Source organism: Notamacropus eugenii, chromosome 2, assembly GCF_028372415.1.
Source record: "Notamacropus eugenii isolate mMacEug1 chromosome 2, mMacEug1.pri_v2, whole genome shotgun sequence".
NCBI classification, from domain to species: domain Eukaryota; kingdom Metazoa; phylum Chordata; class Mammalia; order Diprotodontia; family Macropodidae; genus Notamacropus; species Notamacropus eugenii.
The window spans coordinates 88791349-88852296 of NC_092873.1; the positions used below are offsets into that span (position 1 = coordinate 88791349).

At 41.6% G+C, this 60948-nt stretch overlaps 4 protein-coding genes across 16 annotated transcripts in view; 1 reads left to right on the forward strand and 3 right to left on the reverse strand.

Annotated features, from left to right (window-relative positions):
• Positions 1 to 8911, reverse strand: part of LOC140525912 (patr class I histocompatibility antigen, A-108 alpha chain-like) — a 15154-nt gene extending 6243 nt beyond the window's left edge. For 4 of the 7 annotated variants that reach the window (XR_011974155.1, XR_011974156.1, XM_072641689.1 and 1 more), the window contains exon 1: positions 8769 to 8907. The gene's annotated coding sequence lies outside the window, so the exon portion shown is untranslated. Of the gene's footprint in view, positions 1 to 8768 lie in introns of all 7 variants that reach the window. The other 3 variants (XM_072641687.1, XM_072641685.1, XM_072641690.1) reach the window with 3 other exon arrangements.
• Positions 8912 to 24929: 16018 nt separating this feature from the next.
• Positions 24930 to 28413, reverse strand: PSMB8 (proteasome 20S subunit beta 8). Of its 2 annotated transcripts, XM_072641697.1 has the most exons (7): positions 28067 to 28413; positions 27776 to 27980; positions 27143 to 27290; positions 26867 to 26978; positions 26098 to 26227; positions 25405 to 25609; positions 24930 to 25245 (listed from the first exon to the last, which is right to left on the reverse strand). In XM_072641697.1, exons 2-7 carry the CDS (start codon positions 27911 to 27913, stop codon positions 25157 to 25159), a joined length of 822 nt encoding a protein of 273 aa, XP_072497798.1. In that variant the 5' UTR covers positions 27914 to 27980; positions 28067 to 28413; the 3' UTR covers positions 24930 to 25156. The 2 variants fall into 2 exon arrangements, with proteins under 2 accessions (XP_072497798.1, XP_072497797.1); XM_072641696.1 differs by lacking the exon at positions 28067 to 28413 and having other exon boundaries at positions 27776 to 28060.
• A 4425-nt stretch (positions 28414 to 32838) lies between these two features.
• TAP1 (transporter 1, ATP binding cassette subfamily B member) lies at positions 32839 to 44337 on the reverse strand. Of its 2 annotated transcripts, none has more exons than XM_072641695.1 (11): positions 44263 to 44337; positions 42802 to 42916; positions 42508 to 42638; positions 38952 to 39157; positions 37582 to 37779; positions 36881 to 37009; positions 36540 to 36728; positions 35863 to 36036; positions 35469 to 35631; positions 34113 to 34249; positions 32839 to 33698 (listed from the first exon to the last, which is right to left on the reverse strand). In XM_072641695.1, exons 2-11 carry the CDS (start codon positions 42909 to 42911, stop codon positions 33483 to 33485), a joined length of 1653 nt encoding a protein of 550 aa, XP_072497796.1. In that variant the 5' UTR covers positions 42912 to 42916; positions 44263 to 44337; the 3' UTR covers positions 32839 to 33482. The 2 variants fall into 2 exon arrangements, with proteins under 2 accessions (XP_072497796.1, XP_072497795.1); XM_072641694.1 differs by lacking the exon at positions 44263 to 44337 and adding an exon at positions 43432 to 44119 and having other exon boundaries at positions 33350 to 33698.
• Positions 44338 to 44548: 211 nt separating this feature from the next.
• LOC140525919 (proteasome subunit beta type-9) lies at positions 44549 to 60282 on the forward strand. 5 transcript variants are annotated; one of them, XM_072641698.1, is made up of 6 exons: positions 44549 to 44703; positions 46899 to 46966; positions 47342 to 47473; positions 47886 to 48015; positions 48404 to 48545; positions 48732 to 48916. In XM_072641698.1, the coding sequence occupies exons 1-6, from the start codon at positions 44629 to 44631 to the stop codon at positions 48857 to 48859; spliced, it is 675 nt and encodes a 224-aa protein (XP_072497799.1). In that variant the 5' UTR covers positions 44549 to 44628; the 3' UTR covers positions 48860 to 48916. The 5 variants fall into 5 exon arrangements, with proteins under 5 accessions (XP_072497799.1, XP_072497801.1, XP_072497800.1 ...); XM_072641700.1 differs by having other exon boundaries at positions 44575 to 44703; positions 46867 to 46966; XM_072641699.1 differs by lacking the exon at positions 48732 to 48916 and adding an exon at positions 59498 to 60282 and having other exon boundaries at positions 44576 to 44703.
• Positions 60283 to 60948: the final 666 nt, after the last annotated feature.

The window sequence follows — 60948 nt, forward strand, 5'->3', positions numbered from 1 at the left end:
TGTGAAATTCAGTGACCTTAGCTGTGGTAACTGCAGGGGTGCAAAGAACCATTGTAGGTACTGTAGACCCTGGGCCCTAGAGATGGTATTACTCAAAAGAAAGCACTAAAAACATTCCAGGAAGGGGGGGGGGGTGTTTGGGGGGCGTGGGGCAGGGGTAAGAGCGGCTCCAAAGCCAGACTGAAAGAGCTAGAAAACAGCTGTCTAAGGAAGGAAACCTGGGATATTAATTGATTTGGCTGTCTAACGAAAAGGACTGCAGGGACCCGAGTAAAAAGCACAACTAAAAGCGGCATTTTGAGATTAGATAAGTAACTCTTCTAATTTACAACACCTGAGTATCAGCAGGAAAAGCTGCTCTCTGGCGCCTTCTACGGTCTTTAAAGGAGTGAAGGAGCAGGTTGATAATCGTTAAGAGTTATAAGCTGTGCAAAAAAAGAAAATGACAAATCTTGAGGGGCTGCAGGTAAACACAGACATTGGCACGCTTCTTGTGAGGCTGGGAATTGGTACTGTCATTTTGGAAAGCAGTTAGGACTATGCCTCAAAAGTTATTATATTACATGTGCCCTTTTACCGAGCAGGAGCACATCTAGATCAAAGGGATCAAAGAAAAAAGAAAAGGTCTAAAAAGGTGTGTGTGTGTGTGTGTGTGTGTGTGTGTGTGTGTGTGTGTGTAAAATACACACATATTTTAATTACAACCCCTTTTTTTTGCAATGGCAAAGAACTGTAAACTATGGAGTATGCACCAGTTTAAGATTGGCCAAACAAATTTTGGTTCATGAATGATGACGAAAGATGGCTTCAGAGAAATCAGAGAAGTCTACACATAATTACATAAGCAGAACCAGGAGAAAAATTTGTACGAGAACAACATTGTAAAAATAAACAACTTTGAAAGCCTTACAAATTCTGAGGAATCCAAAGTACCAGTGATGGAGAATGCTACCCACTTCAGAAGAAGGATTAAATATTCAGAATAAGACACATCTTTGGAATCTCTACTATAAGAAATTGCTTTGCTTGACTTGTGTCCATTTATTACAAGGGTTTTGTATTTTCTTTTCTATTCAGGGAAGGGGATGAGACTGACTGAGGGGAAATGGGAGGAAGAAAAAACAAATTGTTGATAACTGAAATAATTTCTATTTTAAAATTTTAATTTAAAAAATAACAGAAATATCATTTAATTTTTAAAAGACTTAAGGTCTATCACTAATTTAGAAAGCTGTTACAAAGACTGGAGTAACATTGCCTTGTAAGAACCCAAAATGGACAAGACAGAAACTCTGGGAGGTTTTATTTGGGTGACTATGATATATTTGCAGAGCTTTCTAAGAAGAAAAAAAGATACACAGAGTCCAAGAGTACCGAATACTTCTCCATCTTGAGAGAAAGAAACACATATCTTAATAAGCTCAACAGTCAGGGACAGAAAGAACAATGCGATAAGAAGGATGTGTGCATTGCCTGGGCACCTCTAACCCTTCTTCTCTACCCTGGGCCATCAATGAGCATTTCACTCACTTCTTTGGATGTGTGGGTCAAATGCTATCTGAAAGCATTTTTGCTGAACCTGGGAAGCTCTACAGTCTCTATTCTTCTGGGAATAAGCCAATTGAAAGAATTGGGAAGATACTATTACATAGAAACAATGCAGACTTGGAACAGCTTACTTGAAATAGACAATTGGGATTAACTGTGTGACTTGCTTAATGTCACACAGCTAGTAAGTGTCAAGTGTCTGAGACTAGATTTCAACTCAGGTCCTCCCGATTCCAAGGCTGGAGCTCTATCCATTTAACTACCTACGGGCCCAGAACAACTGACTTCTAAGTTCATTTGAAGGATCCACCATAATTCTTAGATGCTTTGCTCCTTGATCTGTCTTCATAATCTGCCACTTTTGTCTACCTTGTATTTCTTTGAATCTTTATCCATTTCACAATGATATTGTTCTGCTTTCCTCATTCCTCTTGCCAGGATTCCCTCCAGCAGAATCACTCTACTTTGAATCAATCACACCTGTGCTTATATTTCAACTTATTTTTCTACATTTAGTTTCTAAATGATTTAGTTTCTTCATTTCCAGAGATTTCTCAGCTGTTACTAGGACCCAATTACTGCCTTATTCAAAGAATTCATCGCAGAATCTGAGTTCAAAGTCACCTAAATATAGTCTAACCTAACCCCCATAACCTTTTAATGATTCTCTCCTTTTTTACCTAATTCTATTTTGCTCACAAATTCCTTCAATGATTTTTATTGTGTCTTGGGAAATATCTAACTTTTTTGGGTGCCACCCCTTCTTTTCCAGTTAATTTTTTTCCTTCTTGTTCTCTATGCCTCAGCTCTTCCTCCTTCTCCTCCTCCTTCTGACTGAACTCCTGCCAACTTTTGCTTTCCTAGAATTGTTCATCTAAACATTGCACAACAGCCCTTCAAATGTTTGAAAAGAGCAATCACAGCCCTTCTTTACAGTGCTTTCTTCTAAATATTTCTTTCATCCAGGCCTCACGTGGCATGAACTCACTGACTTTCACCATCCTGGTTACCTGTGGGCTGGATCATCTCCACTGTACGTGTCTCTCCTAAGTGTGGCATCTAGAGTTGGATACAGATGTGGTCTGACCAGAGCAGAGGACAACAGAATCATCTCCCCCCTTCACCCTCCACTTCCTGAAGACTTTGGCCCTGTGAGCTCAGCCCAAGCACACAATTGTCTCACATTAAGCTTGAAGTCAGTCCCCTAGGACCAATACATTTTCTTTTCAGATGACCTGTAATCCAGATAGGTCTCCTCATCTTATGCCTTTAAAATTAATTTTTTAAATTTATATGTTTTAGCCAGTCAAAATCTTTTAAAATTCTGTATCTGTTATCCATGGTGTTAATTACCCCTTGTCACCTCCAAATCTGCTAACACGTCATTGATGATACTGCTTCCCTTATTAGGATGTCATCTCCCTGAGAATAAGGGGTCAATATTTCAGCAAGCAATTAACTTAAAAAACATAAATTACCCAGAACAGAACTCCGTATGTAAGAAGAACTACTGAGAAAACTGGACAGCAGTCTGACAGAAATAAGCCTTGGACCAACATCTTATGCCACAATCCACAATAAGTTCAAATTAGGCATGTGACCTAAATACTAAAGGTCATATCATTTTCCTTTCAATTGGAAGAGAGATCATCTTCATTTTAATGTCTCCAGTAAAGGATGAATTCATAACCAAATGAGGCAGAAAGGCAATTATGAAAGATACAACTGATCATTTCGATTAAATGAAATTGAAAAACTTCTGTATGTTAGAGACACTTTTGACACTAATGAGGTATCAAGGAAAACTTAATGCAGCAGAGTTCAGAGGAATTGAAAGCCTTGGCCAAAGTGGGCCCCCACCTTCTTTTCAGGAGGAGGGAGCATCGGATACAGGATCAAGATTGGTTTTGTACTGTTAGTTCAGGACAGTCCCTCCCATCAGGAGATGGATTGGTCCATTCTCCATTAGATCACCATCTTCTCTAAATGAGTACCTGAAAAGGCCAGCCTAAAAAGGCCAAGGTCTCCCATTGCATCCTGGGCCTCTCCAGTCATCCTGATGCATTAATGAATATCTGGTCATTGGACCCAGATGACTCAGGAAAAGAAAATGAGGGTGGTGACCTTGCACAGCCCTCTCTCACTCAAAACAAAGTCAAGTGCAAGTCATGTCATCATTTCTCTGATATCATGATCTTCTTCAAAAACGAAGGATGAACACAGACAGACAGACAGATATTCTCTACATGCTCATTATGTAACCACCTTTGGTGTGATTCCCCCCTCCCAAACATGCTTTAACATAGGACTCATGGTCAGAAAATGAAGGGATAATTTTATGTGGGGTATGTCTACTTATATGCATGAGCTTCATTACACAAGTGCAATGAAGAAAAGTTTTTTCCAGGTTATTCTAAGTCGTTTTTCCTAACTGGTTCAGACTGGTTTCAGGCCTGGACCTTCTTATCAAAAATTTTGTGACTTTCTGAAGGTCATTGTCTGTCTCCTGATTGGTTGAGTCCACCTGCAGTCTGCTGGCTTTCTTATTATCTGACTTATTCTCAGTGATTTCATCAACTAATGACTTCTGTGGAAACATAACGTTTTTGCCATCTCTCACATGTGGAGAAATAATGTATGCAAAAAGAATAAGGAAGAAAGCGTTGTGTTTGTCCCATTAGTAGTACTTTTCCCTCTGCCTCTGGAGGAAGAGTTCCAAAGAACCCCCTTCATATATACGACTGTGTTTGAACAAGGGAAGAGGTCAAAACAAAAGACTGCCTTTGGTCTGCTGAGGGCACTAAATTCAATTGCCAACTAAAGCAACCTTAAATTTGCCAAGATGCGCTGACCACTTTAGCCCTCCTCTTCCCCTAGAACAGAACAAGAAGGACCAAGAATTCCAACTTTTGCTTTTTCTTGGGAAAGGGAAGTTTGGTAAAATCCTTAGTTGGAAGGTATTCAGTTCCTTCTCCCCACCTCCCACTCTCCTTCATCTAACTGGAAAGCCTCTCTCCTCTTAACAGGAAAAGGCAGCAAAAAGGGTGAAGTGAAAGCACAGGAGGGCTTGTTCCTTGCTGTGTCTCCTCAAGCAAGTTACTTCCTCTCTCTGAACCTCAGTTCCCTCATCTGTAAAACACCATCTAACAGGCTGTGACTCTATGGGTGATCCAGGGTTGGGGAAAAAAGGGAACCAAACAGTGAGGTAGGAGAGGAATATTTTTCTGGAGAGATGAAGGAAATCTCAGGGGAACCGAGGATCATTGACATTATAGCATGCACTGCCCTGTATCCTTCTGTAAACTTTGTCACTGAAAACACTGACTAAGGGAGGCAAGGAAGGGAAAAATAGAGGTTGGGGAAAAGGCGAAAGTGAGAGGAAGGGGGGATATACGATACGAAAGGATAGAGGAACATTAAAGCTGCCTGAAAATTTCCTGTGTGACAAGTTGGCTGCATCTGCATCCCACACACAAGAGTTGACAGCAGACCTGGGGGTATAAAAGTCATCCCTCCCATGCTTGGCTTCCAACTCTAGCTCCATACCTGACAGAGCCTGCCAACCTTTTCTTAGACAGCCTTCCAAGGCTATGGGACTCAACCTCAGAAGGTTGGATACTGGATTAGGATTATTATAATTGTGGGGAGGGTAGGAAGGGAGAGTAGAGGGAATTGGTCATACCCCGAGATACAATCCTTATCTGTCAGAGGTGCCAGTAACAGGAGTCAGTTGATGGTTTGCAGGTCCTTATCTACTACTCTACAGCAAGTCTTAACCTGGGATCCAAAACTCACCTCTCCCCCTAGCCCCAGGGATCCTAAGATAGATATCAGGGGGTCCATGAACTTGCATCCAAGGGTGGGGTAAGGAATAACATCTTTATTTCTGTATAATTGGGTTTCTTTGTAATTCTATGTGTTTTATTTGTGTACTTAAAAGGATTGTTCCTAGAAAGGATCCCTAATTGTTATACTGCAAAAGATGTCGAGGACATACACACACACACACATACACACACACACACACACATACACACACACAAAAGAACAGTGAAGTAATCTCCAGAGTTTCCCTCCTATCCCTGCATCCTCTAACTTGGGGCTAAGAAAATTCCAAGGTCCACTAGTTTTCAGGTCAGAGTATGATTACAGGATTTGGTCACTGACTCAGAAGTTCCCTGGGCTTTATGAGAAAACCTGTTTCTTTTTCCTAGAATAGGAATCTTCCCTAACCAGACTAGTTGGTAACCAGAGAATTTCAGCATCTCGAGGCCTCATTGGCTGAGGTGGATGCATGGAGACCAACTTTAGATCAAGCCAACGTTCTGTGAAATTAGAAATGCCTCATGGATCTCAACCCTCCTTCCTTCCTAGTAAAGCAAAAGAAAGGGGAGAAACCTGGAATTTCGTTCCCTTTCTAGCTTGCTATGAGACAAACAAGTCAGGTCACCTCAGGTCTAAGTTTTCTCATGTCATAAATGTGTTTTAAGACATAGTAATTGCATTGTTTGTGTGTACATATATTAAAACACTGTCATTCTAATACATGATCTCTAAATTCCTTCCATCTCTCTGCTCTGCTGGCTTCCTGTCCAAGGGCAGATGCCAACTATTTCCCCAGTCTCCATGAGGCTGGGACACCTAGGGTGTTGCCCAAGGTGGGCTGCTGAATTCCTGCCAATAACTTCCCTGCCTAGAGTCTCACAGCCTAGAAAATTATTCCCTAGAAAATCTGGGTGTGATGAATACAGCAGCCTCCCTGGGACAGTGTATTGTGATTTCAAAAGGGGTTCAGATTCGTCCAATTATGTATGATTAAGGAAATTTATGGTTCAGATTCGCACCTACAATAAGACACATTTGAGAAGAAGAAGCTGGATATTTTATTGATTTACAGAAAAGGCAAATGCATCAACAGTTTAGAGCTACAGCAGAAATAATTAATATAGCCTAATACTAATATAAGTATAGCAATATTAATATAGATAGAAGAGGAAATAGAAAAACATCACCAATTCGAGGAGCACCAACACCTGAATTACATCAGCTGGGGAATCCCGGGATACAGCGTTCAGGGTCCGAATTGGGAGCAAAGAGGTCCCAGGCAGAGCGTCCTCTCCATGGGTGAGATTCCGAGGACTTGCACTAAGCAGGGGGACTTTATAGGGACCTAGACAAAGAAGGCTTTTTGCCAACGGCTCCACACACTGTTCCAAGCTGGTCAGGCACATGGCCATGGGAATGCAGGTGTTTGTTCGTCAAGGACATATCATACGGGGGCCACAAGATATAAGCTAATTAATCACATACTGGGAGGACTAGCCAGATCCTCCAAGTATTATCTATGTGTTCCGGGAGTGGCTAGTTCCCAAAACATTAAGGCATGGCCAACTCGCGCATGTTATGTTCCTTGAGAGGTCACCAAAAGGACAGAGTGAACTTACTTTATGCAAGGGATATGAAATATTCCTTCAGACAGTTAAATGAAGAAGCCACAGAGGAGCGCAAAACCTCCCACATGGAAGTGGAGTTCCCCTATCAGTGTAAGACTACCAGTAACTGCCCAAAGTTGTTTTCCTGCCAACTGAGAGTGTGAATATCAACTGGCCTCCAGTCACCCAAAAGTCTTTCCTTCCTCCCCGACCCACCTACCTACTAGCATGAATTAGTACCAGCTTCCAGGCTCCTTGATCCCAGTCCTCAAAGTCTAGTCTTGTTAGACCCAGAGAACTCTATAAAAACTCACCAGACTTTGCTGGCTTGGAAAGGAGGACCCCATTTGCTCTGGGACCCTACTGTGATGCCCATGTCCACCCAGGAGCCCCACAGACCTGTTTCCATTGTGTTCTCTGAGTGTGCTTCATTTGGTAACTATCTTCCCTCAGTAAAGCTGAATTACTTCAATATCTTGGGAATTCTGTTTCTTTGCACTTGACCCTTGGGATTCTGAACCTTCCAGAATCTATGCTAAGATTCTGGCAGGAAGGCAGTCCCTGAGGCATAGGGGAGTCAAAAAAGACAGAAGGTTCACTGTGAACAGAGAGAGGTCAGGGAGGAGAGAATATCCACTTCACAGTTGCATTCCACATTGGACTGTCTTTGATGGACCCACTTGCTTCCTCAACCCTCCCTATCTTGTTTCATCCTTTTCTGCCTCAAAACCCCTCACAATTTTCAGACTTCCCACTGCCTCCTGTACCACCTGTCTACTGACTGCCACTACATCCTGGATCTGTCAGAGTCCTGCCTAGGAGAAAGAACCAGAGGAAAGGTGAATGAGGTCAAGGGTTAGGAGACTCCTACAATATCCCATCTCCCACCCTTCCTACCTCAATCCTACTTCTCTCCTTTACTCCCCATCTTTGCCTCTATTCTCTCCCCTGAGGCTCCCCCTACAGCCACCTACCAGTCTGCCTCTTCCCTAATCCCTGATCTTTTCCACACATACTAAACTTTGAATATTATAGACCTTTTCAGCAGTCAAAGAGTTCAAGACCATTTTCTTTGGAGAGAGGGGTTGGAGGAAGGAAACAAACAATTACCAAAATTATTGGATACTACCCAGTACAATCTGACACAAATATTTCCTATTTTAAAATACAAAAGTGAAGTTCAAATCAGTCACCAGAACTGAGCCTAACAAGATAAAACTTTTGCAACTGACAACGAATCCAGTTCAGACACCATCACCCTCAAGTCAGCATCAGTTCATGACACACAGATTTGTCTTTCCCAACCCTTTCTGCATTGAAATATACAGTTAATCTTTATATAAAAGTTAAAAATACCAAAATATCTGTTATGTTTCTCAACTTAATTCATTTTGGACAATACAATAATAATTAATATCTTGACTTACAGAAACCTTAGACTAGGGGTGGGGAACACATGCAGCCTTCTAGGTCGTTGGGTGTGGTCTTTTGACTGAGCCCAAGTTTTACAGAACAAATCCTTTTATTAAGGCTTAAAAAGTCTAAGGCTTTGAAAAATTTACAAAAATTGAAATAACATCAGAACTCTGAAAACTGTTTGAAATTTTCAACTCATAAAGTTTATTGCCTAAAACCATGGGGTGTGACGATTTGATTTTGTTTTAAAAATTGGGGGAGGGGAGATAGCTACAAAAAGTATAGGAAACCTATGCCAGCCCTAGTCTGTCTAGTGGCTAAGAGGCATGAAGGAAAGCCCTTGTTGATTGGCAGAAATTCTCTGGGGCTTACCTTGGGACCTTGGTCCAGTCGGTGGCACAAGTGGCAGTCAGGAGTCCCTGAGGAAGGGAGGAAGTACTGTCCTTTGGAAATGGGAGGAAGAAAAACAGAGGGTGCTTCAGTCAAGCCTTTCCTCAGAGATCTGGCTGCTCTTGCCCAGCTCCTTGGCTCCTCAGTCACTTTCTATATTGGAAAGTCTCTGTTCCCAGAGTGACAGCTACAGGTGCCCTGGTTGGCACTGGGTAGACTTCCCCTGGGAAGAAGTGAATAGGGGAGGGAGAAGGGGGAAAGGAAATGAGAAGAGGGCCTCTCAGACTGATTATAAGCCCTACAGGGGAAAGGTAACTATAATAATCCAGACCTGTGTTTACCTTCAACTTGCCAGTTTCCAAAGCTCTCACAATCCTGCATTCTCGTCTGCTGGTAGTCATGGTGGTAGCAGTAGCAACAGAAGCTGCCACAGTTGTCTCTTATTTTTATTTCAGGTTGGCATGCATGCTATCTTATTCTGTCCTCACAAGAACCCTGGGATATGCAAGCATTACCCTCTTTTTACAGAGAAGGCTCATGGGATTTAGAGTTTAAAGGACCTAGATATCATCTAACCTAACCCACTCATTTTACGGAGGAAGAAGTTAAGACCTAAGGAGGAAGAAGGTGCCCTGAATCCTAATCCAGTGATCTTTCCACTACAACTCCACTGATCATGCACTTTTAAAGCCCCACTATGGATAAGACAGTGAACTGGGGATACCAAGACAAATATGAAAAATAGTTCCTGCCTACAAGAAGCTTCCATTTAAGGAGGGCTTGCAGCTTCTAAACAATTTAGCACAAGATGATTTGAGGAAGGTGAGAATAATAAAAAGTAGGACAAGCAGGGAATGGTACCCAGAGAAGATACCGACTTGAAAGTTTAAAGAATTCAAAAGTTTTAAAGGGTGGAAGAAGAGAATTTCAAACAAGGAGGAAAGCTTATACAAAAGAATGGAGGTGGGAGACTGAATGACAAGGTCAGGAAACAAGTAGGTCAGTCTGGCTAAAATGTCAAGTGAATGGAGCATTGTGGCTGTTAAGTCACTTAGTCATATCTGACTCCATTTTATGGAACATTCTTGGTCAAGATACTGGAGTGGTTTATCATTTCCTTCTCCACGATCCCAAGGTTACAGCAGAAGAAACAGATTAATTGATTTGCCCAGGGGCAGTGCCTAGTAAGTGTCTGAGGCTGAGTTTGAACTTAAATTCTCCTGACTCCAAACCAAGAACTCTATCCACTTCACCACCTAGCTGCCCCCATGAATGAAGTATAGTCAAATGAAATTTCTGGAAAAGGTTAGTGCTTTAAATGTCAAATAGAGGACTTTGCATTTTATGGTCAAATAAATAGGGAGCTATTGAAGATTATTGAACAGCTAAATGGCAGACTTCAGTCTTTTGCTTTAGGAAGACTATTTTGGCAGCTGTGTGAAGGATGGATTACAGAGGCAGAGACTAGAAGCAGAGAGAACAAAATAGGAGATTATCACCATAGTCCAGGCAAGAGGTGAAGCCAGATTAAATAATATAGTGGTCCTCTGAGAGGAGAGAAGGAGATGGATAATAGAGATACTATGGAGGTAGACTAGTAGTAAGGGAGACTGGAGAGTGAAACATAACTCTGAATCTGTGAACTTGAGTACATCAGGAATTGTGGAGTCTTCAACAGAATTTGGGAAGGTTAGAGAGGTGGGTTTAGTGGAGAGGATGAGTTCTATTTTGGACATGTTGAGTTTGAGATGCCTGTAGGACATTTCATCCAAAAGACAGCTCTTGAATCAGAACTAGAGCTCAGAAGAGAGAGGATGGCCACATCTGCAGATTTGGGGAGTCATTTGCATACAGTTTAGAGGACAACCCAATAATCTGATGAGTTCATCTAAACAGCTAAATAGTGTAGTGAATTGAGTGCTGGATTTGGGAGTCAGAAAGAGAAATTCTAATCCTGCCTTAGGCACTCACTAGCTGTGTGCCTAGACAAGTCCCTTGACTTTTCTCAATCTGCTTCTCCATCTATAAAATGGGGACAAGTACATATCTCACAGCTTTGTTGTGAGGTTCAAATGAGGTAATAATATACATAAAGTGATTTGAAAACCTTGAAGCAGTAAAAAAAAAAAAATGCTAGCTGGTGGTAATAGTAGCAGCAGCAGTAGTAAACAGCAACAGAAATCAATCAATCAATCTATCAATACATGTTTATTCCAAACAGAAAAGGTTCCAGTCACTGTGCTACACTGTGAGGATACAAATGAAGGCAAAAGATGGTCCCTGCCCTCGAGGACTTTACAATTTAATGAGGGTGACAACGAACAAGCACATATATACAAAGAAGATAAATAACAGAGGAAAGGCACCAGATTTAAGAAGGCTTGGGAAAGTCTTCCAATAAATGATAAGATTTTAGTTGGGACTTAAAGGAAGTCAGGGAAGTGAGAATAGGTGAAACTGACAAGGAAGAGTATTCCAGGCATGGAAGCTAAGCAGAGAAAATGCCCAGAGCTGAGAGATGGAGTGGTAGGAGCAGCATTAGTAGTAGCAGTAGCAGTAGGAGGAGGAGTCACTTCTGCTACTAAGTAGTGATGGTGGTGGTGGAAGAGAATGGGCAAAGAAAGTGGACCCAGAACAGAAAGTTAGGAAACATCCAAATGAGAGGTCATGAATATGACCCAACAAAATAGAATGACAGAAGTAATCAACGTGTTAGGAAAACTAGGGGAAAATAGTGAAAGGAAAACAGAGCAAAGATTCTCCAAGAGTGGGAGAAAGTCAGCAATAACAAAAATAGTACGGAAATCAGGACGGGTGAAGGCTGAGAAAAGTTCATTGGCTTCAGCAACTAAGCTATCTTTGGATACCTTGAAGAAAGCACTTTCAATTGTATGATAAAGTCAGACTAAAAGAGGTTAAGAATTGAGTAGGATTTGATTAGATAAGAATTTTTCTAGTTTAGCTGTGTAAGCCTTGGTTCAAAGGGCCAGTTACATAGTTGTCTCTTCTAATTGGCGGAAATTGATTCTTCAGTGTTTCATGCCTGTATCAGAGGTTTTCAGCCCTCCTGCCTCAGAGTGAACGTCAACGGTAACTGTTTCTCTTTTGACTAGCAACCCTGAGGGTCTTCCCTTCCCAGTCTGATTTTTTCTTTTTTCTAATTAAAGGGGCCATCCCTTGACTGACTTTTTAAAGAGGGCCACTCACTGAAAGGGCTTTACCTCATTCAAAGTCAGAACCTGTAAAGGCCTTAGCCTAAAAGGGCCAGGGTCTCCCATTGTATCCTGGGCCATCTCCAGTCATCCTGAGGAATATCTGGCCACTGCACCCAGATGGATCTGGAGGAGAAAGTGAGGCTGGTGACCTTGCACAGCCCTCCCTCACTCAAAACAAAGTCAACTGCAAGTCATGTTATCATCATTTTACTGATGTCATGGTTCTTTTCAAAAACAAAGGACAAACACAACCAGGGGCATACAGAGTTAGTAAGAGTCGGAGAGAAAAAAGATCCCAGCTCTTCTAATTTCTGGCATGTACAGAAAAGATAGGTCATTCCAACCTTTCTTCAGGTCCTGTTCTCACCAGCTCTACTCTCTTCACAGAATTTTTCTTATATTGGGGACTGCCCAATGTCACACAAGGAGTAAAAGTCAAAGGTAAGATTTACATCTAGGTCCTAGGACTCTAAAGTCAGTATTCTTCCCATTGTTGTGCATAACTTGGGATATGTTGAAGGTGTGTTTGCTTGCTTTTAAGAATGAGGGAGCCTAGGGAATCAGAAGATTATATGATTATGTTTTCTCCTTCTCAGCTAACCTCCTTAAAAAAAGTCATATACAACTAGTGCCCCTTTTTGCTCTCCTCTCACTCTCTTCCAAACCCTCCCTAATCTGGTTTCCATCATTCACCTGAAACTTTTTCCCGAAGATACCAGTGATATCTTTCATTGCTAAATCTCATGTCCTCTTGTCAGTCCTCATCCTTTTTCACATGGTTACATCATTCTCAGTGGTGATCGCCTTCTTCTCCTGCATTTCATGTGTTCTCTAGATTTTCATGACACTTTTCTCCATGTTCTCCTATCTGCCTGAATACTCCTTCTAGATCACTGTTACTGGTTCGTCATGCATCTGCTGACTGTTGGTATCTCCCAAAGCCCTGCCCTGTACTCTTCTCTTTTCTCTAAGCACTCTCTCACTTGGTGATCTCATCAGCTCTCAAGAATTCAATTATCTCTATGCTAGTGATTCTCAGATCAATTTATCTAGCCCAAGTCTCTTTCTTCTTCCATGGGGCAGTTAGATGGCTAGAGTCAGGAAGACCCGAGTTCAAATCCTTAGATGTTTATTAGATATGTGACATTGGGCAAGTTACTTGACTTCTTTTTGCCTAAATCTACTGGAGAAGGAAATGGGCAGTATGGTCCATGAGGTCACAAAGGTTCAAACACCTTAAACAACAAGAAGAACTTTTCCTAATCCTAGGGTTCACATCATGAATGCCCTCTAGGACAGTTTAAACTGATTGTCCAGTAGGTAATCAGAAGGTCATCTTTAATGACTCTCCACTGATACTTTCATCCTATTTAACTAGTTGTTGGACTGGGCCATCACCAGCTGCCTTGACTTGGCTTGCCGCTGGACTCTTTGGACTCGGGATGAGTAAAGCTCATGACTGCACAGGTCTGCCTCACTTAAATGTGATGGTGATGTCACTAGTCCTTTTTAAACACAAAGGATAAATAAAATGTCAACCAGGCTAAGCCCATACCTCAAAATGCAGAGAAGTCCAAGCTGAGTTCAAAGCAGAAAAGTTTTATTAGGAGGAAAATCAGATGCTAGTGAAGTGAGACCCCAATACAAAGGAACCCAGAGCCTAGAAGAGGCAGGAGCAGTTTATGTTTGAAAATTACAAATGGGAGGTTTGGCAAGGAGTTAGGGTAGAGGCAGGGAGGCATATATTTTTGCAGGAACAGTTGACCACAAGGCTGGTTTAAGCCAGTTTGTGATGCATAGTTCAGCAAGGTTAGCCAGAACACACCAGCAAAAGGGCCTGGGAGTGAGCAAGACTTTTGACTCACTGCAGGCCCCTGATTGGCAGCTTTCAGCAAACAGGCTTACTCTGTGTCCAGTGCACCTGTCTGGTAAAGTAACTCATGGAAAACAGACATTTGAATTTCCAGGGCATTCCCACAAACAGTTGTTGGAGTCTCATCTATGATTATAAGTCATCAGAGAAAAAAGTACCAAATTATTTCTCCATTGTAAAACTTATTTTATAGGTTTGTGTTTTCAATTCATTTTTTCTAACTTACTTAGTTTGCTCATTTCCAGAGATTGCTTAGCTATTACTAGAATAACCGTTACTACCTAATTCAAAGAATGTGTCACAGAATCAGAATTAGAAGTCACTCAAATAATCATTAGTCCAACCCAAACGGACCTTAAAATGTCCTTTTATTAATTCTCATCTTTTTTACCTAACGCTATTTCTCCCATAAATTTCTCCAGGGATTTTTATTGTGTCTTGGGAAATATCTAGCTTTTTTATTGCTACTACTATTTTTCCAGTTCATTTCCCCCCATTTTTCTCTGTACCTCATCTCTTTTTCCTTCCCTTCATCATCCTATTCTTCCTCTGCCTTGCAGATCAGAATTCCTATTCTTTCTACGTTCGTATATGTTCTTGTCTCCCCTGCCTCTCACTAGCACGTGAGCTCCTTCTGAGTAGGGATTATTTGGTTTATTTTATTTTTATTGTACTTGCCTAGCCCAATACATGGCACATAGTAAACTATTAACAAATGCATTTGGATTGATTGATTTGTAGTAAGAAGCTATAACACCTATAGGGGAGCGATGGTCAGGGAAGGGTTACCCCTTTTGTCTAGGTAGTTAGTAGAGTCATAGGGTTCTATATTGTCATTCTTTTGCTAGTAGCGATAGCAGTAGTGCTATGATTATTGTTACTAGAACAATAACAAGAGGCAGAAGGGGTCAAAGAGGATGTCAAGAGACCCTCAAGGTGCTTGGTGGGTCCTGCTATCCTGGTAGATGACCAGATGACCTGAGACCAACTAGATATTGCAGGCTGAATTTTCCCTCACTCACCAATCAGTCCTAAAACTGAGTGGATTAATTCTTCCTGGAGGGGAGGACCACCTGAAAATCTTTTCCTGGAAAGAAAAGACAAGGCAGAACTGATCAGGCAGAACCAGGGATTCTTTTCCTGGAGTCTGTGACCTTGGTTTTTTATCATTTATTAGCTGTATTTCAATATACTTGGTTTCCTTTGTAATCATTGTTTATTTTAGGCTATTTTAAACATCATTCTGAGAAGGGGTAGATAGGTTTCACCATACAGCTAAAGGGGTTCATGAAATAAAAAGGGGGCTAGACTAAAGGCTAACTATGCTCTCTCTCAGATGTCACTGCATATGGAGAGTTTCATGTCCAGAGACAAAGTGTGACTTCTGCTCTGTATTTTCATAAGAACAAACATGACTGCTTGGAAAACTGGAAAATAGTGTGGCAGAAACTAGGCATAGACCAACATCTTATACCTGTGCACCAAGATAAGGTCAAAATGGGTATGTGATTTAGAAATAAAAGGTGATACCATAAGCAAATTAGGAGAGAAAAGAATAGTTTACCTGTCAGATCTATGGAGAAAGGAATCATTTATGACCAAACAAGAGATAGAAAACATTATGAAATACAAAATGGATAATTTTGATTGCATTAAATTAAAAAGGTTTTGCACAAGCAAAGCAAATGCAATCAAGATTAGAACAGAGGTAGAAAACTGGGAAACAATTTTTATAGGCAGTGTTTCTGTTAAAGGCCTCATTTCTAAAATATATAGAGAACTGAGTCAAACATAAGAATGTAAGTCATTCTCAATTGATAAATGATCATAGGATATGAATAGTCAGTTTTTAGATGAAGAAATTCAAGTTATAATAGTCATATTATAGTCATATGAAAATGATTTAAATTACTATTTATCAGAGAAATACAAATTAAAACAACTCTGGTACCACATCACTCCTATCAAATTGGCCAATATAACAAAAAGAAAAATGATAAATGATGGAGAAGATGTAAGAAACTTGGGACATTAATGCATTGTTGGTGAAGTTGTGAACTGATCCAACCATTCTGCAGAACAATTTGGAACTATATCCAAAGGGCTATAAAACTGCATACCCTTTGATCCAGCAATAGCTCTACTAGATCTATATCCCAAAGAGATCACAAAAGAGGAGAAAGGACCGACATGTATAAAGATATTTATAGCAGTTCTTTTTGTGGTGGCCAAGAATTGGAAATTGAGGGGATGCCCATCAACTGGGGAATGACTGAACAAGTTGTGATACAGGAACATAATGGAACATTATTGTTCCATAAGAAATGATGAGCAGTCAGATTTCAGAAAAACCTGGAAAAACTTACATGAACTGATGCTGAGTGAAGTGAGCAGAACCAGGAGAACATTGTACACAGTAACAGCAACATTGTGCAAGGAATTCTTAGATAGACTTAGCTCTCCTTAGCAATACAATGATCTAAGACAGTTCTTATGGGCTCATGATAGAAAATGCTAACCACATACAGAGAAAGAACTATGGAGTTTGAATGCAAATCAAAGCACACTATTTTCTTTTTTTGGTTTTTTTTTTTCTTTCTCATGACTTTTCCCTTTGATTCTGATTCTTTCACAATGTGACTAATGTGGAAATATGTTTAATATGATTGCACAAGTAGAGCCTATATCAGATTGAGTACTGCCATGGGGAAAGGAAGAGGTCAGAGAAGGGGGAAATTTTCAAACTTAAAATCTTATAAAAGTGAATGCTGAAAATTAAAAATAAATTAATTTAATTTTTTAAAAAAAGTAACAAGCAAGAGATAATATGCATTTATGATATAACCAAGGGGAGACTTTATATGGAAGCAAAGTGACCAAATCAGAACATCCATATTGGGACTATGCACAGAGTCCTCCTTCTTCTCCCTTTCCTCTTCACCTCCTGTCCCTTCATCCTCTACTACATGCTCCCAATTCTCCCAAACTCCACCCACATCCTCAGCACAGCAGATAAGAAAAGACTTCTCAAGATCATCTTAATTTTCTTTTTCAAATGATCAAAAAAACCTCCTCAACACAATTCAGTTTGGTTGGGGTACAGTGGGGAGAAGTGAAAGCACTGATTCTGTCCCATTGAGACTTGACGGAAAAGGCAGATGGTCCCTAAGAGAGCTGGTCCGACCCCAGTGCAATCACTGAAGGAAAGAGGCCAATTCCCTTCCTTCACTCCCTCCATTATTAGGGTCATTAGAGGCTCCAATTTCTGATTCTCCTCATTGGATTGTCTTCTTCACCATCCCCAATGGGGATAAAGTCTGGCCAATCTCTCAGGTACAAACTAAAGTTTCTTTTATATTTTGTTCTAGACTGCTCTAATGGTTTTGTATAAAAATATTTCTCTGTAACCAGATTATAAATATCTTGTGGGCATTATATCATAAAGGTTGACTGTAGCAGAAAGAAATATCCTCCACCTTCCTGGATATTTCTTTGCCCAAATGGATATGGGGATCCAGAATAAGGAGACTGGAAGCTTATAGTGAGATAGAGGATAGAATGCCCCCTTCCAAAGAAAATAAAACTGAACTCTTGCCCTCCTTACCTCACTGAGGTTTCTCTCATTGAATCAGAATCTTTCCAGGAGAAAGAGCAATATGGGACATGGAAGGGGGAACTGTCACTAGTAATTTCTGTACCCTGAGCAAGCCTAATGCAGCACCCTAAAATGATGCTGGAATTGTTGGATGACAGTGCATCACTGGGAAAGAGGGAGAGCTCCCTGGGGTGTGACTGCCACAAGGTGAGCAGATGGTTTCCTATTTTAAATAATTCTTCTAGTTAATTAAGTGGTAAGCTCAGTTGTTTCTACTGCTGAAAGACTATGAGAGTTATCAGTCCCCTCTAAATTTCTATGTCCTGGAGCAACAGGATAGAGACTATACTCTAATTACTGACCTAAAGAAAGGCAAGGTTAGGTGTAGGGGGAGGGGGAAGAAAGGCACCAACCCAACCTGGACTATAAAGTAGAAACAATGACAAAGGGGGAAATTGCTGTGACACACCCAGAGAGGCCACCTTTTGGAGGAAATGAGCTCTCCTCTTACCCTCTTCCCTCTTCAGTTCAATGTTTTCCTCTCTAGTGAGAAAAAGAATAAGAGGAGCTAGTCGCAGTCTCACTCCCCTGGCCCACTTATTTGTGCACCCGTTCCATATCCCCTCCAGTTAGGCTCACTCAACTCCTCTTCCACTTAGGGCTTTGGGCTGTAGATGTCACTTGGTCAGGAACATATAAATTAGGGAGATAAAGCATATCTCTTCAAAGACTTGAAAGGCTCTCAGATGGTGGAGAGAATAGACATGTTCTGCTTTTCCCCAGGGATTAGAACCAGGATCTATGGTTGGAAGTTGCAGAGGAAATTTAGACTTTATATCAGGAAAAACTCCCAAGCATCATCACCATCATCATCACTAACAAAGTAGGCATTTGATCTTCACAATAACCCTGGGAGGTAGGTGTTATTATTTTCTCTATTTTACACATAAGGAATCTGAGGCAAACAGAAGGTAAGTGACTTGCCCAGGATCACACAACTAGTAAGTGTCTGAGGCTAGATTTGAACTCAGATCTTCCTGACTCCAAGCCCACTTCTCTATACACTACTGTACTTAGCTGCCACCTAGAGCTATCTAACACACTTATTATCAACAAGAATCTCTTAAGCATCTACTACATACCAGACACTGTGCTAACAAAGTACTTGTTCTCTAGTAGCTCACAATCTAATGGGGAAGAGAAAATGCACAAGACTCTGTACAATCAAGATATAACAATAGATAGATAGATAGATAGATAGATAGATGATAGATAGATAGATAGATGGGTGGGTGAGTGAGTGGACAGACTGATGGATGGATGGATGGATGGATGGATGGATGGATGGATGGATGATAGGCAGATTATGACTGTAGTTTAGATAGATGAAAAACTGAAGATAATCCATAGAGGAAAGTTACCTTCATTAAGAGAAGGAGAGAAAGACTTCCTGTGGAAGGTAAGATTTTAACTGGGAACTGGAAGTCAGGAAAGACAGAAGGCACAGAGATATAAGGAGGGAGAGTATTCCAGGCATGGGAGACAGCCAATGAAACATGCTTCAGGTGGAGAGGTGGAATATTTTAGGCAAGGGGACGCCAGTGTCACTGACTCACAGAGCTTATCAGGGAGACTAAGATGGAAGAAGACTGAAAAGAATGAAGGGGGCCAGTTATGAAGAGCTCTGTATACCAAACTGAGGATTATATATCTGATCCTAGAAAGCTACTGGAATTTATTGAATAGGGCATGGGGGCGGGGAGAACAGGTCACACTTGCACCAAGTTCAATTTGACAGCTGAGAGGAGGATGGACTGGAGTGAGGAGAGGCTTGAACCAGACAGACTCCCCTACAGACTATTGCAATAGTCCAGCATGAAAAGGTAAGGGCCTGCAACAGGATGGTGGCAGCCTCAGAGGAGATAAAAGGGCATACATGAAAGATGTTATAAAGGGAAAATCAACAGGACTTGACAACAAATTGTGGAATGGGCTGCTTCTAGGATAGTGAGTTCCCCATCACTAAAAGTCTTCAAGCAAATGATTGGATTGTCAGGTATGTTGAAGAAAGAGCTCTTGATTGGAGTAAGTGACCTCTGAGGTCCTTTCCAACTTTGAGATTCTGCAGTTTTGAATCTCCCCAAAGAGAAGTTGATTTTCCTCATGTGTCCCTACTGCAAAAATCAAAATTCTAAGGCCCTGTGCCAAACAAGAAACAGGACCAAGTTTGAATGTCTGACAGGAACTTGGGCCTGCAGAAGACTCTTCATGATTCTGCCTTGGTAAGTGAATTCAGTTGATTCAAGAATTTGGAAAGGAAAAATATTCTTCTTCCTGTTTTAATGGAGGACACACATGATTCTGATGGAGAGAGAGAGAGAGAGAGAGAGAGAGAGAGAGAGAGAGAGAGAGAGAGAGAGAGAGAGAGAGAGAGAAGAGAGAGAGAGAGAGAAAGAATACTTTGGAAGGCAGACATGTAGAGGAAAGCCAATACATTAACATGGCTTTGATTTCCAGCTTGGCTCCCTAGAGACTTGAAGGACTTTCACCTTGGGTGAGATTGGGAACTCTTCCCTGGTTGAACTACAGTATCTAAAGCCTGGGAGGGTGGGGTTTATTCATTCTGTGTATTGTCTGATATATTCTAACTTCTAATCTCTAACCCACATAACTTCTCTGGTTTCTATTTTTTATCTGCTCCATTACTTGAGTCTATTCACCATACACTCTGAATGAGCAGCTTTTGTATGACTGGCATTTGTTGTGAAATGTTTGGTAAAAGCTTAGGTCACCCCTTTCTCTTTAAGGACCTGTGTGTAATAAAATAAAATGAATCTAAGGAAAAACAATTTCTTCTACTTAACAATATTCAGGGAACTGATGATTTTAGTCTGGTACACTTTCTCTAAGGAGAACAGAGAAGCCAGCATCAGTGGCCCCTTCTACTTTTCCCCTCCAGGCAAGAATCCTGTCTCTTAGATAGGGGTGGGCAAGATTCCAAAATTCACACACACACACACACATACACACACACACATATATATATACATATATGTATGTATATGTATTTGTATATATTCTCATCACTCTCCATGAGCCATATTTAGATAAATCCATGTGGACATGTACATAACCTATATTAGCTACACATACATGCCCTAAATATGTGAAATCAGGGTTACATAGGGGTTTTTTTTGTTTGTGCTTTGAGATAAAGGAGACATGAGCACTTTTGAAAATGGAGACAATAAAGAGGAAGACATAGGAAAGAAGGCATAGAGAAGAAGGCAATAATCTTAGAAGCAAAGTCCTTCAGGAGTGAGAAGGGGAAATGAGATATGGTGGAGGACAGTGTCCATCTGGAGTTTGTGGGAGAGACCTGCTTGAAAAGCTAGTATGGAGTCAAGCTTATAGAAGTAAAGCAACCAAGAGTGGAGATGGAAATAGAACTATTTTAGGGTCAAGACATTAAGGGTACCTAGGAGTGTGGGATGTGACTCACCTCCAGAAGAAAGACATAGCACACCACACTTATGGACCCCTTTGGCATTAGATTCACTTACACTTCTGTGGCACAAGAGAGGATGCTTCTTAAATGCCACTGGGAGAGAATGACAATGAATGCATATGTTATTTGAGCCTTTCAGATATATTGACCTTGTTTCTCTCATCATATTCAGAATTCCTGGAAAATCATCTCTCCATCTCCCATCAGGCCTAGAACTTCCTAAAGATGGAGATTGTTTCACTTTCATAAGATTAGACATAACACTTTGTCTTATGGGAGAAATGTGTTCCCCTACTTTTGAGAAATCAAGACTCTGTCTATAGAGAGTAACTAACCAATAGAAAAGTCTGAAGGGCTGAGGAAAACCTTAAAGTTCATAGAATCAGAGAAAGAGATATTAGAGGACATCTAGTCTAATGTCCTATCATTTTACAGATGAAGAAACTGAGGCCAGAAGAGCTAAGGTGACTTAGTTAAGGACATGTAGGTACTGAGCTGCAGAACCCTTAAGGATGTAGAAGTGGTTGTCCCCCAGCTAGGTGGCATAGTGAATAAAGAGCTGGGCTTGGAGCCAGGAAGACCTGAGTTCAAATCTGGTCTCAGAGACTTACGAGTTTTTTAACTGTGGGCAAGTCATTTAATCTCTGTCTGTCTCAGTTTTCCCATTTATAAAACAGGGATAATAATAGCACCTACCTCACAGAATTGTTGTGAAGATTAAATGAGATATTTGTAAAATGCTTAGCACAATTTCTGGCCTATAGAAGTAAGAGCTTAATAAACGTATTTTCAAAATTAGAAGATACATCACCATTTCTCTTCCATTTCCTAATCACTGGCTTCTCAAGGGAAAAGAGCCTGAAGGCACTGACAAAAAGACATCAGGGTCAAAGTGTTGCCTCTGAGGCAATACCAACCACACAATCAGTGTGGTGTGCGATGAGTGTCTTACTTGAGGAGAAGTGGAACATGACAAGTAATATTTGGGAGTGGTATGAGGAAGCAGTATCAAGAGCACTTTTTGACATACAAATACACACACACACGCACACACATATGCAACCCTATTCAGCTCTTTCCCCCACTCACCTGTGACTGCAGCCAACAAAAAGAAGGCAACAGTGAGGAAGGAAAAGACAACCTAAGAAAGCTTCAGCAGCCTCTACATTATGGTTTTGTTCTCCAAGGCTGACGCAAAAGTCTCAACATATTCCATCCAAGCCAATCTGGCTCTGTATTCTCATGTCTTAGTTCTTAGACTCACAGAGCTGCCTGAGGCCAGGAGTCCAGAGTGAGCAACTCAGTGAGGAAACAAGGCCCTCAGACACCTTCGGAGGTGAGGCCAAACACAAGGGAAGGAGTAGTTCCACCATCTTCCCAAGCTCCTTTAATAGGCTTATAGCACCCCACTCCCCACAGTCCTTCCATCTGCAAAGTCCCCTCCAACCAGAACTCAAGGAGCCCTGGAGGAAGTGGGGCTCCCAGAAATCTCTGCAACAAATAGAACAATATCATGTAGGTAAGAAGTAGAACAACCCAGGGATTCGGGATAGGGAGTTACATAGTGAGCCTTATGAAAGAAAGCAGAGGGATTAATAGGGGCCAGAACTTCTAAGTCTCACACTGATTCCACCATTAGTGTCGTCTAGGCAACAGTACCACCCACTCAAATCTGCCCTTTTGTTAATGGCTTCATCCTCTTCATCAAGATATCAATCACAGGATTTTTATTTTTTGTCATTTTTTTTGCCTTTAGATATTTCCTGCCCCTTTCCCTCACTACATTGAACCATCAGTTATAACTAATGAGAGCAATCAGACAAAAATCTTTGAATAAGCTACAGCATGTGGTGTGTATAGGATTCTCTGTCCTCTCTGCTTTGAGGGAAGTGATGCTCTTCATTATCTGTTCCCTTCTACAGATGAAGAAACTATCTCATAATGGGGAGTCACATGGAGATGGTAAGTTGTCCTGTGACAGCACACGGATCTCTCTGCTGAGAGTCTTTTCCCAGCCCCTACAGTACCTTTCCATGAAGACCCAGCCTTACAATTTGGAGTACTTAGTTTGTTTTTGTTTTCTTTTGTGGAGTGTTCTCCCCCTCAATCTCATAGGAAAATCAGGATGGCAAAGATCATTCTCTAGTATTTGTAAATGATGAAGGGAGAGTTCCTGAGAAACTCAGAAGTAGAAAAAAGGAAATGGGAGCAGGTTTCCTGCAAAGATTCCCCAACTAAAGTTAATCCCCTGGGGTGTGGGGCCAGGGAGGTAGGGATGGGAAGGAGGCACTGGCTTAGCAGTCAAGGTGCTGAGTACTTGTTGCTCTCTGTGAGTTACAGCTCCAGCTCTAGCCCAGGCTCACAACAAGTTATTTCCTTTTCCTTTCTAACCTGGTACTTTGCCACTTTCACTTTCACTCTTGCCAACCTAACTCCTTCCTTCTGAGCCCTCCGACTCCAGCCCCACCAATAGCTCAATTCCGAGTGGGCCACTGAAAACCCCTCAGAGTTTTTTTCTCAACTGCCACACAAAGCAACAAAGGGGAGGGGGAAGAGATTTAAGCCAAATTTTTCTAAATTTTGTCACCATGACAATCAGTCAGAATTAGTTGGACTATACTTTTTTCCCTTCACCCTCCAAGGAAGGCACTGTAGATCACAATTCAATGAGTCTTACAACTTAAAGTGAATTAAAATGAATTGTTATCTGGAGAATTTTGTAAACCATGCCAGGAAATCATTGACCTGAGCCTTGAACCTAGGCCAGACACATACCTCTCTCCAATCTCAGCCATCCCAATGTTTTTCTGGGTACAAATCAAAGATGACCCCTTTGTGACTGACAGAAGAAGATACACTCAAACAGATTTGCACTGCCTTCCACTTCCTTCTCCACCTGAATTTTGTTGGGTTGGGAAGGAGAAAGGTGGGGCAGAGCCTAGTTGAACAGTCATGCTTAGGCTAGCCTTGAGGGTGCATGAAAATGTGAGGTAGGGTGGGAGTGAAGAGACAAATCCTGTAGTGCAAACAATATATTAAAAGGTAGATTACAAGTACACCATTTCACAGACAGTAAAGTTTGACAGTGATTGATACATTGAGCAAAGTTGGTATCAATCTTTAAAGGACCACCATGTTCAAACTTCCCTTTTAGAAATGGGAAAGCTCAGGTAGGGAACTGACCTCACCCAATTAGCCAGTGGCAAAGATGAAAATCCTGGATATTTTGACTCCAGAAGCAGTCCCTCCTGCCACACTCTTTAACAATTCAAATTTGTTTTTATTACAGGGATCAACTCTTTTAGGCTCTCTTAGATGTCTGGCTTTGATGGAATCCAGGGAAAACCTCCAAGGTCAAGTTGTAGCTTCGTTTTCTGAAGTCCTCTAAATCCCAATACACTGGTTCCCCTATGTTGTGCACCTTGGAAAGCTTTCTCCCTTCCCTAATCCTCTGTTCCTGGAGAAATTTCCATACAGCTTTCAAATCTTTGACATTCTTTGCTGCCTGCCACACCCCTAGCACTTGGTCCACAATGGCTATCTTTCTCATTCCCTTTTGCCTAAGCTGGTTCCTTTCTTTTCTTTCAAACCTCAGCAACTCACTCTTGTCTTTTTCTTTCTCCTATCAGGAATACTCTGAGAGGCTTCACAGAGGACCCTTTGAACAGAAGGACTCTGCAGACTTCAAAAATGAGATTCTTAACTGAAAGAGATACTACTCAGTGGTACTCATCAACAGAAAAAATTCAACTTGCTGTAGGCCTGGAGATAAGAAGGAAAACAGAAGACCCTGAGAAGGAATGAGACTATATGTCTGAGAAGACTGAGAGTCAGGGTCAAAACTGCAGATTATATATTTAACTTTGTATTCTAATGTCTCCATTTTTACCTCCCTTCTTTCCCAATCCCACAACCCTGCTAATAGCCACAGTTCCATTCAGCCAGAACAGAGTTCTTTTTTGAGCATTTACTTTATTTTACAAGACTGAGTACAGAAAATGCTAAGTTAAAAAATCAAAGGAAAATTGAATTGTGCCTGAAGTCTGTTTTATGTCATTTGGGCTCAGTGAGACTCCTCCCCTTTCTTCTCCTGGGGAATCCTGTTCTCCAATTTCTGGGGCCTCAGCAGGCTTAGCTCCCTGAATCTTCCGAGTGGTGTCAGTCCTGAAGTCTCCAAAGTCATCCCTGGGTCTTCAGGTACTGATGGAATAGGTTACTGACATCTGAACTCTCCACCTTTACCCATCCATCCTCCTTCATGTGGTACACTGTGGGAAAATGGAAGAGAAATGGAGAATTCTTTATCACTAATCTAAGCCCCTTAGGAAGAATTTCTATGCCCCCTATCTCAGTACCCTTAAATTCTGAAAATTAGAGCCCACTTTTCTATTCAGGATTCTAGTGGAGATATTCAGTTAGTCTCTTACTATTGACAAAACCCCCAGAGTAGCTATCGCGATGGGTGGCATGGACGATGGCCCGCCGTCCAAGGTCATAAGCTTCCTCAGGGCTGAGGTCAGGCCGGTAACCACTGTCCAGGACTCCATAGGCATAACTGTTTCCACTGCCTGTGGAAAACATAGTCCCTGAGAGTCTTGTCCCATTTTCATCCACATAATACAGTCCAGGACCCTGCAGGAAAAGAGGAAGAGAGATTTAGGGGGAGGCAATAAAGAACTCAAGAGAAGACATTAAATGAGTCTTAAACCAAGGCAATGATCATAGAAACTGGGATTCTTGTAAACTTTGAACAGAAGCATGGGACCTTGGAAGGAGTTGTGAAATCTAGTGGCATAGGAGAAAGGCTATGGATCTCGTATCAGAAAACCTGGACTTAAATTTTAGATGCCACTCCCCATGTCTGGGGAGTAGTCATTTAACCTCTCCCAACCTTGTTTTTCTCCTTTGAAACATGGGATAAAAATGCTCACAACAGATTTTTGTGAGAAAGGGGTCTTCTGAATCATAAAGTGCTACTCAAACAGCAACTGTTTTGGGGGAGGAGTGTTTCTTTTGGTCATACATCTATCATGCAATATCTAGCATATCTGATGAAGTGGAGTTGCTGGGAAAATGAAGCTCAGGCAGCCCACATTTGCAGTGGAGTGAAAGCAACACACCTTTTTGTCCCAACCACAGATCATACTGCCCATGGACAGCCCCATGCCTCGGTATTGGCACATCATGTTGGACAGCAACTTGGAAGCAGCAGACACAGAGATGCGCTCCCCATTCCGAAGGCGGTACAAGCTAAGGAGGAAGAGGTTGGTGGAGGGGATTTTAGTCAAGTCAATGAGCACTTATTAAGTGCCTACCAGGTGCCAGGCACTATGCTAAATGTTTAGAGTTAGAAGAAGGAAATGGGGAGAGGGAGGAAAAACTGATTAAAGTGGTCTACTTCAGCAGACAGAGAGCTCAAAGTATGTGAGGAGAGATAGTGGATGCCTTTGGGTAGCCTGAATATCAGGGAAAATTTGAAGGTTAGATTTTCAAGCACCTAAGGCTTCAAACCCCAGACAGCTGGGCATGAGAGGGTATCCTCAAAACGGTACTGAGACTTCCAAATCATTTAAATTTTTTTAAAATCTCCTAAGTCTGTCCATTTTCAGAAAGGATAAAAGATTGTACACAATACACTTTATATATATTTTTTTACAGTTCATGTAATTTGGATTTCTCTATTTTATAGATTTTACTAATCTGTGAGGCAGGTTGTAGGATCTGAGAAGGCTAGTGTTCTTTGGAAAGATAAGATTTGTGAGGAAGAGGTTTGTGGGTGGAGATAATACAGAATGAGGACCAGTTAATAAGAGATAAGAAATTCCATCTTAGCATGAATGGAAAGGAAGGCCTCAAGAAGCTTAGGGTGAGATTTGGGGACTCCCTTACCGACATTCTTTGGCCAAGAGGCGCTCCCAGTATTGACAGTCAGCTGCACAGCCTGACATGGTGCCCAGAAGGTAAGGATTGATCTCAATTACTTTGTTCACATGCAGAGTGGCTGGGAGAGCAATTACACACTGGTTTAACTGGAAGGCAAAGAACCTGACCCACATCCTGTCCCAGTCCCAAATCTTCCTTCCCCAGTTCCAATCAGAGATGTAGGCTGGAAGCTCCTTCCTTATGGAAGATGTCCAAATTCCAGTCCCTAACAGTCAAACTCACCAATGTAACTCCCAGCTGAGGCCCGGGAATCTACTGCCACAATCACACCGTGCTGGAACTTGAAGGCTAGTGTGGTGGTACCATGGGCCATCTCAATTCGGACTTGATGGGCAGCATCCGCCTCCAGGGAACGAAGGAATTCAGGAGGCTGAAGGTGGAAGGACACAGAAACAGGAGAGAGGGGGCCAGTGAGAGCCTCAGGATGAGTGGACTGGGCAAACCGATTTGGACAATGTGAGAAAAAAGGGGAGCACTTAAAGTCACCCATCAGGGCACGAGAACTTGAAGGGCTGAGTGATGGGATAGGAGGAAGGATTCACAATGGGGGAAAACGATGTAACAGCTTGGGAACTGGCTTAAGGAGGCAAGGAATAAGACAAGTCCTTCACCTTCCACAAGAACATCTGTCCCCCTGGCAGGCTGGCGGAAATAAAGAGAGGAGAGATTCGACAAGAACTCACTCTGAACTCCGCAGAACCCCTTCCCCCCCACTCCCACCTTTGATTCAGTCTCGCAGTTCAGCAATTCATTTCTCACATGGCCGCTGACATTTTCGATGTTTTCTGACAGAAAACCGCCCCCCTACTCATGCCAGTTTTTAACTCATTGGTGAGATTCCATTCCAGCCCTCACCTGCAGCCCTCTTGGAACGGCCAATTCCGGGGTCCGCAGGGAGAAGCTGTAGTGTTCAGGACCTCGGCTGTGTCCACTCCCCGTGCCACGCGAAACCTGACTCTCCCAGGGAGCCCCGCACACTTCGAGTAGCGCCATGATCTTCCCCTTTGCCACTCCACTTACGGACTAAGCCTCCTAGCCCACGGGAAGTGAAAGCGAAAGCCTGGTACAGAGGGGGCGGGAGCCAGAGCTAGAGCCTTCCTTCCCCATCCACCTACCTCCCCCGCCCTTCCCCACACACCCACACACCTCAGGCCTGAGGCATCCAGGGTGGGTGCTATCAGAGTGTCACAGTGTTCTTTCACCGAGGTCTCAGAAAAGAGAAACAAAGAGTGGGTAGAAAAGATGGACTGTCCGAAGTAGAGGAGGAGAGGAAGGTGGGGAGCACATGTAAGGGCAGGGAGTTCGGAAAGAGCTGCTTTCTATCGAGGGACATCTGAAAAAGACAGGCTGGGCCTTGGACAAGATGAGAGAAGCTGGAACCTGCGGGAGAGGGGCTCGGGTCCGATTGACTGCCCAGTGCTAGGCAGTTTGCAGAGATGGAGATGACGACTGAGGGAATCGCCCTGTGCACGGACTGGATAGAAATCCAGAGTGGGGCAGTGCTTTGGGGTGGGGTGAGAGACGCGGCCAAGGACACTCCACTCCCACCGGCCTCCCACCTCTCCGCCCCCGCAGCCCCGATACTTTGGCAGTGTTCAGTTCTGCTTGGGGAAATGGAAAAGAATACTAGGAGAAGGTACGCCCTCCCGCCCATCTTCTTAACTTGCTCCTACCCAAGAGCAGACTTCTCTGCTCCCAGCCCCGAACATCCCGCGACTAACTCCACTAGCTTCTCAGTGTGCAACTTCCCAAACCCAGCCGGGGCTCCAACCTATGAGAGCCTAATCCGCCTAACAACCAAAGATGTCACGATACAGATCTCTTCCTGATTGGACTAGATTCTCAGACACACTTGCACTGACCAACTTGAGGCAAGGAAGCAACCAAGAGGCAATTGTGAAACCCTCTAAGAAGGGCCGCTCCTGTGGAAAGACGGTCCAGAGATGTGAGGGGAAAAGGAGAGGAGGGGTGGGGGCTTCAGTGGAGAGAGCAGTGAAACCTGTTCGGCAAAATGCTCACTCTTTGCTCCTCCTCCTTATCTTCAGCTTTCACTTCCAAAGTAGAAAGCCCCTGTTCATAAAGCAGCAAGGGCAACTGTCCCCCTTCCCTGCCCCCACGCCCCGTCCGGGGCCACCAGGTACCCTTCACCCGGTAACAGCTGGTGGAGGGGAGAGGGCTGGGACCGGAGGAAGGCGGAGAAGAGGGAGGGTAGAAGAGACTAGAAAAAGGATGGCTAAGGGGCTGGTAGGGGGCCAGTAAATAAAGCAGCAGTCAGAGAACTGATAATGATGTATTGCGTTTGTAGAGACCGTTCCATTTTATGTGCACTGATATGCTTATTATAGCAGCAGCAGCATTCTGCATTTAGTGCTTTGAGGTTGACAAGGAGCTTTACCTATTTTTCCTATGATCTCTCATGGGATCATAGAGCTGGGGATATTAGTAGTCAATTAATCCAACTTCCTTACTTTATTGGTGGGGAAACTGAGACCCACAGGGTCTAAATGACCCACTCAAGGTCACACTGGTAGTAAATGGCAAACTGAGATTTTAAGCCAGGTCTGCTGCCTGCAAATCCAGAAATTTACTCACTGTACTGTCCTGATTTCCCCAAACTTACAGTTTTACAGCTGAGGATCATCAAATTTAGGGGTGAGAAGAAGCCTTAGTGATCCTCCAGAAAATTTAAACGCCCTTATTTTACAGAATAGGAAACCAAGGCTCAGAGAGAGAAAAGTTGAAGCTAGTTTCCCTAAGTCCCAAAGAAGTGCCATCTTTGCCTGACACTTCAGTTCAGCAAGCAAACTTTAGGCTTTTCCTATAGTGCCTTGGGGCATTTCCACCACCCCCTGCAACTCACATGTTTGGTTTTCCCCAGAGAATAACTCTTCAGTAATATCAAGGTATTCTTAAGGCCTGCATTTCCCAGTACCACAGTTCATGGATCCCATAGGTTAACTTTAATAGCCAGAGGAAGTAATCTCTTAAAATTAAATACATTTAATGATATGGCACACTAAGAAACAAAGCAACAAAACATTTCTGGCACAAACCTTGGATGCACTAGCCTGCAAATTCACACATCACTGTTTGGAGTGGAGACATGTAGGGAATATGGATGGATGGGGGCACATGCAAGGAACATGGGTGGCCAGAGCACAAACACAGAAAAGTATGATGGAGGCCACTACCGGACTTGTCATGTTATTGTGTGACTCCTGTCAGGTCTTCATGGGGCTGAAAGTGCGGAGAGATTCTCATGGTATCATAATTCACCCTAAAGCTCAGATAGATGCTACTTATTACCTCCAATTTCTGACAGCAGAAATCTTTCCCTATCTCTTCCTCAAAGAAAAAAATAAACATAGGTAATCCATTTTCTTTTCATTTAAAGTATATATGCCTTTTCCTCTCCTTTTAGAAAAAGTCAGAAACTTTTGCATGAGACCAGCAGGATACCTCCACTCTGGTTCTCCTGGCTTGTTCTTCTAACCTCTTCTGTGTCAAGCCCTTTGACAATATGTTAAAGCCTATGAACTTCTTCTAAGAATAATATTCCAAAATGTAGTATGAAATAAAATACAGAGGATTACCATGGAAGCCAATTATATTAAAATAATGATTTTTTAAAATAAGTTCATGGATCCCAAATTAAGAACCCCTGCTAGAATATTGGTTTCTTATTCCCTCGTAGTGCTAAGAACACCCCAGCATGTGATTCTCAGACCTAGACTGGAAGCTAGCCAAAGATCTGGGTTCTTTCAACCTAGCTGATAGTTTGAGCTCAAACCTTTTTTCTGTATTTGTCTTCCTGGGTCAGGACACTGAGTCCTTCTATCAAAGACCTCAGCCTTGCTTACCGTGAGCATTCCATAGCCTTCTCAGGTTTAATTTCTGAAGGTTAGACTATAAAGTAGGCAGTGGTTATTTGTCTCATAACTACCAAACAGTGCAGGGATTCAAAGTTCCTCACTTTTCAAATCCTCATTTTTTTCTTTTATGGAGATAAGTGGATGAGGAAAAGGCAGAGATATGCTAAGCTTTGAGGATAAGATCTCTCTGGTCCCCCATATAGCACCATTCTTGCAAATGAAGATAGAACCAACACAAAGTCTCTGGGTAGCTTGAAAGACAAGTCCCCAAAAACATGTACAAGGTTCTTTTCTGGAGGTACAGATAGAAAACTCAAAACACTCTCCTCCCTCCAGAGGCTTACAGTCTCCTGCAACGTATAAACAGGTAAGTAAATATAATTTGCAAAGGTAGAGAAGAAACAAGGGGGCTTAGGAATGTCTGTCAGAGAAAGTGAATCCCAAAGTGAAACTTAAAGGAAGCAAAAGCTCAAATAAAGAAGGAATTATTTCCGGATATGGAAGGACAGCCTATGCAAAGTCCTGGACATGTAAAATTCATTATCAAGTTCAAGGAGCAACAAGCAGGCAAGTTTTCCTGAAATGTGGAGTGAAGTCTTGAAAAGAAGATTAGTGCCCATTTGAGAAGGACTTTAAGTGCCAAATGGGGGGCTTTGTATTTTATTTCTCAAGGCAATAGGAAACCAATGAATACTTTTTTTTAGATCAGGATTGGGAATGGGGAAGGTAATAGTCAAATCTATTCCTTAAGATTATTTTTTTCTTAAGCTTATTTTAAGAATTGTAATAATATGGATTGTAAAAACAAGACAGTGAGGGCAGAGAGACTAATTAGAAAGCTATTGCAATAGCCCAGGAAAAAGTGGGAGAAAGGCTGGAACTAGGTTAATGACTTGGAAGAAAAAAAAGGGTGGATGTAAGAAATGTTGTGGATATACAAACAACAGGAATTGACAACTGATGGGATGGTTAGAAGAGACTGAAGCTTCATGAATGACTATGAGATTGGTGACCAATCTGGGTGATTAGCAGGATGGTAGAATTCTCAGTAGTAATAGGAAAGTTTGGGAGAGTGGTAGATTAAGAAAGGGAGAGAAGCAGTTCAATGTCTGAGCATGCTGAGTTTCAGATATCTGCGGGACAACTGAATTGGAGATGTGCAGACAGGTAAGATGTGAGACTGGAGCTCATGAGAGAGATGATGGCAGGCTGTAAAAATTAAGAAGTCTTCTAAAGAGAAGTAACTAAACATCACGGGAGTTGATGAGATTGCTGAGTCTAGAAAAAGAAGAAAAGAGTCCAGAAGAGATATAGTGGATACTCAAGCTTAGGGGGTAAGACAAGGTTGATGACCCAGTGAAGGAAACTCAGAAAAAAATGGTCAGATAGGTAGCAGGAGAACCAGGAAAGAGCAATGCCATAAAAACAGAGATAAGAGTATGTCTGGAGGGGAAACTGTCAGCAGTGTCAAAAACAGCAGGAAATTCAAGTAAAATGAGAACTGAGAAAAATCCGTTGGTGTTAGTCACTAAAAGATCTTCATTATCCTCAGAAAGAATAGTTTCAACTGAATGATAGGAGGACAGGAAATAAATGACATAAAATGAGAAGGGAGTGATAGGGAAGGAAATGTAGTCAGTGAGTGTAAAAGATTTTCTATAGAAGTTTGGACATTAAATGGAGGAGAGATGGAGGACAGCTGTAGATGATGGCAGGATTTAAGGAATGGGGGAGATGCGGGTTTATTTCTAGATAGCAGGAAAGACACAAATGGGTAGAGATTGAAAATGAAAGAGAGAAAGGGGACTCAAAGAGTCTAAGTGACTTGCCCAAGGTTACACAACTGGCAAATAACAAAAATTTGAACACCAAAATCTTCCAACTCCAACTGTATACTTCTAACCATACTCATTTAGGAGACCAGGAGTAAGAGGAAGAGAAAAGGTAAGTATGGGAGATTCCAGTGCTTAGTTGTTATAACATCTAGGAGAAGAGCTGGAGAGACCCTGAGGCATTGCAACTAGAAAAACAGAGGAACCACAAAACTTAAGAAAATACTAAGCTTGTTCTTAGCTTCAAGCATTTCCATAATATTTCTGTGTCAGCAGAATAGAGAATTGCTCCTCCAATGCCCCTAATGTCCACACCCCAGTCAGCCTCTCTGGTAACTTTCTCCCTCATTTTCTGTGCCCCTTCAACTCAAAGACCTTGAACTCCGGCTTTATAAAATATGATTGATAACTACTGTTGTTATCTATCCTTTACAAGCTGGAGAAGCAGTCAGTAATAAAAGATAATCTCCTTGGGAACAGGGGCTGTTTTGTTTCTGTCTTCATTTCTCCAGTGCTTAGAACAGCTTAGAACAGTGCTGGCACAATAATAAGTTCTTGTTAAAAAAAATGAATGAATTCCCACTAAGTTGTTCCCATTAAATATTTCTTTGCCTTCCCCTACACTAGTATTTGCAATTTAAAAGAGGACCCTGAAGTAGAAAAACTTTAACGAAAGGAATTAATGTTGATGATGGGAACATAATTAGTCGGAGTGTAATTGTGGTGTGGAAAAACTTTCTGAAACTGCTAAATGAGGCATGTGCCAAAAAAAGAGTCTGAAATGCTTCTTCTCTCCTTCAGTTTTCAGATGAGAGAAGAGCTTTGGCTTCCCCCATAAGGGAGATTCAAGTATATTTTTCATTCCTGAGGAGCTGAGTTCCCACTTGTGCCCTCCACCATGGTCCAGTATCGGCCCCTTTGCTCCATGAGCTGCCTATGGGTCCCACTCTCCTGAATGACCCCCTCCTCCAGGAAGAGTATATGGTCAGCCCTTTCCACAGAGCTGAGACGTTGGGTGATGAGAAGCACTGCCTGAGAGGCCCTCCTGGGGGATTCATACACAAGCTGCTCCACCTGTAAGAAGAAGGCACAGACGCTGTTAGTAGTTCAGAAAGCCTCATGCACAAACCATAACATTAATACCACTTGCATTAACTGTGTCTTCCATAGTGATCCCTTACTGCCCTCTCAACCCAAACAACTGGCTGCAAGAAACCTATGAGCTCTAGGGAAAGAAGAATAAGCTAGCACATCCCTAGGTATGGTTCTGCATTTAATCAAGGTTTTTCTGGTGGTACTAATGATAGCAATGATGAGCATGAAGAAAAAAAAGGAAAAGAAGTGAAATTTAAGAAGTTTATCTAGAAGATTTTTGTAGTATAGGCTTTCTCAAACAGAAAATTCTCTGGGTACATCAGGAAGGAATTAGGGTTGCCTTCAGTTTTAAGGATTTGGGAGTTAGGAGAGTTGGAAAGGTTGCTGTCTCACCCTTAATTGGTTGTCCGTATCCAGGGCACTGGTGGCATCATCTAAGATGAGGACCCGGGGGTTCCGGATCAGAGCCCGAGCCAGGGCAACTGCCTGCTGCTGACCACCTGACAGCTGGCTCCCAGACTCTCCTATGTCTGGAGAGAGAACCAGATACATTGAGAGCAGGACCATTATAGCCATACAAAAATATGTACTTTCTCCCTTAGACTAAAGGGGTGCATAGAGCTGAGACCAGTTCCTCAACACAGTAGTGGGATGATAAACATTCTGTGAGGGTCCATGGAAACCAAGGAATGAGATTCCAAAGGCTTTAATTCATCTATCTTTGTAACTTCTTCCCTAGAAAGAAGTCTGAACTGTCTAGGCTCTTGAATCAGGGGGAGCAAACTCACCTAGTCCACTATATCTAGACAGCCCCAAACCATGATCCATAGGTCATCCACTGATCCATGTGAATATCTTGCTATGGGCCCTGCCACTGTATGTGTTTACTTGCCTTCCTTTTCCACCTCTTGCTTTGAGCACAGTCTTCCTATCCATAGTAGCATTGCTTCTGAAAAAGACTGTTCTACGGATTACTCATCATCCCTATGATTCTATAGACTAAAAGTCTTTTCCTTGGCTGCTGCTCACCTATATGTGTTGCCTTCCTTTACTAGAATGCAAGCTAGCTGAGAGCAGACACTTTCTTACCTTGGTATTTGTATCCCCAGAACTTAGCACAGTGCTTGGCATATAGCACTTAATAATAGGTAACATTTCTATAGCACTTACTATGTGCCAAGCACTGTGCTAAGCCCTTTACAATTATTTCATTTGATCTCCCAGCAATCCTGGGAGGTAGGTGCTTTTATTATCCTCACTTCACAGATGAGGAAACCAAGGCAAACAGAGGTTAAGTGACTTGTCCATTGTCACAGAGCTAGTAAGTGTCTGAGACTGGATTTGAACATTTGTATTTTTAGGCAGCTACGTAGCAAAGTGAATAAAGATTAGGCATGGAGTCAGGAAGACCTGAGCTCAAATAAGGCTTCAGACACTTAACTGTGAGACATTGGCAAGCCTGCCTCAATTTCCTTAGTAGCAAAAATGGAGATGGTAATAGCACCTACCTCCCAGGGTTGTTGTGAAGATCAAATAAAATACCCCAGTGCCTGGCGCATGGTAGGCTCTTACTAAATGATTGTTCTCTCTTTCTTGTTCCCTTCCTCTAGTATTGATTAAATGCTTTTTCATTGATTCATTCATTCCTTACCTGTCTCTGGTATAAGGCTGAGTTAAACATGAAATGGAATGAGCCAGGTACTGGCGGTGAAGGCATGTGTCTACATAGTAAGTGAATATTCACAGTACCTGTATAGTAGCCCTGGGGCAACTGAGAGATGAAAGTGTGAGCTCCAGCCTCCCTGGCAGCCTTCATGATCTCCTCCAGCTCTGCCTTCTGGCCCAATCCATAGGCTATGTTTTCATACAGATTCCGTCCAAACAACTGCGGCTCTTGTGACACTGCAGCCACCTGGGAAGAGCCAGGAGTAAGGGAAGGTAGAGGGAGGAGGAGAGGGAGCTCAGATCAAGGTTTGGGTATTTCCATTCCTCATGATAAATTCCCCATTTCTATCACACCCACCAACAAGGATGCTGCTGGGCTATGACCAGGAACTCTGTCTGCCCTTCTTTCTCCTCTTCATTCCTTCACTGACCTATTCTCCCAAGGGTGCTCTGACCTAGGTGATCCTCCAATGCTTACCTGTGAGTGCAGGTATCGGTGCTGGTAATCGGGCAGTGGCTTTCCATCCAACAGCACCTGGCCCTTTGTAGGCTGATACAGATTCTGCAGCAATGCAGCCACTGAGCTCTTCCCAGCCCCATTGGGCCCCACTAGGGCTGTCACCTTCCCAGGGCACAGAGTGAATGTCACTCCCTAGAGGAACAAGAAAGGGAAGATATTAGGGGAGAGACAGAGAGAACCTATCCTCTGGTTAAGCAGGTACACATACACATACCACCTACATACATACATGCATGCATACACACATATATACACATCCATACATCATAAGATGGGGCTAGTGTAACTCCTATATAAAAGGGAGAAGGGAGAATAGAAGAAAGTTGAGAGGAAAAATAGGATCTCAGTCACCACTGCCAGAATGGTTGGAAAGTGTGGATATGTCTGAGAGGTTTTTTTTAATAGCTCCAAGCTGATTCATGAGTTTGGGTTCATGAGAACCTGTAGGTGGGTTCTCTCTGAACCTCTCTCTTCCCTGTGTGGAAAGATTGAGGATGTTAAGTTGGTACCTGAAGCAAAAGCATTTCATCCAACCAAGGAGGAGGTGAGATGAGTTGAAGAAGGCTAATGTCACAGGGGGTATCTGACAGTCTAGGAATTGGATGAAGTGGAGTATTAGGGGGAGGAGATAATACCTGTAGCACCAAGACATCTGGCCGACTGGGGTAGGCAAAGAAGACATCATGGAACTCTACACAGCCACGCAGGGTATGAGGTGCCAGGGAACCACTGGAAGGGCATTGGGGTATCCGGTCTAAGTACTCAAAGATCTTCTCTGAGGATCCCACAGCCTTCTGTACATTGGGAATGGTGGAGAGCAACACCTAAAGGAAGAGGGATGAGCTATGAGGAAAGTGAGAGGACACCATGTGTTGTCTGGGATATCTGACAGGAGGGCTGGAAAGAGGATGCAGAATGTGATGGGAGAGGAGGAAAAAGAAGCAATGGTCAGTGGGGGGGGGGGGGGAGGTCTCACCTCAACAGCAGTGGTGAACTGGATCTGGTAAAGGACAAAGTTGACAAGGTCTCCTCTACTCACATCCCCATCGGTCACCATCTTTCCCCCCATGTACAGAATTCCCACTTTCAGCAGAAGTCCTAAGAACTGAGGATAGATCAGAGAGTACAAGTTGGGGATAGCAGAGGACTATAATCATAATTATGTCACATTCATGAAAATAATAGCACTGGAGCCTCAAGTACAGTCACAGAGTCACATCATTAGGTATCATACAAGAATAGATGTGAGATCTAGGGAAGGAAATAAGGACCCTCTCTGAACTCATACTATCCATGCCCACTGAAGAAAAAATATATTCCCTTATCCCCAAGTTCCCCTGTCCATGCAACCTGGGACCTAAAAGACACCAAGAAAGGGAGAGGCAAGATGCAGGGACTTCATAGCACCCCAGTAGAGGTGGAAAAAAGGAACCCAAAGTAGAAAGACAAGTTATCCTCCTGTAAAGGAGCTAATGCACTAGACCCCCTTGATGAAGGCAACTACCTAGAACCTCAAATAAGGGGAAAAGCTATGAGGCTAATCATGAGAGTGGGACTTTTCCCTCAGTGTCCTAAAAGGGGAAATTTGGCCCTGGAGTCCCTGGATAGTGACTATAAGTACTAGGGGGTCTATAACTACTAGGCTAGTAAGTGGGTACTCTAACCCTAGATACTTACATTGGTGGCCCACATGTTGACAGTATAGGCCAGTGCCTCCTTTTGGTTAAGTTTCTGTGTCTTCTGGAGCTGATGGGCAAACCTCCGTGCCTCTCCTTCCTCGTTGGCAAAGCTTCTGACTGTGGGCATAGCAGAAAGTGCCTCCACAGCCACCTGGCTTGACTCTGCCAGGGATGTCTGCACTTGGACTGCCAGGGACTATGGGGACAGAGGGTAGTAACATAGTGTTGTATAGAGAGAATTTTCTTAGTACATTTTCATACGATTATATAGAAATTGATGGTGTGAAGGAACAGGAAAGACGGTCCTATGGGTCTGACTATTCTCTGTGTCCCCAGTCCACAGAAGGGGAAAAAGTCAGGGGATAGTTGAACATTTTCCCAGACCCCTGTTGGAGAAGGGAGGCAGTGCCAAGAGCACTGCTTGGGTAGTTAGGAAGTGTGAATTCCAGTGTAAGCTCTGCTACCAGCTGGTTAGTCATGAGATCTAACAAATCATTTATGTTCTCTGGTCTCCACTTGCCTTATCTGCAGAATAGAAATAACACTTGCACTAGCTAACTCATGGATGGGTGTGAGGAAAGAGCTTTGTACTCTGTAAAGTATTCTGAGGATGTGTCATTAAAAATAAGATTACATGACCTGTTAGCTGGTACAGTAGATAGAGAACTGAATTTGGAGTCAAGGAGATCTGAGTTTAAACCATCCCTCAGACACCAGCTGTGTGGCCCTGGGCAAACCACCGAACCTCTCCCAGCCTAAGTTTCCCCATCTATAAACTGGAGATAATAATAGCTCCTACCTCTCAGGGATGCTGTGAGGATAAATAAGATAGCATGCAAAGTGCTCTGCAAATGCTAGAAAAATATTATTAGCATTACCATTGATGCTGCTGCTGTTATTTTATGATGTAAGGACATAGAGATACCAATGCATACAAAGGAATGCGAAGACACAGGGGAAGAGGGAAAGCAGAAGGAAGGGGTACAGCAATCCCCTTAGAACTATCGGAACATAGGGATTCTAGGATTTGGGTACCCAGAAAAGCGAGAAGAATAGAGGCAAAGAGAAAGTTTATCCTAGAAAGCACCGTAGAAAATTGATATCATAAGGGGACATAGTAAATGAAAATGGCCAGAGAATGACCTAGAGACAGAGGCTGTGGTAGAAAAGGGCCAGAGTTCTAGCAAGAGAACCGTCAGGGCCATGGGACAAAGACTATATGCCCTGTAGTCTTTTTCAGTATGGGGGCAAAGGAGGACCAGAGAAACTAAGCTTGTCCAAGTTAAGTGTAAAGAACAGACTGGGGCTCATGAAAATAGAGTCAAAGTTGGGGAGAAATGCTGGAGAAGAGAAGTTCCCTGGACTTACCTGGTGCCACTTGCCCAGCTCCTTGGGCACAAAGAAGAGCACAGGCAAAGCAATCAGTGTCACCAGGGTGAGGGTTGGAGACCCCCAGACCATAATTCCCAGCAGACACAGTCCTCGAAACAAGTACCACAAGAGTAGGTTTAGCTTCTCACTCAGAGACTCACTTAGTATGGCTGTATCCTCTGACACCCGAGACGTGATAGCACCTAAGGAAGAGGAAGGAAAGTTGAGGGTCTGACCAGAGCTGAAGATCTGGAGTACCTGGAAGTGGAAATGAAAATATGAAGACAGGTTGAGGCAGACAGGAAAATGTCTGGGAAAATTTTGGAATGAGGCTAGGGGCTCATTAGTTCAGTCACTACCTAAGGGCCACCACTAAAGGACTTTGGGACCCCAAGAGAATGGGAGAGGAGTGTGTGAGGTTGGGTGGTGGAGCAGGATCACAGCTGCAAAGTTCTCTTTGGGGATCTAGTGATACCTGTTGTGCAGTCATAGAGTCAGAGGACCAAGGGTTCAAATTCTAAATGTGGCAAGTCATTGGAACTATATGGGAGCACAGCAAGAGTATTAGGAGGCAAATGTCTCTGGTTCTGAGAATAAAGTGGGTGCAGGATTGATTTTTTTGTATAGATGGGATACATAGTAGGTTGTCCTTTCTGATTTTTGACTTAAAAGGCCAAAGAAAATATGATTAGTACTATATAGGGTTGTACAAAAGACATAAGGAAAGAGAAGAATGTGGAGGGAGATCTGTTCCATTCCCATTGCCACCACCCTAGGATAGACCTTCCCCCTAATTTCCACCCACTTGGACTACTGCAAGAGGCTTTTTGCCCCTACTCTCTTCTCTTCCCATGCTTCATACTGCTGCCAGAAGAATCTTTCTTGTGCAAAGATTTTATCACGTCAGCACCTCCGCACAAGTTTTCAGAAGTTCCCTATTGTCAACTAAATAATATTCATATTCCTCCTGCCTGTCACTCAAGGTCTTCCTCAATCCACCCTACTCTTTCACTCATTTAATAATATTCTCTTCTATACAGTCTGTGCTCCCTGTCCTCATAAACTGCGCTCTCATGCTGACATGCCTTTGTTCCTGATACCTGGAACGTCCTCTTTCCCCACCTTTGCCTTTGAATTCATATACATTCTTTCAAGCTCAACTCCAGTTCTACCTCCTCCCAAGAAGCCTACCTCAATTTTCTCTTATTCCTCAGATTGCAAGTAGCACTTTTCTTCCCCATTGCTTTTTATCATACGTATCATCTGAAATTGTGTATTACAATACACAATTAGTGATATTAGTGTTAATTAGCCATATTAGTGTTCTTTTTCATAGAAGCTATAGGGCTCCTTAAGCTATCATTGACATGATTCATCTCAGTGTCTACTTTGTGACTTTTCTTACATTATGCATATGGACATATTTGCTTCTTAGAACTTTATAACTTCAAGCAGCACCATTACTCTCAGGAATAGAAATTAATTGACATTGTTGTCAGAAAACATAAATGTTTTTATACACATTTCTACATAGATTAATAATCAAGACTTCACATGAGAGTGCCACGGGCATGTGCATATACACACACATGCACACACACACACATTAGGAACTAGGATTTCATCTTCTCCTCCCCTATAGAATCTGAGCTAGCATTCATATGGAGAATCATTAGGAGAAATTTATAAGTTCCATTGTCAGAAAACCTTTGATTTTCACTTGGGAAAATGACCCAAAGTAATCCTCCTGCTACTGGCCTTACCTTAGTCCACTACAATTCCACTCAGATGCACTCCTCTGGACATCTTCATCATTGGAAACCTCTTTATCCTGCAAAATCGCTTCAGCCCTAGAACTCACACTTCATCAGCACCCTCTGCCCCTAGGGCCTCTTTCTCTATCTGATTGTAATGTGGAGAACTTTGCCCAGAGATTCCATTTAAGGAAGGTGCCCAGGTCAGCCATCTCTTCATTTCCATCCCAGCTGTATTTCACTCCTCTGGATTTCCCCATCATGCCCCTAAGCTGGGTACCACCCCTCCACTCTCACTGCTTTTCAGTTTCCTTTTGTATATTATCTTCCTTCATTCAATTATAATCTCCTTCAGGGCAGGAGCCATTCTTTCCCCTTTTTGTATCCACAGTGCTTAGCACCATACCTAGCACATCACTGTTGTTATTTTATTGATTAGTCTTGTCCAACCCTTTGTGAGCCCATTTGGGATTTTCTTGGCAAAGCTATTTGGGTGGTTTGCTATTTCCTTCTCCAGCTCATTTTACAGATGAATAAATTGAGGCAAACAGGGTTAAATCAGGGTCACACAGTTGGTAAGTGTCTCAGGTTGGATTTGAACTCAGGTCTTCCTGACTCTAGGCCTGGCACTCCATCTGCTGTCCAACCTAGCACCTAGCACCTAGTAGGTGCTTAATAAATATTTATTGACAAACTATCCTGTGTACCTGGGTAGTCTTAGTTCTTACTTCTTACAATTTTTTTTTTTTGCTTTCACCCTTCTAACCAGCCAAAATGGTCTCCTCCATCTTCTGAAATATAACTACACAAGTAAGTATACACCTGGGCTCAAAGGGCTCTGCCCCGTAGCAAGTGGATCAGATCCTCCATCATCTCCCTTTCTTATCCAAGAGTAGATTGGGAAGCACTTTAATTTCATATTCTCCCTAAACCCCCACTTTCAATCAACTAGTGCACTCAAAAATTTAAAAGCAGAAATTACAGAAAGATTACAGATAACACCTTGCTCTCCATCATTTCCCATGTTAGAACCCCTGTCCCCCCAAAAAAGAGTCATTTTTAACATGCATTAGAGAAGGATCTTTCCATGTACAAAAAGGAGAAGCTGGAAAGTCGTATTTGAAGCTACCATTGGATACAGATGACAGCATCGAAGATTTAGAACTGGAAGGTGCCTAAGAGGGCAGCAAGTCTAAGTCTCTCTTTTTACAGATGAAGAAACAAAAATTAAAACACTTACCCAGTGTCATGCAGCCCATAAGTGCCTGATGCTGGATGGAAACCCAGGTCTTCTTGATTTCCACCCCAGATTTCCACTGCACTACGTTACCCTTCCTTTAGAAGACCACAGCACTGCTCCTGTCTTCAGCTATCTTAAGGTTCCTTCCAGCTCTATAGACTATTCTTTGACATATGTCCCTTGGAGACAGAAGTCTTGTATGTGGTTTTCTCATTATTCCTTGGTGTGGACCCCTGAATTACCACATGATCATTGATTTAGTGAGGGCTTTGGGTCCAAATGTCAGGGGCAACTGACTAAATCTCCTCATTTTAAAGCTCCTTGAACTCACACAGATCTCATATTCAAATTGGTATGGTGAGTGGCCCCTCTTCGCTCTATTAGACAATAAGCTTCAGAAGGGTATGCACTGGGTCTTACCTAAATTTTCTATCTCCTCTAGCACCCAGCACAGCTCTCTGAAAAAAGCTGGGGCTTAACAATGTGTGTTGCTTTTTGTTATAAGGGAATCAATAGAACAGGGTATAAGAATGTCTTGTGAGAGTGTATAAGGACTCACCTGTTTGGTTCTGTTGAAAAAAGTCTGTCTCCTGGGACAGGACAGCCCGGAATACTTGTGCCTGAAGATTGCTGTGGGCTTTCCCCATTGTGTAATTATAAATTCCATCACCCAAGAACTCTAACAAAGCACTGAGAAGAAATGAGAGAAAGAGAAGAGGATTACTAGGAGGCTTAATATTTAGCGTGAGGAAGTCTTTTGTTGAATCAACCTGCCCAGAATGCAGCCCTAACTTTCAACTTCCTTCGTTCCCTAGGTCCCCATTCTCCGAGCTTCCAAGCCCAGTTTCCAGACCTGGCTATCGAGAGTATCGACATCAAAGCGATGTTGCGCATGAAGACAGAAGCTTCTTCATCCTGCAGGATCCAGTCTGTGAGGCGACCAGTAAAGAATGGGATAGCCATCTCTCCTGGAGGTGATGAGGTAGCATCAGGGAGGGAGAGAGTGTCAATTAATCAACTAATAGATGCTTATTGGAGGTTTACAATATCAAAGTTGAGGACTTCCAGCTGGACTACATCCCCATCTTCCCTGGTATAGAGATAGAAAGACAATTCCCTCCCCTGAAGAGTCACCTTTATCATACAGTTATACCCCAACCCTCTCAACTATTTCCACAAATCATATAATGTTAGACCTCCTATGTTAGGCCCCTATGAGTTTACACTGCCCAATTCCACGTTTGAGCAGAACCCCAGAGAGGTAAGAAGAATTTCCCAAAGTCAGACAGCTTACACACGGCACCGGGACACAGGTCTCCTGACTCCTAGGCAGTTGTGGTGTTAAGGCAAGACCACTAGATTTGGAGTCAGACGTTCTGGGCATGAAGCTTTGCCTCTGAACTCTCATGTCCCCCTAACTCACCGCCCACAATCTTAAATTCTCCCAAATTTGCCCAGTCCCCTGCATTCCCCCTTTCCTCACCTAGACAGGACAACAGGAGGAAGAACATCACTACTGGGAAGCGACGTAGTTCTGGGCCCAGGAAGCCCAGCAACCGATGCACGATGGACCCTGAGCTCATGGGACGCCCCGGCACCCAAAGATTTCCAAGTTTCTGCCACAGGACAAGCGCCGGCAATGCCATGGCATAGCTGAGAGCGAAAGCGTCTAGCCGGCTTCCCCAGTGGAGCGGCCCAGTCCCGCCTCCACCCCCCAAAGCCTCCCTTCCTCTCAGAGCCTTTAACGAGGCTAGGCTGGGAAGCGCCAGCCCTAGCACTGCTGCCAGGGGCCCCAGTGCAGTCCTCCAGCTTTTAAAGCCGACCTGGTTAGTGGTCCAACGTAGCCCTAGCCACAACACCCCCCAACGTCCCAGGCCGACCACCCAGAGCCGGAGCAGCGGAGGCCCAGTGGGCAGGAGCAAGAGCAGGAGCTGAGGCAGCGCCGGTCGGAGCAACGCGCAGTCCATGAGCAGAAACAGCAGCGGTACCCACAGTACCCCAGAAGTGGCTCGGGGGCTTTGGAGCGACCCGGGAGAACCAGAGCCAGCCATTCTCGGGGCGCTGTCCTGGGTCCTGAGCTGGGTTCCTCTGCGTCTCTCCGCCCTTTGGCTAAAAATGGTCTAGGTCCAGGAGACGCCGGTGTCTGCGTCCAGAGCAGGCTCTTGGAGAGGATAGGGAGTGGAGAAAGGGGCGGGCGGCGGCCAGAGTCTCAGATAACCTCAGGCAACAAACTGTGCGGGGGGGGGGGGGGGGGGGGGGGGCTGCTCAGTAATGAGAAGCGAAGCCGTTTCCTGGAAAAGAAATCGAAAGCTACCTCGGCTCCTTGGATCCGCCCCACCAAGATCGTCCCACCGCGGGAATTCCAGACCTGGGTCTGAGACTTGAAATAAATGGAGAAAGGAGGCCGCTTTGCCCCTCCTTTAACCCCACCTCTCCAACCACAACCTCAAGCCCCTAGATTGCTCAGTTCTCTGCTCAGAAGAATCACTCCTACCAATTATACTTCGCACGGGCTGTAGCGTCACCAGTTACCGAGCAGATAAGCCCTAAACAGGTTAGGAGCTGGACTGGACCGCAGCCCAGTAATACAGAGGCGCCCCCTGGAGGGAAGCGGAGCAAGGAGGGGCGGGGCTGGAGCGCTATCCCTGGTCGAAAGCGATGCCCGAGGCGGTGAGGAGCAATGCACAGCGCTAGCAGAATGAGTGAGAGTTCTTATTTTGGGAACCTTCCCGGAGTCGGAGAAGTCCATACCGGGGTAAGAGGCTCGAGGGACAGCAAAGAGGGATGGAGACGGGGTACGGCTTTGGAAGCCCGAAGTCACTGACCGAGCGCAAGAATACACGTGGAAGCAACCTTTCACCACCCTTCCTCCGTCAGCCCACGATAGTAGGAAATGTCTCACTTTGGGAAAGGTAGTCTATGGGTGTAGAGTGCGGGTGAACTCTGCAGGCTGCGGGAGGAGGCCGAAGAGGGGTGTCCAGACTCCGTGGCAGAGGCCGCGGCAGAAGCGACTTCAAGCCCTTTCGCTTTCGCTTCCCTGGGGATACTTGGCAGGGGTGGCTTGATTTAAAGAGAGGAGAAGAAGATAGACTCCAGAAAAGAGCCCCGTGATCACTTGGACTATGGGAATTGGGTGAATGATAACCTGGAATGGTGGAAAATATTTTTCTAAGAACGATCAATTCATCACGTAGACTGCTTCTAGAAGTACTCATGGGGAGAAGGATAGCTATAGGGCCAAGTGGGGGAGTACCTCTGGTGTGTTGGTGCCTCCAGTAATCTTCATCCTTGGTTCAGGTGTGACCATGCTAATCACACTACACAAGCCTACTCTGGGGACTTAGTGGATAACCTGATTGCCTAAGAAAGAAGGGAAGGAGGAAATAGAAGCAAGCAGACAATTGATCTGCATTTCACTGCCACTACTCAAGAATGAGGTAGGCACAGCTCTGCAGGACACCCAGAACTAAGGAATGTAGGATGGCCTCATGACTCCTTATGATCGATTTAATTCAGGAGGTATTTAATCAGCACCTGTACAGACCCCCGGTGAAATAATGAAAAGTCAAACATAATCACTGCCGAATTTGTCGAATTTGCAGTCTAATGGAGATGACACTATATAACATCTACATAGAAACTGCAGCTCAGAGGAGAGCATGTGGTGATCTGATAGAAAAAAAAATGGAGGAAATGACATTCATTGAGTTGGATCAAGAAAATGGGCAGGAATTAAATGGAGGGAAAGAGAAGGCATTACAGATATAGGGAAAGATGAACAAAGGCACTGAGGTAAGAAAGTGCAGGTGATAGAATCAGAAGGAACTTTAGAGAGGAATTCCTTATTTATAGTTGGGGAGGCTGAGGATCAAAGAGTTGAAATGAGCTATTTAGTAGCAGGTCTGAGATTGGATTCAGGTCCTCTGAATCATGATAGAAAAATGGCAAATGTGGGACTAAAGAATAAAGTACATAAGGGACGATAGTGTGAGATAAAGCTAGGAAAGCACATTATAGCCAGCTTGTGGTTAATGCGTGATCTGGTTTTAGTAAGTTAAAAGAAGTCATGAAGACAATATAGAAGTAGTGATTTTTTACTTCAGGAAGCAAGGTTAATAGTAATGGATATTTACAAACCAGCCAAGCATAAGTGTATAATGTTCTAACTAAGTTCAGACCTTAGATTCTAATTCTTTTGGAACTCAAGATATCTTTTCTGGCTACCAGAGAAATCTATTTTCTTCCATATCAAAGTCTGCTTAACTATATCTCTTCAGTTAAAAAATAAAGTATCCTCATGGCCTAGTTCCTAAATACCCAACCTTCACTTCGCCATCATGAGAACTTACCATGAGAATCATCTAAATTTACTGGGGAGGGGGGACAAGCAACAATTCCCATTTAACAAATTCATGACTACCTTCCTAGCTAGTAATGTATCTAGATTTTTTTTAAAAGTAGCTAATACTATATCTAGATAAAAACATCACATATTCCAACTTTTTACACTGGAGGTCACTTCAGCATGGGAACAACCAGGTCTATAAAGGTACCCACAACCTTTCCTCCCCAGAAAAGTAATAAGTGGTCCCTGGGATTTTCCCGATATTCTTTTCCCTATGGTAGAGAAGGATGTCCTTGGGGGAATCTAAGATTTAGGCACTAATGTCCTAGTTTGGGGAAAGGTTCTGACCCTGAGGCAGGTAAAAATATTTCTTCTCTGCCATACAATGGAGTGGGACATAATGACAAGAATAGTATATTGGAAGTCAGATCCTTGGTTCCACTTCTAGCTTTGCCATCAGCCAAACTTGTAACAACTTTGGAGTGTCTGTTTCCTGTAACCTGTTTTCTGTTACCTGTAACCTGTTTTCTGTTACCTGTAAAATGAAAAGAACTGTACAATGGTCTCTTTCAGCTTTAACAATCTAAAAGTCTATGTTTCTCTAGACAACTATAATGGCAGTGGAGTTTGATGGTGGTGTCGTGGTGGGTTCTGATTCCCGAGTTTCTGCAGGGTAAGTATCAGGGAAGGATGAGGGATTAGGGAGCTCTCCCCAAACAGGCATGTTGCCTAGCCCAGGAGTAAGAAGGTTTGTGGAGTTAGTTTTGGAACAGATGACAGTGAACATGAATAACAAAGCAGGGGCTGGTATAATAAGAAGTTGGAAGCAGACTATGGAAGGAAATTTAAAGGGATGCAGACTCTAGATTAGCATATACTTAAGTGAAATAGAGATCCTGGGGTGGAGGATACCTTTGCTAAGAGTGAGAACTCCAGGATAATTGAGAATTATAACTGGAAAGGATGAATAAATAAGAATCAGGTCTTTATACCTCGTGTCCCTTCCTTAATACTGTCTCCTTTATTATCTCTTTTTTCCACCATTCAGAGCAGCTGTAGTGAACCGAGTGTTTAACAAGCTGGCCCCTCTGCACCAACGAATCTATTGTGCACTGTCTGGTTCAGCTGCTGATGCCCAGGCCATAGCTGACATGGCCACCTACCAGCTGGAGCTTCATGGGTATGAGTCAGGAATGGTCTTGGAATTTTTTATTCCTTTCTTCATATACTCCCCACCCAAACTTCTATACTAGATATCTCCCTCTTCATTACACTCCCCTACCCCATGGCTACTTAACACACACAGAGTAGGGAGACTATAGTAGGTGGGTGGGTGGGTGACATGGTGGGGAGGATGTAGCCCTCTTTTGACACCATGAGAAGGACTCCATTCCCCATCAAAGGAACTTGTAGTTTGTGTTGGGGTGGAGAGAGGGAAGCAGATAAAAAAGGGGAGGAATAGTGAAAAATCAGAAGTGTAATGAAATTAGAGTTTGTGGTATTACAGATGTAGGTTTTTATGTTTGGCTTATGAGGATTTGAGAGAGGGGCAGGAGTGTGGTTCAGGGAACAATGGCTGTCAATCTCCCTAGGACGGAGCTAGAAGAACCCCCCCTGGTTCTGGCTGCTGCAAACGTAGTGAGGAATATCACTTATAAATACCGGGAAGATCTTTCTGCCCATCTGATGGTGGCTGGCTGGGATCCATACCAAGGAGGCCAGGTGAGACTCTCCCAAAAGCATCACTACCCCCTATAAATAGCCAGGGCGGGGGAGGTCACAAGTCATCCTGTCATTGAGAGTCAGAACTATTATTGCTGTAAGTTAATGTGTGGTTTCAGTGTGAGGCTTGAAACTGTAGTCAGGAAAACCTGAGTTCAAATATTACTAGCTGTGTGATCCTGGGCAAGCTACTTAACCACTTTTTGCCTCAGTTTCCCCATCTATTTCATGGGGATAATAATACCACCTACTTCACAAGGTTGTTGTGGAGATCAAATAAGATAATAATTGTAAAGTACTTAGCACAGTACCTGGCACATATTACGTCCTATATAAATGTTTTTCATCATCATTATCATCATCTTACTTTTTGATTACCTTATCTTAGGTGTATGGGACCTTAGAAGGGATGCTGATTCGACAACCTTTTGCTATAGGGGGCTCTGGGAGTTCCTACATTTATGGCTATGTGGATGCTACCTATAAACCAGGCATGTCCCCTGAGGAGTGCAGACAATTCACTAAGAATGGTAACTACCCCTTGGGGAAGGGGAGGAGGAAAATTAGGACCAGAACAGTGGTCCTTGGGGAGGGATAAGGGGTAGAAGGGATAAACCTCTCAAAGGATGGATACCCTGAGCTCTGAGAACAGCCTAAAGAAATAGATAAGAGGGTCTTGCACCAGGATAAACCTGCCTCTTCAAATCTCTCAATAGCTATTGCTCTGGCCATGGGCAGGGACGGCTCCAGTGGAGGGGTCATCTATTTGGTCACCATCACAGCTGCTGGCACCAAACAGGAAATCATCCTGGGGAAGGAGTTACCCCAGTTCTTTGATGAATGAGACATCCTCACATATTACTCCATCTCTTTGTTTTGTAATAAATTTATTGTATTCAGAGTCTGGTGTAGTCACTGGGAGCAGCTTAGAGAATTTGGAAAAAGGAGAAGACGGTGTGGTATAGAGGCAAAAAACCTGTGCTGACATTCAAAGAGTGTAGCTCTAATCCTTCCTCTTCCATAATTTTGCTGTATGACTTTGGGCAAGCTACTTCCTTTCTTTGGGACTTAATTTCCTCATTTATCATCTGAAGGAGTTGGCCTTTATGATCTCCAAGGTCTATAGGATCTCTAAAATTCATTCCTGTTTAACAGTCTATGAATCTGTTAGTATTCAGGGAGATGAAGAAAAGTGGTGACTCTCCAGTAAATCAAAACGTCCCCAGACCCAGCTTTCGAAGAGTAGAAGAGACAAAAAGGGCCCCTCTCATTAGGGCTTGTGAAGTGTAGGGGAAACATATAACATATAACTAGCCACGGTGTGTGTGTGGGTGTGGGTGTCGGGGGGGGGGGGGTAAAGAGGGAGTTTAGCCCTAACTCTGATAGGGTTCAAGTTTAATAGTGCTTAGAATGAAACAAGATAAATATGAATTACAGTGAATTTACATGTGGCTTTAAAATGCTTTATTTCTGAAATAACTATCAAGAATTAGCTGTGGAAGAGACTTTAGAGACTATCTTAATATTCCAATCTTCAATGCTTAGCACAGTGATTGGCACATAGTAGACACTTAACAAATATTTATTGATTCTTCTACAATGAACCACAGACACAAAAAAAGGTAGCAACTCATCAAAATTATACAAGCTGGTATTACCAACCTCATATTGTAGAATATATGAATGTCATATACTGAAACATAGCAATAAGGTTCTAAGAGGCAGTGCAAGCTAGTGAATAGAAGGCCTGCTTTGGCATCAGTATAACCATCTAGATCTCACCTTTTATACAATGATCCTGGATCATCTGCAATCATCCTGATGAATATCTGGTCACTGGATTCAGATGGCTCTGGAGGAGAAGTGAGGCTGGTGACCTGCACAGCCCTCCCTCACTCAAAATAAAGTCAAGTGCAAGTCATGTCATCATTTCTCTGATGGCATGGTCTTCTTTGGCAAGGAAGGATGAACACACACACCCTGGGCAAATCACTTGACCTTTCGGTTCCCTGAGAAACTTTCTAAATCTTTACAGAACAGATTCTGACCTGTGTAAAAAGAGGCAGCTACATAATCAGGACCTATAAAAATCACAGGTTTGGGTAAAATATTAATAATGACATCCATAGTAATACAACATTTAGGTAAATAAAAACTTTAGGGAAAATTAAGCAGCAGTTTGGCAGAAAATATATTTATATTAGTTCCTTCAACCATATCCCACAGTAAGCTCCAATCAGAGTTAATCAGAACAAAAAGAGAGAGAAATAGGAAGTTACTTTCAAAATTGTGTTTAGAAAGGAGAATTGATAACCAAAAAGAGGGGATCTTACTTACTCATGTATCCATTTTGACCTTATCTTGGCAACTGGTGTAAAATATTCGTTGATGCCCAATTTCTGCCAGACAGTTTTCCAACTTTCCCAACAATTTTTGCCAAAGAATGAATTCTTATCCCCACAACTTAAGTCTTTATACTTGTTAAACACTGGGTTACTACATTCATTTGCTGATGTAGATTGTATGGCTACTCTGTTCCACTGAACTACCTTTTTATTTCCTAGCCAGTACCAGATAGTTTTGATAATTCCTGCCTTAAAATATAGTTTAAGATCTAGTACTACTAAGCCCCCTTACTTTCCTTTTTTTCCCAATAATTCCTTTCATATTCTTGTCTTTTGTTCTTCCAGATGAATTTTGTTATTAATTTTTCTAGTTCCATAAAATATTTTTGGTAATTTAATTGGAATGGCATTGAATATATAGATTAATTTTGATAAATTTGTCTTATTAAATTGGCCCTATTTACCCATGAACAATTAATATTTTTCCATTTATTTAAATCTAATTTTATTTGTGTACAAGTTTTTTATGGTTTTGTTCATATAGATCCTGGGTTTGTTTTGGTAGGTGTATTCCTAGGTATTTTATACTGCCTAGAAGAGTTATTTTAAATAGGGTACCTCTAGAAATCTCTTCCTGGAGAATCCTGTCAGTGATATACAGGAATGCTCATGATTTATAAACATCTACTTTATATCCTACTACTTTGCTGAAATTATAAATTATTTCAATTAACTTTATAGTTGAGTCTTTAGGATTTCCTAAATATATTGTCATATCATCTGCAAACAGAGGTAATTTTATCACCTCATTTCCTATTCTGATTCTTTCTTTTTCTTTTTCTTCTTTTATTGCTATTGCTAGAATTTCCAATACGATATTGAATAATACTGGTGACAGTCAGCATCCTTGTTTGACACCTGATGTTACTAGAAAGCCTTCTAGCTTATCCCCATTACAAATAATGCTTGCTAATGATTTTAAATAAATGCTTCTTATCAACTTAAGGAAAAATCCAATTATGTCCTTTCAAGTATTTTTAATAGAAATGAGTGTTGTACGTTATCAAATGCTTTTTCTGCATCTATTGAGATTATAATATGATTTTTGTTACTTTTATTATTGTTAATAGTTTTCCTTATGTTAAACCATCCCTGCATTCCTTGTATGAATCCCACTTGGTCATAATGTACAATTTTTTGTAACATATTGCTGTAATCATTTAACTAGTATTTTATTTAGGATTTTTGCATCCATATTCATGAATGAAATTGGTCCATAATTTTGTTTCTCTGTTTTCACTCTTCCTAGTTTATGTATCAGTAAAACTCCTTCTTTGCCTATTATTCCAAATAATTTATTTAATATTGGAATTAGTTGGTCTTTAAATGATTGATAGAACTCACTTATGAATCCATCTGGTAGTGATGCTTTTCTCTTAGGAAGCTCATTTATAGCCTGTTCAATTTCTTTTTGTAAAATAGTTGTATTTGGATATTCTATTTCCTCTTCTGCTAATCTCGGCACTTTGTATTTTTGTAAATATTCTGTCATTTCACTTAAGTTGTAAAATTTGTTGGCATATAATTAGGCAAAATAACTCCCTGTAATTGCTTTGATTTCATCCTTTTAGGGCCATATTCACCCTTTTCATTTTTGATAATATTAATTTGGTTTTCTTATATCTTTTAAAAATCATATTAACTAATGATTTATCTATTTTGGGGGGATCTTTTGCAATACCAACTCCTAGTTTTATTTATTAATTCAATGGTTTTCTTGCAGTCAGTTCTTTTAATTTCACTTTTAATTTTTAGGATTTTTAAAATTTATTCTTTTTCTAATTTTTTTTATTGCACACCCAGCTCATTGGGCTGCTCTTTCTCTTTTTTATTGATATGTGTGTGTGTAATAAATATATACATATGTGTATATATATATATATATATATATATATATATATATATATATATATATATATATATATATATATATATATATATATATATATATATAATGTTTTCCTCTGGTTACTGCTTTTGCTATATCTTATAGGTTTTGATATGTTTCATTATTGGCATTTTCTTTAATGAAATGACTGATTCCTTCTATTATTTGTTCTTTCATTCATACATTCTTTAAAATTAGGTTGTTTAGTCTCTAATTAGTTTTTTCTATATTTCCATGGTCCCTTATTAAGTATAGGTTTATTACATTGTGATCTGTAAAGGTAGTGTTTAAGATCTCTACTTTTCTACTTTTGCCTATCAAATTTTTGTGCCCTAATATGTAAAGTTACCTAAAGGTACCATGTGCCACTGAGAAAAAGGTGTATTCCTTTCTATTTCCCTTCAGTTCTCTCTAGACATCTATCATATCAAGCTTATAAAAAATTCTGTTCACTTCCCTAACTTCTTTCTTATTTATTTTTGGGTTATATTTGTCTAATTCTGAGAAAGGAAGATTAAAATCCTTCACTATTCTAATATACGTATTTCCACCTCTAATTCACTTAACTTTTCTTTTAAAAATTTAGGTTCTATGTTATTTTGTGCATATGTGATATTGCTCCATTATCATGATACTTTTTGTCATGATATAATATCCCTATTTATGTCTTTTAATTAAATGTATTTTAGTTTTGACTTTGTCTGATATCATGATTGCTACCCCTGCTTTTCTTTTGCATTGGCTGAAGCTTAATACATTCTACTCTAGCTCTTTATTTTAACTCTGTGTGTATCTCTCACTTTTAAAAGTGTTTCTTGTAAGCAGTATATTGTCAGATTCTGATTTTTAATACATTCTGCTGTTTCCATTTTGTGGGTGAATTTATCCCATTCACATTTAAAGTTATAACTATTATTTGTTTATTTCCCATCATCCTATTTTTCCTGTTTTTCTTCTCAATCTCTCTTTTTATCCCATCCCTCCTCCAATTTTCTTCTAACCACTACCTTCCTCTTCCACCCCCTTTTAAAGAATTTCTCTCCCCCTTATCCTCTTCCCTAACTCATCTTTTCCTTGTTCTACCCACTCCTCTAAGGGTCCCTCTACTGTCTTCTTCCTCCACCTTCCTAAATCTGAATCTACACACCCTTTTATGCTCCCCTTTATCCTGTTCCCTCACCCTCTTATTCTTTATAAATTTAGAAGACTTTTATACCCTTTCAAATGTATATGTTGTTCCTTCTTTAACCCAGATCTCATGAGAGGGTAGGGTGTCAGAACTACTAGTCCTCCACTCCCACATGATTTCTCTGTATCAGTTCTTCCTCTCACATCTCATTTGTATGAGATAATTGCTTTTTTTACTTTTTCCTATGCAATTTTGTTTTTTAGAATCACCACATCATACTCAGCTCTTCCCCAATCTTTCTTTCAAACTACTCAATTACTAATGACAGTCTGAAGAATGTATATGTATAAAAACTTAATAGTTTATCCTAAATAAATCTTTGTAATTGGTCTTTGATGTTTATATTTCTCCTGGATCTTATATGTCAATTTTTCTCTTAAGTTCTGGCCCTTTTGCTACAAAATCCTGAAAGTCTGTCAATTCATTTAATATCCCTTTTTTATTCAGGATTATACTTAATTTTATTTGGGAAGTTACATTTGGCCACAATCCCAGTTCTTTTGCTCTTTAAGATATAGTGTACCAAGACCTCTGGTCTTTTAGCATAGCAGCTCCCTCACTCAAAACAAACTGCTAATCATGTCATCATTTCTCTGATGGCATGGTCTTCTTCGGCAATGAAGGACGAACCCACCTGCTAGGTCTTATGTAGTTCTAATTGTGACTCTGCAGTATTTGATTTGGGTTTTTCTTGTTTCTCATAACAATTTCTCCTTAATCTGTCTGTTTTTTTTTTACTTTGACTATGATATTCCTGTAGGTTTTCATCCTGGAATCTCTTTCAAGTGGTAATGGGTTGATTGTTCTATTTCTGCTTTCCCCTCTTGTTGTAAAACTTTAGGGCAATTTTCTTTCATTATTCCTCATATTATTGTATTAAAATTCTTTTTGTTTTAGCTTTCAGGTAGTATGACTATTCTTATGTTTTTTTCTTCTTGAGCTGTTCTCCAGATCACTTGTTTTTCTTATGAGATGTTTCACATTCTCTTCCATTTAAAATTTTTTGTTATTTCTTGATATTTTATAATATTATTCACTCCCTCTTGCCCAATTCTAGTTTTCAAGGTTGTTTTCTTTTTTAAGATTCTGGATCTTTTTCCAGTTGGTTGACTTTCTTTTTATAATTTTCCTGGTTTTCTCAAACTGTTCCAATGTCTTTTTTTACTCAATCTCAGTTATTTCATTTTGAAAATTCTTTTTAAGTTCTTCCAAGAACTCTTTTTTGCCTGGTGACAATTTAACATTACTCTTTGGGGTAGGAAAGGCTTTTTTTTTTGCTTTAGTATTTTCCTCTAAAAATGAACCCCAGTCTTCTCTATTCCCATAGTAGCTGTCTATGATTGGGTTCTTTCTCATTTGCTTGCTTATTTTTATTTTTGTTTTTAGTAGCATGTTATTACAGTTGCCTCTAGTACTGCAGTATCTAGATGGTGCCTCTAGCCTTAGGTCCTTCTTACTGTCATTTTTTGAGCTGTGTCCAGGGCCCAACCTTGGTACTCCTTTCCCCCTCCAAGATACAGCTAAGGCCCCAGTCACACTAGGCTGGAAATACTCTTGCTCCCTGAAGATCCTCCAATGATTGTAACTTTCAGTTCTCCCCTCTGACCTGGAACCAAAACCAAGAACTCAGCTCTCCTATAAGTGCTCACAGCCAGAAGCATTCTCACCCCACTGCTTCTGTACTCAGTGGGCATGTGCTGCTTCCATATTTCTTTCAGCTGCAGCCCAGGACTGAATCTCAGAAGCACAGCTTGGCCTGCCATCCCATGGCAGCAAAAAGTATATCAATCTTCCCCTGCTCAGATGTCTGACACCACGCCACCCCAACAGACACACATGCATACATACTGTCTGTGAGGTGCGAATTTCAGTAGCTGAGGCTGAGGCTATCTCCTAACCCAATTCTTGTTTTTTATTGCCTCTGTACATTCACCTTGAGGTGCTATTTTGCTTTGTTTGTGGAGGAAATCTGGAGAGCTTAGAATTTTCTGATTTGCTCTGCATCTTCCCAAAATTTTTTTTCAAAGATTAAACTAAATCTATCAGTAGGCATGTGAAGAGCAATGCTCATCAAAACAATGGGTTCAACATACTAGAAAACAACAGTCAATATTGGAATTGATCAACGTGGGACACTAGTACACTAATTTTTTTTCCCACTTGTTCTATAAATCTACTTAGAATTTTCAGTCACCTGGACAAGGTTTTATACATTTTGTGTCAAGCTGTTAATTCCCTTTCTGATGCTTTCTTCCATACCTCACACTTCTTTTCCAATTTTTCCCTCTATTAATTGAATTCATTCATAAAAATATTTTAAACATTTTTCAAACTCTTAGTTCATCCTTCCAGTAATTCTAGTTGAATTTGTGTTACTACTGTGTTTTTCTTTGAGACTTTGCTTGTCTATATCTGGAAGCTTTTTTTCCTGAGTTTGTATCATGAGAGTCCTTCTTGTATTAATAGCTTTATATGGTAGGATGCTTTTTTTTTAATTTCCTTCCTGACTCCCTGACTTTTGACTTGAACCCTGTAGGTTTTGGAAGGAAATATCTGGGCTAGACTTGTGGCTACTTTCTTGGGGAAACTGAGTATTATGTTCATCCAAGGTCTCAAGACCTACTCAAGCTGGGGATCCACAAACTTTCAGTGATCTCACGGTGGTCTGATCCAAGGCAAAGTCTGACAGTTTGTCTCCCTCCCCTTTCCCCAGTCTTAGTTCTGCAGGTTCCTAACCTGGGTGCAGATTTGAATAATAATTTCAACAGTAATAATTGGATGCAGTCACTATCAGCTAGCTGTGAAGCTGAATGATGGAATGGCAAACTCTCCTTTTGTCTGGGATTTCTGCCCTAGATATTCCTCTGAAGACTTCAGATTGGGCTGGAAGCTGGAAATGAAACCCTGCTCTGATCCTACTGCCTTAGCTACATTGTTTTTTTTTTGCTTCTGAACCCATTCCTCTCTTTGTACATTGCCTGAAGTCATCCCTGGGTACAGATAATTCAGTTGGTCTTGCATCTGTGACTCAGAAACAGGGTAACAAAGCTGCTAGTCTCTGTCAGGGTGGCCTGCACTGGATCTGGGAGTTTCAAGTATGGTCTCAGACTTCTTCTTCCCTGGTGTACTGCCTCTTCCTGTGCTGCAGCACTCCACATGGGCTGTGCTCTTGCCTGGACCCTGTCCTGCATATCCAGAGACTTCTCTGGCTGTCTTTCTATGCTGACCTGGCATAGGCATATTGGCCCATTGGCTATTACTTTTTCTTGGATTTTTCCATCAGAAGTCACTTTAGTACATTTTCTAGATTTCTTTGAAAAACAGTAGAAAATTTCACCAAATAAAATGAAAACAATGAAGACAACATGCCAGAAACTTGTGCAATGCAGTCAAAGCAGTCCTGAAGGTAAAGGTTATTTGTGTATAGTTACATGAGCAAAAAAGCAAAAGCAAAAATATATGAATTAGATATTTAACTTTAATTTTTGAATATATATCATTTATTTTTCAGTTTTCAACATTCATTTCTACAAGAATTTGAATTCCAAATTTTCTCCTCATCTCTTCCCACCCCCCTCCCCAATAGAGCATGCACCCCATCCAGCCCTTCCTCCAGTCTGTCCTCCCTTCTATCATCCCCCATTTTCCAATCCTACTCCCCTCTATTTTCCTGTAGGGCAAAATAAATTTTTATATCCCATTGCTTGTACATTTTATTTCCCACTTGCATGTGAAAGCAATTTTTAACATTCATTTTTAAATCTTTCAGTTCAATATTCTCTCCCTTCCTCCCTCCCCACCCACCATTATTGAGAAAGCAAGGAGTTAAATATGGGTCATACATGTGTGGCCATGTAAAACACTTCCATAACAGTTATGTTGTGAAAGACTGACAACATTTCCCTCTGGCCTGGCCTGCCCTCCATTTACTCCATTCCTTCCATTCACCTATTCCCTCCCAATAGTGTTTGCTTCTGATTATCCCTTTCCCCAATTTTCTATCCCTTCCATTATCTTCCCACTCCTATCCCCTTCCCCCTTGCCTTCCTGCAGGGTAAAATAGATTTCTATATCCAGTTGAGTGTGTTATTCCCTCCTTAAGCCAAATCTCACAAGAGTAGGGCTCACTTACACCCTTTCATCTCCCCTTCTTCCCCTCCACTGTAAAATCTCTTTCTTTCCTCTTTTATGTGAGATGATTTGCTACATTCTACCTCTTCCTTTCTCTTGCTCCTAGTACATTCCACTCAAAAGTAAATTTTATTTTTTAGGTATTCTTCCTTCATATTCAGCTCACCCTGTGCTGTCTATGTATGTATGCACACACACACACACATATATATACATACACACACACCCATATATCCGTATGAATACCTATACATATACATACACATATATAATGTACACATACATACCTACATGTATATATGTATGTATGTGTATATGTATGTATGTGTATATATACACACATATATGTATATATATACATATATGCATATATATAGATATACATTCCTTCTAACTACCCTAATACTGAAAAAGTTCTCATGAGTTACAAATACCATCTTTCTATGTAGTAATGTAAACCGATCTACTTTAACGAGTTCCTTATTGCTTCTCTTTCCTGTTTACCTTTTCATATTTCTCTTCATTCTTGTATTTGAAAGTCAAATTGTTTATTCAGCTCTGGTATTTTCAAAAAGTATGCTTGGAAGTCCTCTACTTCATTGAAATTCCATTTTTTCCCCTGAAGTATTATACTCAGTTATTCTGGGTAAGTAATTCTTGGTTTTGGTCCTACCTCCTTTGACCTCTGGAATATCATATTCCTGGTCACTTGATCCCTTAGTGTGGAAGCTACTAAATCCTGTGTTATCCTGATTGTATTTCTGCAATACTTGAAAAGATTCTTTCTGGCTACTTGTAATATTTTCTTCTTGACCTGGGAACTCTGGAATTTCACTACAATATTCCTAGGAGTTTTCCTTTGGGAGTCTCTTTCAGGAGGTGAACAGTGAATTCTTTCCATTTCTATTTTACCCTCTGGTTCTAGAATATTAGGGCAGCTTCCCTTGATAATTTTTTTTGGAAAATGATCTCAAGGCTCTTTTTTTAATCATGTTTTTCAGGTAGTCCAATAATTCTTAAATCATCCCTCCTGGATTTATTTTCCAGGTCTGTTGTTTTTCCAGTGAGATATTTCACATTGTTTTCTATATTTTTCATTCTTTTGGTTTTGTTTTATAATTTCTTGGCTTCTCAGAAAATCATTAGCTTCCATCTTCTCCATTCTAATTTTTAACAAACTAGTTTTTTCAGTGAGCTTTTGGACCTCATTTTCCATTCAATCAATTCTGCTTTTTAAGATATTCTTCTCCTCATTGACCTTTTGGACCTCTTTTGCCATTTGGGTTAGTTTATTGTTAAAGGTGCTGTTTTCTTCAGCATTTGTATCTTCTTTAGCAAGCTGTTGACTCATTTTTCATGATTTTCTTGCATTACTCTCATTTCTCTTCCCAATTTTTCCTTCACCTCTCTTACTTGATTTTCAAAACCCTTTCTGAGTGTTTTGATGGCCTCAGACCATTTCATTTTTTTTGGAGACTTTGGATGTAGAAGCCTTGACCTTGCGGTCTTCTTCTGTTTATATGCATTGGTCTTCCTCTTGTTGTATGCTTTGATCTTCCCCATACAAAATGATGGAAGAAAATACCTTTTCACCAAGAAAATAACCTTCTAGAGTCTTATTTCCACCCCACCCCACCCCCACTTTCAGGCATTTTTCAAGCCAATTACTTGACTTTTGAATCCTGTGTCAAGTGGAGGATATACTGTACCAGGTTTCAGAGGTTTTGTGCAGCTGTTCTCAGTGATATCTCTAGAGATCTGTAAGTTCTCAATTCCTCCAAAGTGGCATAGTCAAGGGAGAGGTTTTTACAGCTCTTCTGGTCTGTGCTCTGGTCTGTAAGCAACCATAAGCCCTCTTTTTTGTCCTAGAACTGCATGTAGGATTCCCTCTCCACAGCTGCTACCAGCTCTGCCACACCAGGAATCCTCCTCATTTCAGGACCACCACTCAAGACTGAGACCCAGATTAGTAGCTAGATTCCCTCACTGTCTGTAGGTTGAGAACTTCAGAAGCAGCAGCTGCTGGGGGTGGTACTGGGACTAGATCATGCTCTGCTCTCAGCCAGGTGAAAGAGCTTTCTCACTGACCTTTGAAGCTGTCTTTAGTGTTTGTGGATTGAGAAATCTGGAAATTGCAGCAGCCGCCCGTGATTCAGCTCCCTGAAGCCTACTCCAGATGTCTCTGTGCTGGTGCAGCCCACAATGGACTGGACTGTGCTTCATTCCAAGTCTGTTGCAATAGACCATTCCTGTCAACCTTCCAGGTTGTCTTGGACTGGAAATCTATTTACCTTTGCCATTTTGTGGCTTCTGCTGGTCTAGAATTTGTTTAGAGTCATTTTTACAGGTATTTTAAGGGCTTTGGGAGGAGACCTCAAGCAGGTCCATGCTTCTACTCCACCATCTTGGCCCTGTCCCCCACCCCAGACATATAACTTTAAAGAAAAAACTAGAAAAACAATACATTTCAAAATTCCAAATAAACACAAAAATAAATATTCTAAAAATCAAAGAAGAGATAAAACATTGAAAACAAAATCCAGTAAATTAGTAAGCCAAGTTCAAGTGTAAAATGGCTAAGTATCAGTCTCATAAAACTGCTTTGTCTTCTAATGAGACTTGACTATTAGCATCCCAATAAATTATAACTATAATTAAGTGGCTGGATTCTCTTTCATTCGTTCTATTACTGCATGCTTTGATTCTTCAATGTTTAACGTTTTGTTTCTTTGTAGAAATCAGCTCCCTGTCATATCTAATTGATGCTTCTATATTGAATGCCATTTGACTGCCCCTGGGTAGAAGGGGCTAGTTCTAAGCTATACTTACAACTTTGCTCTTAGACACAGTGGAGGAGTAAAGAGCTAAAGAATGCGAGAGGAGAAAACCCAGTCTCCCTAATTAGAGATCCGGCTTCCCCAGAATTGAATCCAAACCACAGTGGTTCAGTACACAGGGATCCACTGTGGAGTACTAAACACTCTCTCACCTTCCCTTGATCCACATTCAACCTGCACTCTAAAACAGCAAATTGTGCTACACACCATTGCAAATAGGAGAATTCTTAAGTCTTCTAGTCTTTTTTTCCCTTTCATTATACCTTCCTGTCTTCCTGTCTGATTTATTTTTTTGAGTAGTGCACTCTAAACATCAGATCACACTAACAATATTCCGTATTTATATGATACTTTATCATATGCAAATGATTTAAGTACCTTGTTTTACTTTCTCTTAATAACAACCTGTGAGGTAAGTGCTACCAATTTTTAAAGAGAAAACTAAGGATAAGAATATTTCAGTGATTTTCTCTAAGTCATAGA

What these genes read in the sequence shown, in the direction of transcription:
- LOC140525919 (XM_072641698.1), top strand. Translation starts at nt 44,629, where the DNA reads ATGCACAGCGCTAGCAGAATGAGTGAGAGTTCTTATTTTGGGAACCTT. An exon ending in ATCCATACCAAGGAGGCCAG is followed by an intron (nt 48,016 to 48,403) that starts GTGAGACTCTCC and finishes ACCTTATCTTAG; the next exon opens with GTGTATGGGACCTTAGAAGG. An exon ending in CAGACAATTCACTAAGAATG is followed by an intron (nt 48,546 to 48,731) that starts GTAACTACCCCT and finishes ATCTCTCAATAG; the next exon opens with CTATTGCTCTGGCCATGGGC.
- PSMB8 (XM_072641697.1), bottom strand. Translation starts at nt 27,913, where the DNA reads ATGGCGCTACTCGAAGTGTGCGGGGCTCCCTGGGAGAGTCAGGTTTCG. An exon ending in CCGTTCCAAGAGGGCTGCAG is followed by an intron (nt 27,291 to 27,775) that starts GTGAGGGCTGGA and finishes TTCCACCTTCAG; the next exon opens with CCTCCTGAATTCCTTCGTTC. An exon ending in CTCAGCTGGGAGTTACATTG is followed by an intron (nt 26,979 to 27,142) that starts GTGAGTTTGACT and finishes TTGCTCTCCCAG; the next exon opens with CCACTCTGCATGTGAACAAA.
- TAP1 (XM_072641694.1), bottom strand. Translation starts at nt 43,999, where the DNA reads ATGGCTGGCTCTGGTTCTCCCGGGTCGCTCCAAAGCCCCCGAGCCACT. An exon ending in TTTTCAACAGAACCAAACAG is followed by an intron (nt 39,158 to 42,507) that starts GTGAGTCCTTAT and finishes CCTCTTCCTTAG; the next exon opens with GTGCTATCACGTCTCGGGTG. An exon ending in AGTTCACCACTGCTGTTGAG is followed by an intron (nt 36,729 to 36,880) that starts GTGAGACCTCCC and finishes CTCTTCCTTTAG; the next exon opens with GTGTTGCTCTCCACCATTCC.